At 38.8% G+C, this 60,948-nt stretch overlaps 4 protein-coding genes across 8 annotated transcripts; 2 read left to right on the plus strand and 2 right to left on the minus strand.

Moving 5' to 3' along the window:
- Nucleotides 1–7,163: 7,163 nt before the first annotated feature.
- LOC137731280 (WEB family protein At3g51220-like) lies at nucleotides 7,164–8,653 on the minus strand. The gene is made up of 2 exons (XM_068470382.2): nucleotides 8,392–8,653; nucleotides 7,164–8,073 (listed from the first exon to the last, which is right to left on the minus strand). The coding sequence occupies exons 1-2, from the start codon at nucleotides 8,533–8,535 to the stop codon at nucleotides 7,549–7,551; spliced, it is 669 nt and encodes a 222-aa protein (XP_068326483.2). The 5' UTR covers nucleotides 8,536–8,653; the 3' UTR covers nucleotides 7,164–7,548.
- Nucleotides 8,654–12,292: 3,639 nt separating this feature from the next.
- On the plus strand, nucleotides 12,293–36,581 carry LOC137730289 (uncharacterized). 2 transcript variants are annotated; one of them, XM_068469355.2, is made up of 35 exons: nucleotides 12,293–12,751; nucleotides 13,096–13,862; nucleotides 14,026–14,151; nucleotides 14,251–14,336; nucleotides 15,104–15,212; nucleotides 15,921–16,016; nucleotides 16,113–16,175; nucleotides 16,277–16,336; nucleotides 17,427–17,495; nucleotides 19,330–19,411; nucleotides 19,559–19,611; nucleotides 19,690–19,788; nucleotides 19,863–21,095; nucleotides 21,686–22,690; nucleotides 22,763–23,098; nucleotides 23,466–23,724; nucleotides 23,823–24,045; nucleotides 24,436–24,811; nucleotides 25,042–25,191; nucleotides 25,273–25,494; nucleotides 25,638–25,859; nucleotides 26,279–26,932; nucleotides 27,327–27,584; nucleotides 27,691–28,038; nucleotides 28,912–29,321; nucleotides 29,397–29,823; nucleotides 30,198–31,496; nucleotides 32,061–32,321; nucleotides 32,501–32,791; nucleotides 32,888–33,358; nucleotides 33,533–33,964; nucleotides 34,217–34,495; nucleotides 35,087–35,638; nucleotides 35,726–35,938; nucleotides 36,264–36,581. In XM_068469355.2, exons 1-35 carry the CDS (start codon nucleotides 12,694–12,696, stop codon nucleotides 36,381–36,383), a joined length of 11,709 nt encoding a protein of 3,902 aa, XP_068325456.2. In that variant the 5' UTR covers nucleotides 12,293–12,693; the 3' UTR covers nucleotides 36,384–36,581. The 2 variants fall into 2 exon arrangements, with proteins under 2 accessions (XP_068325456.2, XP_068325463.2); XM_068469362.2 differs by having other exon boundaries at nucleotides 19,723–19,788.
- A 373-nt stretch (nucleotides 36,582–36,954) lies between these two features.
- LOC137730317 (uncharacterized) lies at nucleotides 36,955–41,314 on the minus strand. 4 transcript variants are annotated; one of them, XM_088685899.1, is made up of 4 exons: nucleotides 41,203–41,314; nucleotides 40,722–40,791; nucleotides 37,789–38,243; nucleotides 36,955–37,679 (listed from the first exon to the last, which is right to left on the minus strand). In XM_088685899.1, the coding sequence occupies exons 3-4, from the start codon at nucleotides 38,122–38,124 to the stop codon at nucleotides 37,119–37,121; spliced, it is 897 nt and encodes a 298-aa protein (XP_088542025.1). In that variant the 5' UTR covers nucleotides 38,125–38,243; nucleotides 40,722–40,791; nucleotides 41,203–41,314; the 3' UTR covers nucleotides 36,955–37,118. The 4 variants fall into 4 exon arrangements, with proteins under 4 accessions (XP_088542025.1, XP_088542023.1, XP_088542024.1 ...); XM_088685897.1 differs by having other exon boundaries at nucleotides 40,718–40,791; XM_088685898.1 differs by lacking the exon at nucleotides 41,203–41,314 and having other exon boundaries at nucleotides 40,718–40,825.
- Nucleotides 41,315–57,178: 15,864 nt separating this feature from the next.
- Nucleotides 57,179–59,739, plus strand: LOC137733899 (naringenin,2-oxoglutarate 3-dioxygenase). The gene is made up of 3 exons (XM_068473120.2): nucleotides 57,179–57,792; nucleotides 57,987–58,415; nucleotides 59,256–59,739. The coding sequence occupies exons 1-3, from the start codon at nucleotides 57,427–57,429 to the stop codon at nucleotides 59,556–59,558; spliced, it is 1,098 nt and encodes a 365-aa protein (XP_068329221.2). The 5' UTR covers nucleotides 57,179–57,426; the 3' UTR covers nucleotides 59,559–59,739.
- Nucleotides 59,740–60,948: the final 1,209 nt, after the last annotated feature.

Below are 60,948 nucleotides of genomic sequence, written 5' to 3' on the forward strand. Positions count from 1 at the left end.
CATCGTCAAGATACGGCTTGGTCAGACTTGATTTATTTGACTCATTCTCTCGAGATGCGGAATCGGATTTTTTTATACTTGACGAAAGTAACAGCATCCAGCTTGATCAACCAAGGTCTCCTAAGAATGCCATTGTAGGGCGATGGGTTACTTACGATCGTGAATGTCTACTTTGAGATAACTGGCGGTGTTTTCACATCAAGTGTGATGTGGCCAATGGTAGTCAAGGTGTGTCTGTTAAATCCGGTGAGTATGTCCGCTCTGCGTATGATTGTGTTTTCCAGGCCCATCTTCTGAATTACTGAGAGCTGAAGTAGGTTGACTACACTTCTATTGTCAACCATCATTCTGTCCACTATATCATACGCTAGTTGGACAGATATTACTAGTGTGTCCTCGTGTGGGAAGTCAACGCCTTTTGCATCCTGCTCGGTGAAGCCAACGATGGGTCCAGGTTAGGTATCGACTGCTTGGACTTGTGAGACTAGTAGAGCCTGATGGATCTGCCTCTTTTTGGAGTTATTGGTGGCCCTTAAGTGCTCAGATTCGGCGAAGATGTCATTGATCCGAATCATCTTGGTTGACGGTTATTCGTCATCATCTGCGTTCCTTCTAGGTTGCGCAGCTGGCTTATCCAAGTATCTGTTGACCTTGCCTTCTTTCACGAGTTTCTCCAGGTAGTTCTTCCAAGTATAGCAGTCATTAGTTGTGTAACGGGGTCTTCGATGGAATGCGCAATACTTGGTGTGATCCAACTTGGAAGTATCTCTCTTTGATTATTTCGGCAGCTTGAACCATGGCTCATTCTTGATGTCGTGCAAGATTTGGTGGATCGAGATTAAGAGCTTAGAGTAATTCTTGGTCATCGGTCCCTACGCTTGGCCTCATGCCTGCTTTTGCTGGACTACTTCCTGTCCTCTTTCTTTTAAGCCATTGCCGACTCTTTTCGAGGTTGCTCTAGCGCCTTGTATGTTTGTTAAGCCTCGTCCCAAAGTGCATGCTTCTTTGCCAGAGCGAAAAAGTCTGTTAGAGTTAGATCTTTTTCATGATGAATTCTCAGAGTTAGATTTTTTTTCATGATCAATTATTTGCCAGAGCGCATTGTCTACTCTTTTTGGAGTTGTTGGTGGCCCCCAAGTGCTTGGATTCAGCGAAGATGCCATTGATCTAAATCGTCTTAGTTGGCGGCTATTCGTCGTCATCTGTGTTCCTTCTAGGCTGCGCAGTTGGCTTGTCAAAGTATTTGTCGACCTTGCCTTCTTTCACGAGTTTCTCCAGGTAGTTCTTCCAAGTGTAGCAGTTGTCAGTTGTGTGATCGGTTCCTCGGTGGAATGTGCAATACTTAGTGTGATCCAACTTGGAAGTATCTTCCTTTGATCATTTCGGCAGCTTGAACCATGGCTCATTCTTGATGTCGTGCAAGATTTGGTTGATCGGGATTGAGAACTTAGAGTAATTCTTGGTTGTCGGGCCTTCCTTGGTCATAGGTCAGTTCCTACGCTTGGGCTCATAATTGCTTTTGCTGGACTGCTTCCCGTCATCATTCTTTTGAGCCATTGCCGACTCTTTTTGAGGTTGCTCGGGCGCTTTGTTTGCTCGTTGAGCCTCGTCCCAAAGTGTATGCTTATTTGCCAGAGCGAAAGAGTCTGTCAGAGTTAGATCTTTTTTCATGATCAATTCTCCAAACAGTGTGTGGTTTGCTATGAGTCATTTTTAGAAGGCTGCACTTGTTATCGAGTCGTCATATCTGACTATATTCCCCTTCTCTGCTTTGAACCTTTTCACGTAGTCGCGGAGTAACTCTTTTGGATTCTTCTTCAAATTAAACAAATGGTCGGACTTTTTCTTGATCGAGGGGTAGGATGAGTATTCTTTGGTGAAACCAAGGAAAGATCATCAAAACTCCGGATGGATCGTGGCGGTAAGGTGTGAAACCAATCTTGCGTCTTGCCTTGTAAAGTGATGGTGAATATCTTGCACATAAGGGCATCGTTGTTCCGATAAATGACCTTTGTGCTTCGGTAGTGCCTATCCAGATCTCCATCTCCTTTGACAGATGTGAAATGTGGCGTGCTAAACTTGCGTGGAGGCTTTGCCTGCTCGATCTTGTCCGTGTAGGGTGACCTGCTCATGTTGGTCATGTCTCGTCATAGTGCTTCATTGGCCACTTCGTTGCGTTAGAAATCATGTAATCGCTTGTTTAAAAGCCTCTACCTTTTCCTGAATTTGCCTTTGTGGGAGTAGCGAAGCTCTCGGCTGCCTCCGGTCTTGAAATGCTGGTCTAGGTTGCTCTACTACATGCTCGGCTCGTCTATGCTGTGGCTGCGGTGCATGTGGTTCGTTTCTAGCAGGTTAGGGAATTCTTTGCAGGCTGTTGGTTGAGCTTGAGGTGAACTGAGTGATTGTTTCTCTTCATCCTTCGTGCTACATACTCTGATGTGACGTGGATGATGCTCATTGCGGGTCTAGCCACGAATGAACACTTTGCTTAAAAGGTTACTTATGTTGACTATTGGAGTGTGGCCCCAACCGTGAATGTATACTCATCTGTGGGCCTAGTCTAGAGTGCATGCTCCTCAGCACGCTAAGATAAAAGTATACGCTATCTTGGGGGCCCAACCGGAGTGTACACTGCTCAAATTCTCAGTTCGTGAGTAGTCGAGTGGCTGCTTGTCGAGACATTGCTGGAGAGGTTCTTCGTCTGCCCTTGTCTTATTTCGGGACACTTCATCTTAGGCACGTTGCATCTTAGTGTGTTGCAAAAACTAATTCACCAAGGTCGTCTGTTGTGCGAAGGCACTCGTTAACTCTATGACTTGTCGGGACAAGTGTTGTTCTCCATTTGGGTTGGAAGAGCTTGAAAGGAATGCGTTTCCTTGATCAGTGAAAATGAGGTAAAAATGCCCCTGGTTCAATCATAGGCCTAGAAATTTGAAACCAGGATGGTTGAACTAATCTTAGGCCGATTTGGGTTGCTTGGAAGGCCACCGGAGCAGGTTAGACCACTGGAGCAGCTAGGTTACGGGAACAGGTTGGGCCATGGGAGTGGGCTGTTCGGTGTGTGGCGCACGTGGGTGTAAGGCTAGGGCTCAGCTTAGCAACGCGTTGGGTTTGGGTGGCTCGACTAAGGCTTGGGGCCTTGAAGGTTGAAGTGGCACGGTTTGGGTCGTGGCCTTGGCACCATGGGTTTTGTCGAGGGTGGTTATTGCGGTGGTTGCCAACGTGGTGCCCTGTTGGGATATTGCTGCTCCACTCATCGTTATGTTGAGCCTTGTAGATCGCTGCAGTCTTAATTCTTGAATGTTAGAATTTCCGTTCGTCGAGGTTTCCTAATCTCTCGTCATTGTACTTTGCTTTTAGGTTTTATCGAAGAATTTTTAGAAATAAAAATTCCAAGAATAAGAACGTACGAAAAATCTACAAATGAACAAGAAAGCGAAAAACCTTGGATGCCAGAGTCTTCTACGAGTGTGTGACTCAACTCTCAATGAAAACACGAATTTGTGGATGCAAATTTCTTCCTTCTTATTCTTGGATGAAAATGCACCTACAAAAACAATTAACACCTTAGGTTAAGGCCAAGAGCCTCACACGCCCACGATGAATGGGGGGGCTTTGGCCGAAGAACCTCTGATGCCAAAGTTAAAATTTTGAGGGAAAAGTGTTTAGAGAATTTGGAGAATTTTGCAAGATGATTCAATTTAGGTTTTTGGAGAAACGAAGTGGTATTTATAGAGGTGTGGCCGGCCACCTTTGGAGAGGTGGGAACCGGCCACATTTGGTGATTTTAGGGTGTAATTGCAAGATATTATGTCACCATAATATCTTGCAATCAATTAGGAAATTAATTAGAAAATTAATTAATTAATTTAGGTAATTAATTGTATTTTGAATGAATATATGGAGGTTACATTGTGGGGAGGATTTGATGAGGATTGATGAAATAAGTTTTGAATAAATACTTATTTTGATCACTTTTGACTTTGATTGAGTGGTGATTGTATGCTGCTCGCGCGTAGGAGTCTCTATGTGCTTCAAGGGTAATCTTGTCTTTTTCATCCAAATATTCATGTGTCGCCTCCATATTTTTCTTGATTATGTTTGGCTCCATAAGTATCTAACGAAAAATGATCACACGATTTACGATGAACGAATGTAATTGGAGAATCTTCAGGATCCTAACAAAGAGGATTCTCATTAAGTTACAAATAATAAATAATTGCGGTACATATGTGAGAGATGAAGCAGAGTAACTAGGGTTCGTGGGGTTCAATGTATCCATCATGCTTCCAATTGGATTTGTTGTCGGTTTGTTTGTTGGTAGTTTTGCATATGCAAAATATTGAGGGGGTACTTGCGTTGACTATACACCATATGGAATTCATGCCATGAACGTGATTACATGATTAACTTTATAATTTCTACTAATTAATAAAATACTCATTGTCAACCAAAATTTTATGAAATTATCAGTTTAACCTTCTAATTAAAACATAACATGTAGAAATGTAATTTCACACAACCAAATTTTGTTTTTTTTTTTTCAAAACCTCACATGTAATCCTAACATATCTCTAATTAAAAAAAAAAAAAAAATTCTCACTCCTACATTCTCTATCATTCTCTTCCTCTCTCCTTCTATTTCAAAAACAAAAATAAAGAATTTTCTCACACACTTTGTGTGCCCATATGTTAGTAAATAAATAAATAAATAAAGAGGTATTAGTTGACTTTCTTCCAAGCTTGTAAAGAGCTATCAATTTTTCTTATGAACTTTAATTTTAACCAATTACACCCCTCAACTTTTATAACTGACCAGTTTTCTCCATAAACTCTGATTTTAACTAATTATCCCCATGAGTGTTTATAATTAGCCAGTTTCTAATAATGAATTTGTTGAGGTTAGTAATTATTTTTCTTATTTGAACTTGAGTCTTAAATTGCAATTGGTGAATCGATAAAGTTAAGTTAATTAAGTCACAAGGAAGGCTAATGAAATGATATCACAACCCCCAACATGTTGCTGAAAAAGCAAGACCATGGAAAAAATTTATAGTTGTCCACATTATGGATAAAATTCAAACAAAAAGTGTATGGAGTGATACGCGGAAGAGAAAAAGAAAAAACTAATATGTTGTCCACATTAGGGATAAAATTGGCTTTTTGCCCTCAGACAATTGCCATGTGTCGTGCACGTGACTAAGATGGATGGAAAATTTGATAAAATTTTCCAAAAATCTAACATCAGGGGGGAAATGGGTCAATTATAAAAGTTTAGGGATGTAATTGGCTGAAACTAAAGTTAGGGAAAATTATAAAAGTACATGGGCTTTTGACAAATAAAAAAAGGTTCATGAGCTAATTCGTGAAAATTAAAGTTCATAGAGAATTTGATAGGTACTTACAAGTTTGGAGGGAAGGGCAGGGGAGGGGGATCAACAAATACCTCAATATATAAATAAAAGTGATGCTAGAGAGATTTTTTTTTATAGGCTTAATTGGATTAACAATCTCTGTGGTGATAGAGTAGTTAGAAGATAGTTTATGTGGTAAAAGCAAAAAAAAAAAAAAAGGATTTAAGCCCCTATAATGAAGTCTGTTAGGATTTATGCCCAAAATTGAAAATTCTGTCAACTTCCTTACCAAAATTGAAAATTCTGTCAACTTAATTATTATCACGTTAGCCAGCCCCATGTGCTAACAATTAACGGAGAGTTATGTTTCAACCTAATATGTGTACGGAGAGTTCCATTTTAGCCTAATATGTATGGCTCACATGCTAATAATCAACCAAAAGTTTTGATGGAATTTTCAAGTTTGTGCATAAATCCTAACAGACTTTACCACAGAGGCTTAAATTTTTTTTATTTTTTATTTTTACCACATCAGCTATCTTCCAATTACCGTATCACCACGGGGACTAATAATCTAATTAGGCCTTTTTAAAACTATACTAGCATATGCCCCACACTTGTGTGAAAATAATTTTTATTTTATTTTAAAATGACAAGGAGAAAGGGAAAAAAAAAAGGAATGTGGATTGTTAGGGAAGTTTCATTTTTATATTTTATTTTTCAAAATTAGAGGATGTTAGGATCACCCTTGGGTGAGGCTTTGGAAAAAAAAACAGTAAAATTTAATTTGTGTGAATTTACTTTACTGCCCATGATTTTGTTTTGTGGTAGAAGACAAATTGTTTTTTTTATCCTTTTTTGGTTGACAAAGAGAGCAAAGAGAGTTTTATTAATGTAGTTAAGATTTTTTAGATACATGATGTATCGCTTGATGGTTAACTTCATTATTTAAATTATTAATAAAGAAATCCAACCATTATCCGCCACATCATTTAGTTTACAAAATATAATTTAAAAGGTTAATAGTTCTATCCCTTTCTTTTTTTTTTCTTTTTTTTTTCTTTTGAAGAGGAAACGATAGCGGATTTTATTTAATCATTAAGAAAACAGACAATCATGAATGAGGACATCCTAGAGAAAATCCGGAGGCTCCTCGAACCAATGACTAGTAAAATTGGAAGTTAAGGCCAACTTAGCTATTCTATGCGCTACAAAATTGACACATTTACGAACATGACTAACTCTAGCAAAGTCAAATCCCCTTAGGCTAGTTTTGATATCATCGAGCAGTAATCCGATGGGAGATGATCCACAATTAAGACTGCCAATAGCTTGAATTACTTGCAATGCATCAGACTCCAAGATGACATGCTGCTAATTACGTTGAATAGCCAGACCAAGACCTTCCCGAGCATCTAATATCTCAATTGTAAGGGGGCTAGTCGCGTGAGGAATTTTGCCAGCGAAACTGTTTGTTTTCTTAATCATCAATTAAAGATAATCTCTACAAAAAGTCAATCAAATTGAAGATCTTTAAATGTCTACAAAATAAATGAATGATGAGGGTTGAAAAGGAAAACCCTATTCAATAATTGCAGGATTGGGGAATGGAATCGAACTTGAAATCTTAGTGTAAGAAATAAATGCTCTTAACCAACTGCATTACAATCCCCTAGCAAGAGCGAATCCTGATTTTTCTATCCAGTAGAATTCCATTTCATCCTTTGCAGCTGTTGGAAAATTTTGGCTTTAATTGTGTCTTCTTCGTTGTATTGGTTTTCCTTGTGGGTTTTCATGAACACATAACAATGGCAAATGCTTCTTTAGCCCATATTATTACATATGCTCTCATTTTCAATTGTAGAAGGTCTAGCACACTTACAACATTCTTCTTTCAGCTTTAGGGCCAAGCCTGTCTTACAAACTTACAAAATTGAGGCAATATTCCTTTATTTTCTAGATAATGAGAAGAAAAAAATTATTAAGGCAAAATATCTACTTAATATCTTGCATAATCCAGTAACTAGGGGGAATTTTAGCGTCTGTAAGCCACACAAGCCATCTGTTCCAACCACACTCACGCAAACAAAGCCCTTATATTTTTGTTTCTTCCGTCTCCGCCTGTAATCTTATCCGCTTAAAAGAGAGATATCATGCGATAGTTGTACACAAGACTTTCTCGCTCATGAGAGCCTTAGGCTCTTGAAGACCCACCTTCTTGACTTGCCTTATTTTTTGAAAAAAGCCACCCAATCATAGGCATCAAAGGCTTCTTCTTATTTGTCCTCCTGACCGAACTAGGGTTTCCATATCCCTCATGCGACCCTTCCTTGTTAACAATAACCTGAGCCAACGAAGCAGGACTTGCAAACTTCACATATCTTTTCTTCTGCACAAACTCCTTAGCCTCTTGGCTCAACATTGTCTTGTTTTCGAACTTCGTGTCTCTGTCCGCAATGAACTTAAAATCTTCTTCAATCTCAGGATCTACTCGGTGCTTCTGATCATCAAACTCTCTTGCCTTCAAGTACTTGTGGAGCTCTTGTTTTGAACGGTCAAGATCTTCTCTGAGTGACTTGATGCAATATGCCATTGACTTGTTTTCTTCTCTAACTTTCTGAAGAGTTTTCTTTGTTTCTTCGAGCTCAGCTGTTAAGACCTCGATTCTTGACTGAGCAGCATCTCCATTAGTAGTATCATTGGACACTGCAGCTCCAATCTGACATAGAAAATAATAATACATTATAAATTTACAATATGTGACAAAAAGTTGTACGTTGAGAAATGAAAATTCAAGCGAAGTGGTTTAATGGTGATGGGTTTCTGGTCAGTGGTTGACATGAAAAAATGGGTGACATGATCGGACTGGTGGGTGGGTTTCGGAGGAACGGTTTTAGTACATGCCCTATGGGTGCATGGAGAACTTAGAGTGCGGAGAGACCCAGAAACAAAGGGTTCTCACCACGTTTAGCAAAGGCTCTGATACCATATTAATTATAAGAAATACAAAAATATTTAAAGGGAAAAGCTAGCTTACCTCTTTGAGCTGCTTGGCATATATTTCTCCGACCAAAACTCTTTCCCCGAACAACATGACTGCTTCTTTGACGGACTTGAAAGGCGCTCGGGTGTCGATCTCTGCCCGGCCCATGACAACCAATTTACTCTCGTCGGCTTTCATGGTTGGCAAACTAATTAAGGATAGATGCTAATGGTGGAGTTAATGAGTGACGGTCCTCTTAATAAAAATTTCAAAACGGGGAGCTATAGCTGCAAGAGGAGGTCGTTGGAAACGGATGGTGTGGTGTGAGATTAGCTTTACTTAAAGGAAGTTAAGAAAAATGATCATATGGGGGGTTTTGTTTCCTTGGCGTTCACTTCACTGAATATTGTTAATTGAAGTTGACACGTGTGGTTGGACCATCTTGATCATTTTGTTAGTTAACTTCTAGCAAGAACTTGGGCTACCATCCTTTTTGCTAAACAAAATTCAATGTGTACTCTCGGATGGATATTGCACACTTCTTAAATTGTGTCATACTTAATAAACGCTAATATTTTTTATATCCTTAATTCCTTATTCTCCGGAATAAGCATTGATCAAATGTTCTCTATGTAGAGACAAAACTTATACATATACAATAATTTTGGTATAAATACATTAACAAACGTCATATGGACAGTGTTGTCTATAAATAAAATTGTACTCGTGAGGGGAGGGAAGATTCACATCCTTGGCTCTCCTTGGGAATTTTCCTTCTACTTGGAAAAGCATCTAACACAATAATACCATTGGTAAACTCAAATAAATTTTGATTACCAAATCCGGGAAGGGAATACAATAATATTTTTGGTCGCATTTTACCCTGCCTCCAAACATTTGATTATTAATTTTAGTTTCAGGGTCATTTTGTTAACACTCACTCACATATTGTTGCATACATTTTGCAATCTACATACTTAATACATCACACTTTTTTAAAAAAATTATCCTAATACGTTCACATATTCCATAATAACCTCACACCCCACACACACTCTACACACATCCCACAATTAATCCACATCCGAAGTGCAAATACATATTTTATTTATTTAATTTTTTTTTGTCAAACGATAAATTTTGTTAGATTTGTTACCGATTAGTTTTGAACTCATGCTGTCATATAATGACTCAACATCGTTCTACCACTGTGATAAATGACTACTTGCTATTTTATGTTTATTTTTAACATCATCGTGAAAACACCGGAACCGAGTTGAGAAAAAAATGAAGTTATTATCTGCATGTAAAGATATATGAATTTCGAAAAAACAAAGAAAAGACCGTTGCAATGAGACTCGACCTGATTCCCCATCGTTTACGAAAATCAAAGGCCAAAAACATTTTAAGTTACATTTTCATTTTCTAGGCAGTTTTATTGAACATGTTTAGGCTTTGTGTCATAAGCCTATACTGATTAGTAACATCAGGACAAATGGACAATCGTGCTTTAAAGTGCTTATATTTCCTAAATCGTAAACACACCTTGAAGCACTTATATTCTCATGTTCTGGAGCACTAAATTGCATGCACTAAGGTATGTTGAAAAAAAAAATGAAGCCAAACTCACATCCAACCAAGAACAAAAGGACTGACAGCATTTGCAAGCCTACTCCCTGATAATGGTTTTATAGATTAAGAGGGCGTTTGTTGCGCCGGACTATCTCGGACTGGATTAGTTTCAAGGACTAAGCTGGACTGGTTTAGACTAGACTAAACTGGACTAACTTAGTGAAGCTTTTGGTGCAGTATTGGACTAAGAAGCTAGATAATAACAAATTCTAATATTATATTATTTAATATATAAATTATTAATATTTTATTATGATCTTATCTTTTTCTCCATCTTTTCCTACCATTTCCGTCCCACTCTTTTCCTCTTCTCTCATCGTCCCACCCTCTCCCTCTTTTTTTCCTCTTCGACCTCTCAATTCATGTCTCTTTCTCATTCCTGGTCAAACTCCTTATTGATTCAAGTCTCTATTTCTCTGTCCTCCCTCCCTCTCTAGCTATGCGTTGTTCAAACGGAACCTCACGGCTTCAATTTTCCCGACGAGTTGCAGGTTTCCCGATGTGTTTTCCGGCCAACCCTCATTAAATTGGATGAAGTTAGCACCGCCAAAAAATTCATCACCATCCCTGGACCGAGATCTTAGCTTTGAATGCTCGAATCTGTCATGGATTTGAAGAAGCCCAAACAGGCCAAGACTTCCAGGCCATTTTCCAGCCACATTCGACCACATTTTAGCCTCGATTCAGGTAAAATCGTAATCTTGTCACTCCCAGCTTCAATTTGGTATATTTTATATGAAAGTTGGTTGTGAAATGGATCTGAAAGAGAGTCGGAAAGTTAATGATTGATCTAGGTGACCGGATATGACGAGGAGTCTGTCGGGAGTGGTCGTTGAGCATGACGAGGACGAGAAAGAGAGGATAGTCTTAGCTAGTCCCATGGTTATTGGGGGGTCTCGCTAAGACCTCTTAGTGAAGAGTTTTGTCCATGCTAGTCCCCTTTAGTCTCATTAATGTTAGTCCCAGCATGGAACAAACACAGTATTGGACTAATAGCTAGTCCAGTCCAGTCCAGTCCAACTTAGTAAGGGCAAACAAACGCCTCTTAAAGGGTTCTGTTACCAAGTCTAATAATTCAGTAGTTGAAAAAAATATGAAGTTTTATCTCATGTAAAACTTTTAAAACGTCGATTACATGCTTCATTTTTTGAAAATAATTTTTCATGGAAAAAATGTGATCTTCTCCACTAGTGATAAAAACTCTTAAAAACTTCTACCAACCTCGAGGCAATTCACAGCTACAAAATGTGCTACGAATTCCTCTGGGCCACACCTTAAGTTAAGGCTAAACTATCGAAGAAGAGGAGTGGAGTTACACCAATATCGATATGAGCCTCGGATTGAACCGACCCATCGGTGGGTAGTAATCGGAGAAAGAGAGAGAAAACCACGAAGAAGGAGGTAACACAAGCAGCAAGGAGAACAAAGAGAGAGAAAGAGAAAAATAAGACGAAGAAAAAAGAGGAAAGAAACAAACAGTACAAATAAGGAAATAGAGAATCATCTTTTAGTTATGAGTAAATTGTAGTAATGGTTTTTCAACTAAAAATTCATTATCATTGGTTCCTCAACTCATCAAAATGTGTAGCTATGATCATTTTTATCAACTTCGTTAGAATCTTGTCAAATACGTTATGTTGGAAGGATCATTGCTACAATTGGATCTCTCAACTCATCAAAACGTGTATTTGTGGTCATTTTCGTCAACTTCATCAGAATTTTATCAAAATGAGTTATGTTGGAAGGATCATTGCTACAATTGAGTTAAAGTTGAGGGATTATTGCTCTAATTGGGTTAAAGTTGAGGGACTATTTTCCCAGTTGAATTAAAATTGAAGAGCCAATGGTAATGCATTTTTAGTTGAGGGATCATATCTGCACGTTTTGATGAGTTGATGGACCAATGGTAATTGATTTTTAGTTAAGAGATCATTACTCCAATTAAGTTAAAATTAAATAACCATTGCTACAATTTACTCTTTAATTATATAGAAGTAAAAATATAAATGCAATTAAAAAAACAACTATAATATCACCTGCTATTTGGATAAGTTTTGTCCACCTTTAAAGTAAAATATTATCCTACTCCAAAATATAGTCTTATAATTTGGATATATGCTTAATCTCACAAACCAAGTGTTAGGAAGCATGATCATATGAAAATATTGGCCAATTTGATATTAATTTTTTTAATTTTTTTTATTTAAAAGTGGTCAAACAAAGAAGATCCATATGGGCCACATCCAAGTGTTTGGGCCTTCAACGGTCCAGAATTTCGACAAGCGACAATATAAAATGGCCTTTCGTCCCGAAAAGACCACTTAGCGCGGTTCCCCCCATGTCTCGAGTCCTCACCGAAAGACCCGAGTCTTTGCGAGCGAGAGAATACACAGACACTGTCACCGTAAATAACTTAAACCATTACAGAAATTAGAACGATCACCACAGCTCCCACCAATTTCCTAAACCCTAATTTCCCAAACACTCAAATTGAATCCCCAATTTTTCTGCGTTCCCTTTTATTTCAGCCACTGCAGCAAGTAGCGGAGCTTCGGGTTTTGCTTCGAGTGTGGTACTTGGAGTGGAAGAAGCAGGAGGTAGTCGCGCGGCAGAAGCAGTTTCATTTGGAATTAGCGGGGATTGGAGTCTCGGACCTCTGCGTTTTGGGTTTCTTCCCGGGAACGCTGGGGTTTTTCTCTGGTTTGTGCCGGTGATTCAGAGCTCATGAGTCCTGTTCAGAATTTCGAGCAACATGCTCGGCGTCTCGTCGAGCCCGACCTCCGTACTTTCTCTTTCCTCTGTGTGTGTGTGTGTGTGTGTATCTGTGAAGCATAATTCAACTATGTTTTTGAACTTTTAAGCCTTCTTTAGTTATAATTTTATTGAATTTTATCGAACGAACCATTGTAAATTGAGAAAAATTCGTCGTCCTGTGCATTGAAGTCCAAGACACTGGAAATTTTAATTATTTTTCCGTTAGTGCATGTCCAGTAAACCAAACACGGCCTTCGTTTTCGGACCCGATTAACTATGATAAATAAAGCTTAATTTTGATTTAATTTTTTATTCAACCAAGTTTGATTGATGGGTCTTCAAGATGTTATAGTTTCTTTTTATTTGGAACAGCAATACAGGCAAGGCTTCAGATGGCAATGGAGGTTCGGGACAGCCTAGAGATTGCACACACGGCGGAGTACTTGAATTTTCTAAAATGCTACTTTAAGGCATTTTCCATGATTCTTGAGAAAATTACAAAGCCACAGTTTACTGACAATCCCGAACACAAGCTCCGGAATATTGTGGTGGAGATTCTCAATCGTCTCCCCCACAGTGAAGTACTCCGTCCTTTTGTCCAGGAGCTCTTGAAGGTTGCAATGCATGTATTAACCACTGACAACGAAGAGAATGGTTTAATATGTATCCGTATAATCTTTGACCTCCTCAGGAACTTCAGGCCGACTCTGGAAAACGAAGTTCAGCCATTCTTGGACTTTGTTTGCAAGGTTTACCAGAACTTTAAATTGACTGTCAACCATTTCTTTGAAAATGGGGCGGTGGGCGCGGAAGATATTAAGCCGATGGATACTTCTTCAGATCAATCATTGAGTGGTGGTATTGGAGGTGGTAGTATCGGTGGTGGTATTGGCGGTAGTATTGGTGGTAGTGGGTATGCTGGGGGTGGGCAACTTAACCCTAGTACCCGTTCTTTCAAGATAATTACTGAGAGTCCCCTGGTGGTCATGTTTTTGTTTCAGTTGTATAGTCGACTCGTGCAGACCAATATTCCTCACCTCTTGCCTTTGATGGTTGCTGCTATATCTGTTCCTGGCCCTGAAAAAGTTCCTCTGCATTTGAGGACTCATTTCATTGAGTTGAAGGGTGCACAGGTGAAGGTAAGCAGGTGTTTTAGGCTGAATTTATATGTATTAAATTCTGTGAGCGGGGCACTGTTGTTTCTTACGTATCCTTGTAGCCTTATGTTAATTTCATGTTTTTGTCCACCCATCAGTGCTTTCTTCATTAGTTGTTTACTAGTTTGTTTCTCTTCTATTGCAGACAGTTTCATTTTTAACATATCTGTTGAAGAGCTTTGCTGATTATATCAGGCCCCATGAGGAAAGCATATGTAAAAGTATAGTCAATTTGCTTGTTACATGTTCAGATTCTGTATCGATTAGAAAGGTAAGTATTCTTGTCTCTAATTTATTTTTTCTCCACTTGTATCCTTTTCTTCTTCTTCCATGACTATATTCAGAATCACCAATATATTGTTGAGCGCAGGAACTGTTAGTAGCCTTAAAACATGTTCTTGGAACAGATTTCAAGAGAGGTTTATTTCCTCTGATTGACACACTATTGGAGGAAAGGTAACACTGTTGGCTCAATCATATGGTGACCTCTAAATTGCCAAAACCATGATACAGAAATTTTATTTCAAGACGACTTATTGAAATCTTTGATAAATGCAATATCTTCATATAATGGAGAAGATATGTTCTTGTTAGTAGCCTTTAACATATTCTTAGAAAAGATTTCAAGAGGTGTTTATTTCCTCTGTAATGTATTCATGGTTAAACAATAAGCATTATGTGCTGGAGAGATGTACATAGATGTTGCTGCTAAGGACAGAGGCAGGCCAGAGAAAACATTTGGCACATGATGCATACGGGTCGCCCTTTTAATATTTATGGGAATCTTTGCTTCCACCTAACCAGTCTTATGCTAGAAAGTACATTTTGGTTGCCATCAGATTGAAATGATTTATTTTGCAGTTTTTCTGAGAAATAGAAATAAATGGTTAGCTTCCTATTATGTGGAGTCATGGAATGAGCTAAGATATAAGCTTTTAGAACGTTTATCTGCTTCCTATTTGAACATCATTTTTCTTCTTTGTATTTTGCAACAATCTCAACCTTGCACTTACCAGAACTGTAGTGTCCATCCCCATATTTTTACTTGTCAATTCTTCTCTGACATGTTTTAGTTAAAAACAACTGTTTCACTATATGCTAACCAGTTCCAATTGTAACTGGAATTCGCCTGACGGCAAACAACTATTCCATTTTAGAGAAGTAATAATATTGTTGTAGCTAACTTCCGTTCCAATTTTATGAATCTTCTTTAACATTTTCAGGGTTCTGGTTGGAAGTGGTCGAGCCTGCTTTGAGACCTTGAGGCCATTGGCATATAGTCTACTTGCAGAGATTGTTCATCATGTTCGTGCGGACCTCTCCTTGTCACAGGTATTTCTATTGTGTTATGCCTAATATAAAACCAGACTGCTGTTCCATCACTGTCTTCTCATTAATGAGGCTTGATCGTTCATATACAACTTTTCGTTCACTTTATATTGGACGGTCTTACCTCTTCTTCATCATCTTCAATTAAGCCAGTTGTCAGCCTTCAATTATGCATTCTGAGAATTACCTATATTGACTTGATTGTTGCACTTCTGCAAAGTGAGAGAAGAATGACGGTTTAGTAGTTCATGGGTGGGAGCTTTATGTTGATGGTTGGTTTGCTAGTCTTGTGTCTGTATTTGGTTTGCCCTACGTGTTTTGCTTAGTGGACAAACTTGCTCAACTCCCTTTTACTTAATTTATTTTTTCATTGAAGGTTGGTTTCCTATCTAAAAGAAGTTGGTTCAACCTGAATCCTTAAATGAACTTTGTTTAAGATTCGTTGTCCAGCATTATGAGTATGCTTCCCAATAAGACTTTTATGATCCAAAGTAACCTTCCCTTTATAGGATTGAGAAAGTGTGAAATCAATCAACAGGGTTTTGTGTTTTTCTTTTATATTCTTCCTTTGATGGTCAGTGCCCCATCTGGCACTTCTTTTCCTTTTTTATTTGATTGCTTAATGTTTGATGTTTATTGGAACAATTTCTCGTCGTACTTTTAAATCACAAATTCACACTATTTTCTAACAAGCTTACCTTTATGCTGCAGTTATCCCGAATTATATACTTGTTTTCGAGCAACATGCATGATGCTTCATTGTCGCTTAGCATTCATACTACTTGTGCTCGCTTGATGCTGAATCTGGTGCATATGCTAACTCTATTCTTCAAGAGATTGTCTGTTTTTTTCATTTGGGGTATTCAGTTTTATGTATTGTTTTTTTTGGTACACTGTACGCAGGTGGAGCCTATATTTGAGAAAGGTGTTGACCAACCATCTATGGATGAAGCACGAATTTTATTGGTCTGAGTTACAGCCTAATTATTTTCCTAGAATGGTCTGAATTGGTTGATTGTACGAGTTTTCTCTTTCCTTCAGCATATAAATATTTTGGTTCTTTGTAGGGGCGTATATTGGATGCTTTTGTTGGAAAATTTAGTACTTTCAAGAGCACTATTCCTCAGGTAATCTTTGATTGCTCTATATACTTAACCACATGGGCATCTTGTTTAGTTGATAATTTTGTTTCATGTGAAAGCTTTCATATTGCCAGATGGGCTAAGTTATGTCAACATATATTTTTGTGTGTCGTCTTTGTATGGTTTATGTGAGTAAAAGAGTTTTGTGTTGCATTTCATACTGTTTGGTGCTCAAACAAAGATGTGTTTTTCGACAATGTATTTAAATAATTTATTTATTTAATTCTGTTTTGGGGCAGTTGATTTTTGAAAAGAAGAAACTTTAATCTAAAACAAAGAACTGTACTTATAAAGTGCAAAAGTAGTCCATCATACAGTCAAAATATACATAATTTACTAAGCTACATCGATCTTAATATAGTAGAATATCATGACATTGCAGGCTCATTTGGAAGTGCTTTTAAAATGACTGAAAGAGCTTTTGCTGAAAGTGTTTTTGGTTCCAAAAGCACTTGAAATGCATTTTGGAAGAAGCACCAGTTACGTGCTTCTTGTAGGAAGCACTTCAAGTGCTTTTCCAGAATTCACTTGCATTTTTACTAAAGATTGATTCCAAAAGTACTTTCATCAAAAGTGCCAGTCATTTAAAAGCACTTCCAAACACACCCTACAGCTTTCCAATCTCGAACAAGATCAGATAGGATGTGTTCCTAAAGACAGGAGAAACATGAGCCCGAAGAGCCACCCAAAACCTAACCTTATCCCACACCTCCTCCACTTCTAGCCCCCTGACATCTTCAAAGATTCAGTGACTTCTCTTGAGTCCTCTCTGACCAGCACCAAACAGTTCCAGAACACTTTAACTTCTTTTTTTTTTTACCCACCACCTAAGACCTTAAACTTCTCATTTTGAAGAGAAGCGTTGTTTTAGTACCACCCAGCAAACTTTAGTGTCGTTAAATTAAAAACACTACAATTTCTGGCTAAACGGGCTTGATCAGCACTCTCTCCTGAACTTTGGGAAGTTGATGCTTGTGCAGTTCTTTGCATTTGCTGAAATCCGTCTGATCTTGGTTGATTGTTATTTCTTTCTTGCTTGTTTTTCAATACTGACATGTCTCATATTACCTGATAGCTGCTGGAGGAGGCTGAGGAGGGAAAGGACCGTGCTACTCTGAGGTCAAAGCTTGAGCTCCCTGTGCAGGTAGTTTTGTCAAACTTTTCTTTGAGATACTGTTTCTATGTGCATTTATGCCTTTATGGTTTCCAGTTGCCCTTTATATTTTGTCTTTGTATCACTTGCCCACGCTCTCTTTATTTGATGCTAAAGTACTTTGTGTTTAAGGTTTTAAACTTTTGTTTTCTTTTTAATGATAGGTATAGGTTTATCATGTGTTGCACTTGTAAAGATGTTAAAAAATGGTAGTAAATATGGTTACCATTAGGGATAGGGATTATAAGCCAGTGGATTTATAAGGAAATTTGAGAGCGGCACAGGTTTTGAAACTGCTTGTATTGCTGTAATTATTTGGAAAATCAGACCAATTCAGTTTTTGTATGGAAACACAATGCATATTAGTTTTATTAATATGGTTCAAAGGAGGCGCCCCTATTCTAGTTTATCCCCTTACTGGTCCATCCTTTGCAAATCTGATTTAAAATCGATAGACCATACTTTCTTGCATTGTCCGGTGACTCTGAGTTTGTAGCTGAAGATGTTAAGGAGATGGGTATCACATGGGTAATCCTGAGGAATTGCCCCTCCCTTAGTGAAGCTCATGCTTTGCCTTGGGAGGGAAAGAAAGCCAAGGTCGTGGGGTTGTATGTTTCATGCGATAATTTGGGTCATTTGGAAGGAGAGAACTAGAAGGATCTTTGAAGATTTTGAAGGAGCTGGTTTCACAGAGCTGTGGAGCAGAGTTTGGTTTTTGGCTGCTCATTGGGCCTCTGTTTCCTCAAAGTTTAGGGGAATTTCTCTCTTTGATTAGGCTAGACTGGAAAGCGGCTGCTCTCCAATGGCTTTTAGGTGTTTGTTTGTGCTGGGTTGTTTTCTATGCTCTAGTTTGTAAGCTGTATTTTTTCTGTTTTTGTTTTGGTCTTGATGACCAACCTCGTAGTTGTTTCCTTTGATCTTAATACGATCGTTTCTTTATTAAGAAAATTCTTCCATTGTTTACTATTTATCCATTTCTTTGATTGCTTGATTAAATAGCAGTGTTCTAAAAGGCCCCGCCTAGGTGCTAGGTAGCTGGCCACTGCCACGATTAATCCCTAGGTGTTTTAAAAATAAGAAAGAGCACCTAGGTGCCCGCCTAGCTTGCCTTTTTGCATTTTATGTTTTCAAGATACTTGTTGGGTACTTGTATGAACAATTGAACACTGATTATATGCTTTTTCCCTATGTTTTTAATATGTTGTAGTACTGTATAATTTTATATCATTCTATTTTGCAATTTATGTTTCCTAAGACTATTATGTTTTATTTATTTATTTTATGTATAAGTACACTTATTTATATGTTATATAATTTATTTACTTAAAATCAGTGTTTTGAAAAACAAGCCTTGAGGTGCGCCTAGGCAGCCTTCAAGGCGGGGCGGTGAGGAAAACTCCTCTGCCCAGTGTGAGTAGGCTTAAAATCACCTAGGCGTGGTCGAGGCGCGCCTGAGGTGTTAGTTGGGGCGTTTGTTTTAAAGTTAGGGTTTCTCACCTACAGTGAAGATATTTTTTATATGATTGTTGATTATTCTTGTATAATGTTTGATTCGACTATATTGTATAATTGTATATATAATATATATTAATAATTTTAGGTCCCATGAGGCTTTGCCTCTCGCCTCAGGCTTTCGCCTTTTAAAACATTGATTAAAATAAAGAAACCGCCTGGGCCTCCGCTTAGTTCCCCCAGGCGCAATGCCCCTACCCGCCTCCCAACTAGCTCCAAGTGCCTTTTAGAACCTTGTTAAATAGCTATCCGTTATCATGAGGCACAATATATATTTTTTTAATTTACTTTGTGGCATATCATTTTGTTGCAGGCAGTTTTGAATTTGCAGATCACCGTTGAACATTCTAAGGAAGTCAATGATTGTAAGCATCTGATTAAGACATTGGTCATGGGTAATTGATCCTCACCACATTTTTTGCCATTTTTCTCCATGTCAGTTTATAATGATACTTGTACTTCTGATAGTTATTTCTTCAATTGGGTTGTTTTTATTTTTTTAATTTATAAATAATTTGATCAGTCTTTGCTGTATTTGTCAGGAATGAAGACTATCATATGGAGTATCACTCATGCACACTTGCCACGTTCACAGGTATTATTATCTATGTTATTAGTTATTCCTGAGTCTGTTAACATTTGTTATCTTATGCAGCATTTCTGATGGTTTAAGGTTTCTCCTTCTACGCATGGAACACACCCACAGGTGCTTGTTTCACCATCATCTAATTTACCAGCGCCTCAGGCATTTAAAGGGATGCGAGAAGATGAGGTATTCCAAATTCATTTAATGAAATCTAACATTTTGTGGTCCCAATCCCTTAATATGACTTTGTTATTGGGTAGGTTCGGAAAGCTTCTGGCGTTTTAAAGAGTGGGGTGCATTGCTTGGCTCTATTCAAGGAGAAGGATGAAGAGAGGGAAATGCTGCAGCTCTTTTCCCAGATTCTGGCTATTATGGAACCTCGAGATTTAATGGACATGTTCTCGTTGTGTATGCCTGAGCTTTTCGAGTGCATGATTTGCAACACACAGTTGGTTCACATATTCTCTACACTTCTCCAAGCCCCTAAAGTATACCGGCCCTTTGCAGATGTTTTGGTTAATTACCTTGTAAACAGTAAACTTGATGTTCTGAAGCATCCAGATACACCTTCAGCAAAACTAGTATTGCATCTCTTTCAGTTTATATTTGGTGCAGTTCCAAAAGCGCCTTCAGATTTTGAACGTATTTTGCAACCTCACGTTCCTGTTATAATGGAAGTGTGCATGAAAAATGCTACTGAAGTTGAAAAGCCTCTTGGTTATATGAAACTTCTTCATGCAACGTTTCGAGCACTTGCAGCATGCAAATTTGATCTTCTTCTGAGGGATTTGATTCCTATGTTACAACCCTGTCTTAATATGCTGTTGATGATGCTTGAGGGTCCAACAGGGGAAGATATGAGGGACCTTTTGCTGGAGTTGTGCTTAACCTTGCCTGCGCGCTTAAGTTCTTTGCTACCCCACCTTCCCCGTCTTATGAAGCCTCTTGTTTTGTGTCTTAAAGGAAGTGATGATCTCGTGAGTTTAGGTTTAAGAACACTTGAGTTTTGGGTAGACAGTTTGAATCCTGATTTCTTGGAACCCAGCATGGCCAATGTAATGTCTGAGGTGATTTTGACCCTATGGTCACACTTGAGGCCTGCTCCCTATCCTTGGGGTGCAAAAGCATTGCAACTCCTTGGCAAGTTAGGAGGTCGTAACAGGCGTTTTCTCAAAGAACCCCTTGCACTTGAATGCAAGGAGAACCCAGAGCATGGACTTCGCACGATTCTTACATTTGAGCCTTCAACCCCATTTTTGGTGCCACTGGATCGATGCATTAATCTTGCCGTGGAAGCTGTTATGCACAAAAATAGTGGAATTGATACTTTCTACCGAAAACAGGCATTGAAGTTTATTCGTGTTTGCTTATCGTCCCAGCTTAATTTGCCTGAAAAGATTAAGGACGATGGAGGCACGCCTAGTCAGTTGTCAACTTTGTTGGTCTCTGCTGTTGATTCTTCTTGGCAGCGGCCTGAAACATCAGACATGAAGGTTAGTTTGATTTAATGTTATCACTTTGTTAAGTGCTGAAAGCTGAGTCCTCCAGTGATTTGAACCTTAAGATCAAAACTTTTATTGCTTTATATTAGTCATATTCACTTTTGGCTATGTAATTGGGATAATAGTGTTAAAGTGAAGGTTGAACTATTTGGTCATCCAGTTATTGGTCTTCACTGTAAGGCCATCTTCATTATTTAGTGCTTTACTGAGAAGATGCTGCACAAAAATTCAGTTAATGCATGAGTGAATCTATGTATTAGAATATTAATTGTCTGTATGATACCTTGACTTATCTACATCATGTTCATTCTTACACCATTGTTTATCATGTCTCATCTTTTTAAACTTTTTTTTCAAGAAACTTTTAGTCTCCTCTCCCCAACCAAAAAAGAATGAAAAGAGAATACTCTGTCTAGCTTTTGTATTCTCATTTTCTGTCTGTTACAGTTGTTCTGTTTCAACTTCTATTCCATATCTTCTTTACCTGCCCCTTTTTATGTTTTCTTTTCATATAGCCCGTAAAGGGGAAAGAAAAAAGAAAAATAGTATATTCATTATAATAAATCTGGACATAATTGCAGGCTGACTTAGGTGTAAAGACAAAGACCCAACTTATCGCTGAAAAGTCTGTTTTCAAGACTCTCTTAATGACTGTCATTGCTGCCAGTGTGGAGGCAGATCTCCAGGACCCCAAGGATGACTTTGTTGTGAATGTATGCCGCCATTTTGCGATGATGTTCCATATTGATTCATCCTCAACTAATACCTCAGTTGCCAATGCTGCAGTTGGGGGTCCGATGCTTTCATCTAATGCCCAAGTGGGTTCCAGTTCCAGGTCAAAGATTAATACTTCTTCGAACCTCAAGGAGTTAGACCCTCTGATATTTTTAGATGCTCTAGTTGATGTGCTAGCAGATGAAAACCGGCTCCATGCCAAGGCTGCACTTAGTGCTTTAAATGTTTTTTGTGAAACACTTCTCTTTCTTGCTCGCTCAAAGCATGCTGATCTGCTGATGTCAAGGGGCCCTGGTACTCCAATGATGGTCTCGAGTCCATCATTAAATCCTGTATACTCTCCCCCCCCAAGTGTTCGCATCCCTGTTTTCGAGCAACTTTTGCCCCGTCTTTTGCATTGTTGCTATGGTACAACCTGGCAAGCGCAGATGGGAGGTGTTATGGGACTTGGCGCTTTGGTTGGTAAGGTCACTGTTGAGACCCTGTGCCTTTTCCAAGTAAGAATCGTTCGCGGTTTGGTGTATGTTCTTAAAAGGCTTCCTATATATGCTAGCAAAGAGCAGGAAGAGACAAGTCAGGTGCTTACACAGGTTCTTCGTGTGGTTAATAATGTTGATGAAGCAAACAGTGAATCACGCCGGCAAAGCTTTCAAGGAGTGGTTGATTTCCTTGCTGCAGAATTGTTTAATCCCAATGCATCTATTATTGTCAGAAAGAATGTGCAGTCCTGTTTGGCACTTTTAGCAAGTAGAACTGGTAGTGAGGTATCTGAGCTACTTGAGCCATTATATCAAAATTTGCTTCAGCAAATTTTAGCAAGACCACTCCGGTCAAAAACTGTTGATCAACAGGTAATCTATGTTGTTAATGTTTATGACTAGAATTTGTTGAAGTTCTTTCTAACTTGATTTGGTGGCACATAGGTGGGGACAGTTACAGCTTTAAACTTCTGTTTGGGCTTGAGGCCACCTCTTCTCAAGCTGACACAAGATTTGGTTAATTTTCTCCAAGAAGCATTGCAAATAGCTGAGGCTGATGAAACTGTGTGGGTTGTGAAGTTTATGAACCCCAAAGTGGCCACATCATTAAATAAGCTTCGAACAGCCTGCATTGAGCTACTTTGTACTACCATGGCGTGGGCAGATTTTAAAACTCCAAATCATTCAGAATTGCGCGCAAAGATCATTTCCATGTTTTTTAAATCTTTGACATGTCGAACGCCTGAAATTGTTGCTGTGGCCAAGGAAGGCCTGCGACAGGTGGTGTTTTCTTTTGAATTAGTCTATCCATCTCTTTTTTTTTTTGGTCGTATTGTAATGCATGCCTGGATGTATAATGATGATTGTTCTATGGAATTATTGGCCTCCCTTTTTGATTGTCTATTTTTCTGGAAATTTTACTCTTTTGGGATCTATCATGTTTGTTTTGGTTAGTTGAGCCATATCCATTTGGTGGGTGATTCATGAAGTATAAATGAACATATTATACCTCATCTAGTTTCTTATTTCCTTTTCTACAGCATATGCTTTTCTTGCACTATACTGGAAACATTGGGCTTTTTTTTTTGTTGAAAAAATGTACTTCATTCATCTTCTTGTAAAAAAACTGTACTCCATTGCTGTGTAGGTTATTAATCAGCAGAGGATGCCAAAAGAACTTCTGCAGAGCAGCCTTAGGCCTATTTTAGTGAACTTGGCACACACGAAGAATCTGAGCATGCCTCTTCTGCAAGGTCTGGCCCGTCTTCTTGAACTCTTGTCCAATTGGTTTAATGTTACCTTAGGTGGCAAGCTACTGGAACACCTAAAGAAATGGTTAGAGCCTGAAAAACTTGCACAAAGTCAGAAATCATGGAAGGCTGGTGAAGAGCCAAAAATTGCAGCTGGTATGTATTTTCAGTTGTTTAACCTTGGTGTTTTTCTTGTATGCCCATACATGTGCATGATTACAGATCTTATTATGTTACATTTGTGTTTTTTCCAGCTATTATCGAGCTTTTTCACCTTCTTCCTACGGCTGCATCAAAGTTCCTTGATGAACTTGTAACCTTGACTATTGAATTGGAAGGAGCTCTTCTTCCGGGACAAGTATATAGTGAGATCAACAGTCCATATCGCCTTCCACTCACAAAATTTTTGAATCGCTATGCGACATTAGCGGTTGATTATTTTCTTGCTCGATTAAGTGAACCGAAGTACTTCAGGAGGTAATGTTTAGATGTGATATACATGCATGTGTGTGTATGTATAGATAGACAGTTAAAACTGAACCAACCCCCAACACGGTTTGGATCAGCCAATTTACGCAGTTCAGCCGGTTTGATGCCCAGCCCTTATGACCTCTTGGCCATCATTTACCATGAAAATCCATGGTACCAACTGTCAAATTAAAATAGGATGGTTGGCATTATTTAGATTCAGGGGTGATTGACCATGGAAGTATTCATGGTCATTGGTGACCAAGTGGTATATAAACTCTCTACAAATATATGTATGTCCAAATACACAGGCAGACACATCATATCATTATTGATTAAATTATGTTCATACTCATCCAGTGCTCTTTGTTAGCATTTAATATATTTTCTCATATCTAGGTTTATGTATATAGTCCGATCGGATGCCGGCCAGCCTTTGAGAGATGAACTTGCTAAATCAGCACAAAAAATACTTGCAAGTGCTTTTCCTGAATTTTTGCCAACTGCTTCGGGAACGTCAACTCCACCTCCTGCTTTGTTGGGTGATGAAGGTCTTGTTAAGCCTCTATCTGATAGTTCTAATCCCCCATCTGCACATCCTGGTGTAACGCCAGATGCTTATTTTCGGGGACTTGCACTCATAAAAAATTTAGTCAAATTGATACCTGGCTGGCTACAAAGTAACCGCATTGTGTTTGATACCTTGGTACTTGTTTGGAAGTCACCTGCAAGGCTATCCCGTTTGCAGAATGAACAGGAGCTGAACTTAGTGCAGGCACGTTTAGTGGCTTTTTGTATTGAAGTTCTATACTTTCTTTGTTGATTATCTGTTGGGCAAGTTTAGTGGCTTGTTAGTATAATTAACCCATTGGGTAATCTTGAGATGGGGAAAACCCTTGCTTTCTTTCTTAAACTAATTATATGACCTTTCGGTTTTTTTAACTGGGTCTTTATCATTTACCATGCGGCCCTGAAGTCTTTACTTACTAATGTTTTGAAATGCAGGTTAAAGAAAGCAAATGGCTTGTCAAATGCTTCCTGAATTATTTACGGCATGACAAAACAGAAGTGAATGTTCTCTTTGAAATACTCTCCATCTTCTTGTTTCATACTCGAATTGATTTTACATTTCTGAAGGAATTTTATATCATTGAGGTACGTACTTTTCTCCCTGTTTTATGTCATTTGTATTTTACTTAGGTGATTGTTTGTGAAGCGATCATCATCTGTTCTCAGGTTGCAGAAGGTTATCCACCTAACTTTAAGAAAGCACTTCTCTTGCATTTCTTAAATCTTTTCCAATCAAAGCAACTTGGTCATGATCATCTGGTGGTTATTATGCAAATGCTTATTCTTCCAATGCTTGCTCATTCCTTCCAAAATGATCAGAGTTGGGAAGTTGTTGACCAAACTATAATAAAAACAATTGTTGACAGACTTCTCGATCCTCCAGAAGAGGTATATTTTCTGCAAAAGTTAAAGGCTTACAGTGCCACTATGTGTCATCTCCTTAGTTCTGTTTTTAAATCATCAAAAGTACATATTTTTTTTTGCTAGATTACATTTTCTTTAATTGTCTCACCATTTCTGTATATCCATAGGTTTCTGCTGAATATGACGAGCCCTTGAGAATAGAACTTTTGCAGCTTGCTACTTTGCTTCTTAAGTATCTGCAGAATGACCTTGTACATCATAGGAAAGAACTAATCAAATTTGGTTGGAATCATCTCAAACGCGAAGATAGTGCCAGTAAACAGTGGGCATTTGTAAATGTTTGCCATTTCTTGGAGGCTTATCAAGCCCCAGAAAAAATTATACTCCAGGTATTGCACATTGTGGGCATGATATCTATTTTAATCTTTTGTTGGCACTTGGCACAAGCTGTTAACCCCTTATTGACACTAAGTTTTAATGCTTTGGAAATTTTGGTTTTGATGCTTAAATTGTCATAGAATTATCAGTTTTATGCTATTATTTATGCTCAGACGATTGGTCTTTTTCCCTCGTTTGTGTTTGAAATGAAAATCACATCAATCCTATAATTCTTAGCCATTTACCAAATCTTAAATTGTTAAGAGTGGTCTATAAACGTATATACTTGTTTGTTGATAATCTGGAATGCACCAGCATGTGCTCACAGCTCGTGCACCCCTCTAGAATGCATTCTTTGGATTCATTGTTGAGTAATTTCTTAATAAAAATTATTTTGTTTTAGTACCCTGACGTTGATTTAAGCATGCAGGTTTTTGTAGCACTCCTGAGAACTTGCCAACCAGAGAATAAAATGTTGGTCAAGCAGGCCCTCGATATACTAATGCCAGCACTACCACGAAGATTGCCTCTTGGAGATTCTCGTATGCCAATTTGGATACGGTACACCAAAAAAATTTTGGTTGAGGAAGGCCACTCAATCCCTAATCTGATTCACATTTTCCAGCTTATTGTGCGACATTCAGATCTCTTTTACAGCTGTAGAGCTCAATTTGTACCTCAGATGGTCAATTCTCTTAGTCGCCTTGGATTGCCTTACAACACCTCTGCAGAAAACAGGCGTCTTGCAATTGAACTTGCTGGTTTGGTTGTTGGATGGGAAAGACAAAGACAAAATGAAATGAAAGTAGTGGCGGATGGTGATGTTACCAATCAGAACAGTGAGGGGTTTAATCCAGGCCCTGCTAGTGCTGATCCTAAGCGCTCTGTGGATGGGTCTACATTTCCTGAAGATTCAACGAAGCGTGTCAAAGTTGAACCTGGTCTTCAATCCCTCTGTGTAATGTCGCCTGGTGGGCCTTCCACAATCCCTAACATTGAGACCCCTGGGTCTGCTAGCCAACCTGATGAAGAATTCAAGCCAAATGCTGCTATGGAGGAAATGATTATCAATTTCCTTATAAGGGTAACACCCTTCCTTCAACTTATCACACATGTTTCATGTATGAGTGAGATGCTTTGAAAATACTTTCGTATTCAAACCTCATCAATTTGGCATATTAATTTGAACCAAAGCTTTCTGGCCGATGACACTCTGCTTGTTGACATTCCTTCCATGGAACATCTGGGAATGGAAAAGATGTCTAAGCCTATCTTGGACTTTTGACATTATGTACTCCATATATAATTGAATTTGTTTGATTTCTGTTTTGTTTTGAATGGTCTTATGCTTGGTTTATAGGTCACCTATAATTGAATAGGCAATCTTTCTTTAGGTGCACTAATGTTGAGCTGTCATGGAGTCCTTGTATATTTGTTTGTAGTTTATAGTCTCACCACTTTCATGGTTTTGGAAACAGGTTGCTTTGGTCATAGAGCCCAAGGACAAGGAAGCAAATATTATGTACAAACAAGCGTTAGACCTTCTATCACAAGCTTTGGAGGTGTGGCCAACTGCCAATGTTAAATTCAATTATTTAGAGAAGTTTCTGAGCAGCATTCAGCCTCAGTCCAAGGACCCTTCCACAGCCCTTGCACAGGGCTTGGATGTCATGAATAAGGTCCTTGAGAAGCAGCCACATTTATTCATCAGAAATAACATCAATCAAATTTCCCAGGTATGTTCTTACACCACCATCTGTTTATCTTTTTCTCTTACAAAGTCTGCTCTTACCTGGAGTTCTTCACTCAACTTTGGTGTTATGGGGACATTTTTTTTGACAGATTCTTGAACCATGTTTCAAGTATAAACTGTTAGATGCCGGAAAATCATTGTGCTCCCTGTTGAAAATGGTCTTTGTTGCTTTTCCTCTGGAAGCAGCTGCTACTCCACAAGATGTGAATCTAATATATCACAAGGTTGATGAACTAATAAAGAAGCACATCAATACTGTTACAGCTCCTCAGACATCGAGTGAGGAGAGCACTGCTAATTCAATTAGTTTTGTGCTGCTTGTAATTAGAACCTTGACAGAGGTGCAAAAGAACTTTGTTGATCCTCACATCTTCGTCCGTATTCTGCAACGCCTGGCACGAGATATGGGGTCATCATCAAGTTCTCATCTGAGACAAGTATGTCCGTTTTCTCATGTTTACCTCTTTCGTGTTTCATATAAATTCTTGTTTCGTTGTATCAAATTTCATTTACTTCGTCATCTAGTCAGTTTTATTTGTCGATTCCTCTTGTGTATATGTTTACTTGCTGCTTACTTTTTCCATGATATGTTGGTATCTATTTATTATGTTGTATCAGCTGGCAGTAATCTGCTTTTCTTTGTTACTTTGGTTTGGTTTCTGGTTTTTAAACACATCATTGCGTTTTCTATTCTTGGTCTTCTGGATTTAGAATTTATGTTGCCTTCAAGTTGTGGGATAGTTCTATGCATTGAAGAAAGTTGAGGTTCCACCATAAAACCATTTGGCAATATGGGGTGCATCCCAACTTACTTATAAGCCCATGCAAGGTCTCTCCTCTCATCAATGTGAGATTCATTCTCAACATGCTACCTTTGAGACCGGAGCATACGTTTTCAACCAGAAGTTGAACCATGACAATATGCAGCCCTGTTGGAGGAACACAGATGTGATCTGGCATGAATTATCTTTGTTTACTAATCCTTTTTTCCAACTTTAACGCAAATTCTTATCCACAAGATTTTGAACTCAGGACATCCTCCATCAAAAGTGGGGACTAAATGCCACTAGACTATATGGTAATTGGTGATCATATACCAATCAGGCAGTGGTTTTAATTTGTACAGTTCATTCAATATTCTCTGCCCTTCTAGTAACTTATATTTCATCTGGAAGGGTGTGTGTGGAAGGTAAAAGGGGTGTGTGGATAGCACCACCCTTTATAGTTTGTTTTATGATGTCTTAATATTGGATAATATCCTGTCTCACTTCAGTTGAATTATATTTAGTGAACCTTGTCCTCTATTTCAGGGCCAGACAAAAGATCTGGATTCCGCAGTTTCCTCTTCTCGTCAAGGGGTTGATGTTGGAGCCGTCATTTCTAATCTGAACTCCGTTCTGAAACTTATTAGTGAAAGGGTCATGCTTGTTCCAGATTGCAAAAGATCTGTAACTCAAATACTGAATGCCTTGCTTTCTGAGAAAGGCACTGATGCTAGCGTGCTTCTTTGCATACTTGAGGTAATAAAAGGTTGGATTGAAGATGACTTTGGAAAGCCAGGCTCATCTGTCACTTCAAATGCTTTTCTCCCTCCAAAGGAAATAGTTTCCTTTCTTCAGAAGCTTTCACAAGTTGATAAACAAAACTTCTCAATTGCTCTTGAAGAGTGGGACAGAAAATATCTTCAGCTTCTTTATGGATTATGTGCTGATTCAAATAAGTAAGTAATGTAGTTGAGTTTATTTTTGTTGTACTTGAATAAAAGGATATGCTAAAATATTTGGTTGACTTCCAGATATCCCTTCTCCCTGCGTCAAGAGGTGTTTCAGAAGGTGGAAAGGCAATTCATGCTTGGTTTACGTGCAAGAGATCCTGAATTACGGATGAAATTTTTCTCACTTTATCATGAATCTCTCGGGAAAACATTGTTTGCTAGGCTTCAGTATGTCATTCACCTTCAGGATTGGGAAGCCTTGGGTGATGTCTTCTGGCTCAAACAGGGCCTTGATCTTCTTTTAGCAATCTTAGTCGAGGATAAACCTATTACTCTTCCTCCAAACTCTGCAAGGGTGCCACCACTTTTGGTTTTAGATTCTCCAGACCCTTCTGCAATGCACCAGCAGGTCACTGATATCCCAGAGGGTTCAGAGGATGCTCCTCTAACATTTGATACCCTTGTTCGTAAGCATGCACATTTTTTGAATGAGATGAGCAAACTCAAGGTATGATGGTTCATTAAATTTGTCTTTGGTGAATCTATTTGGCAACGGTGAGACAATCTGGCATACTGACATGGTGTTAAGAGTCCCAGAACATGTTATAATTTTGATGGATTTGTAATACCACTTCATGACACTTGGTGTAATGGTCACAATCACATACATTAATGTTTTATTACATTTGTCCTAAAATAATGCCTGGTTTCTAACTCTCTCTTCCAGATTCTGTTACTATTAATTATGTTTAATAGGTTTAAGTAATTTCGCTCCCTTGTCTGTTGTTGGTGGCAAGCCATCGTCAGACAAGCTTGCGTAATTGATATTCTACTCAAATGGAAAGTTCTGACTTTTTCTTTTGAATTCTTCCTTTGTTCTAGGTGGCTGATCTTATTATTCCACTGAGAGAGCTTGCTCATGCGGATGCCAATGTCGCTTATCATTTGTGGGTGTTGGTGTTTCCCATTGCCTGGGTGACCTTAGACAAGGAAGAGCAGGTTGCACTAGCTAAACCAATGATTGCTCTGCTTTCAAAAGATTATCATAAGAAGCAGCAAGGCAGCAGGCCAAATGTTGTGCAAGCCCTTCTGGAAGGGCTTCAGTTGAGCCACCCTCAGCCTCGGATGCCAAGTGAGCTCATTAAATATATTGGGAAAACTTACAATGCATGGCACATAGCATTGGCTTTGCTGGAAAGTCATGTCATGTTGTTCACAAATGATACAAAGTGCTCCGAGTCTCTTGCGGAACTTTATCGTTTGCTCAATGAAGAAGACATGAGGTGTGGATTGTGGAAGAAAAGGTCAATCACTGCAGAAACTAGAGCCGGGCTTTCGCTAGTTCAGCATGGCTACTGGCAGCGTGCTCAAAGCCTCTTTTACCAAGCTATGCTTAAGTCAACTCAAGGCACATATAATAACACAGTGCCGAAGGCCGAGATGTGTCTTTGGGAAGAACAATGGCTGTACTGTGCTGGTCAACTCAGCGAATGGGAACCATTGGTAGAATATGGAAAAAGTATTGAGAATCACGAAGTACTACTTGATACTCTTTGGAAATTGCCTGATTGGGTATACTTGAAGGATCAGGTACTTACAAAGGCTCAGGTGGAAGATACTCCGAAACTTCGGCTTATACAATCATTCATTTTGCTTCATGAAAGAAATGCAAATGGTGTGGGGGACGCTGAGAACAGTGTGGGGAAAGGTGTTGATCTTGCCTTGGATCAGTGGTGGCAGTTGCCGGAGATGTCTATCCATGCTAGGATTCCTCTCTTACAGCAATTCCAACAGCTAGTTGAAGTTCAAGAGTCGTCAAGAATTCTTGTGGACATTGCCAATGGAAACAAACTTTCTGGGAATCCTGTGGTTGGTGTACACGGAAATCTTTATGCTGATCTCAAGGACATTCTTGAGACTTGGAGGCTGAGAACTCCAAATGAATGGGATAACATGTCTGTTTGGTATGATTTGCTACAATGGAGGAATGAAATGTACAATGCAGTCATAGAAGCATTCAAAGATTTTACAACAACGAATCCACAACTTCATCACCTTGGTTATCGTGACAAAGCCTGGAACGTTAATAAGCTTGCTCACATTGGTCGTAAGCAAGGCCTTTACGATGTTTGTGTCTCAATACTTGAAAAGATGTACGGCCATTCAACGATGGAAGTGCAGGTAATAATAACAACCATTACATTGTATTTGATTTAATTGCTTATTTCTGTCCTTCAAAAAATGAGCAAAAACATGGTTGTTGGGGCTTTATGAACATCCTCCAGTACAAGCCAATGACTCTATTCTGGGGGTTACTAGCTGATAAGTTGAAAGCCCTCAATGTATGATTTTCGTTTCTGGTAAATGTTATGCAACTTGTAACCATGTTAATTATGTTAAATTATCATCTTGAACCTCCTTGAGGTGATGTTGTATGAGCGCGATCCTCCGTAGCTAATGTTTTATGAGAAATGCTAAGGAGACTCTCAAAAGTGGGACTCTCCATGGACTCTCCGTCACCTCGCCTTTGTGGCACAATTTCTGTGCCAACATTATAAAACAATGTGCCAAAAAGATGAGGTGGCGGACAGTCCATGCAGAGTCCCACTTTGAGAGAGTCTCCTTAGCGTTTCTCATGTTTTATATTGTTGAACTGTGATACGTTGTTTTGGTGATATCCTTGCATAAACCAGTTCTATTTGCCCTAGATACAGGTTTCTAATTTCTTTCCATGTATTTTACCAGGAGGCCTTTGTTAAGATTACAGAACAGGCAAAAGCTTATCTGGAAATGAAAGGGGAGCTTACCAGTGGTCTCAATCTAATCAACAGCACAAACTTAGAGTATTTTCCTGTGAAACATAAAGCAGAAATATTTCGTCTGAAGGGGGATTTCTTGTTAAAGCTAAATGATTATGAAGGTGCTAATCTTTCATACTCCAATGCTGTCAGCCTTTTCAGAAATGTGCCTAAAGGATGGATAAGCTGGGGAAATTATTGTGACATGGTATGTCCTGTAATGTGCTTCAAATACGATGATGATATTAAGGCTTTTTTTTATTTTTTATTTTTTTTATAACTTTTGGTGCATAACCTATATCCTGTAATGTGCTTCAATTACAATTGATGATGTTAAGTTTTTTTGAAATTTTGGTGCGTAACCTATCTTCTATTTATTTTGCACAGGCTTACAGAGAAAGGAATGATGAGACATGGTTGGAGTATGCTGTCTGTTGCTTTCTTCAAGGCATCAAATTTGGGATATCTAACTCAAGAAATCATCTAGCTCGTGTTTTATATCTTCTAAACTTTGATACTCCCAATGAACATGTTGGGAGGTCTTTTGATAAATATATTGACCAAATTCCCCACTGGGTCTGGCTTTCTTGGATTCCACAACTCTTACTTTCTTTGCAGAGGACAGAAGCTCCCCATTGCAAACTCGTCCTACTAAAAATCGCCACTGTGTATCCCCAGGTACAATGTTATGTTAACTTTGTCAAAGGAAATAAAATTCAATGCAGTATTTCACTCCAACATAAATCTTGATTATCTCTAGCATTATAATCTCAGGCCCTATATTACTGGCTGCGCACATACTTGCTTGAACGGCGTGATGTTGCAAATAAAGCTGAACTTGGTAGTAGAATGGCAATGGCTCAAAGGATACAGCAAAGTGCCTCTGGTGCCAGTGCTGGTTCAATTGGGTTAGCCGATGGGAATGCTAGAGTACAAGGTCATAGTGGCATTGGTTTATCCTCAGACAACCAAGTTCACCAAACTGCCCAATCTGGTGGAATTGGTTCTCATGATGGTGGAAACTCTCATGGGCAAGAATCTGAAAGGTCCACAGTTGTCGAGAGTGGCATGCATCAGGGTAATGAGCAACAGAGTTCTTCCACAGTCAATGATGGTGGTCAGAGTGCATTAAGGCGTAATGGTGCTTTGGGTTCAGTACCCTCTGCTGCCAGCGCTTTTGATGCTGCAAAGGATATAATGGAGGCTCTTAGAAGCAAACATACTAATTTGGCTAGTGAACTTGAGGTGTGATATCTCCGTCTCAGAAGTTAAATATTTGATGTACTTTTGTTATTTAGAAGTCCCATGTATATATATGTGTGTGTGTGTGTGTGTGTGTGCGTGTGTTAATAAGTTCATTTTATTAACACAAACAATTAAGAAAAGTCAATCCTCATTTTGTTAACTTTCTGGGTGCAGACTCTGCTGACTGAAATTGGTTCAAGGTTTGTCACTCTGCCAGAGGAGAGACTTCTAGCTGTGGTTAACGCCTTGCTCCACCGCTGTTACAAGTACCCAACTGCCACAACAGCTGAAGTTCCCCAATCGCTTAAGAAGGAACTCTCCGGTGTTTGTAGAGCTTGCTTTTCACAAGATGCTGTGAATAAGCACGTTGATTTTGTGAGAGAGTACAAACAGGATTTCGAGCGTGATCTTGATCCTGGGAGTACTACTACTTTCCCAGCCACCCTCTCTGAATTGACTGAGCGGTTAAAGCATTGGAAAAATGTCCTCCAGAGCAATGTTGAGGACAGATTTCCAGCTGTCTTGAAGCTGGAAGAGGAAAGCAGGGTGTTGCGCGACTTCCATGTTGTTGATGTGGAGGTTCCAGGACAGTACTTTAGTGATCAGGTAACTAAATCAGTGTTTGCACATTTCTGCTTCTATCATTGTCTGGGCTTTGTTGTTTATTCTTTATGAGTTATCTGATTGGTCTTCCTGTGTCATGGGATGAATGGAGGTGGTTGTATCCCAAGTTGATTCTATTATGTTGAATGACTATCAAACTTTTGATAAATGCTTTCAGATCAAGTTGATTCAAAATTCTATATCTTTTCTCAGTGCATTTTCTTATATGAAACAACATGATTGTTATGTTTGCAGGAAATTGCACCCGACCATGCAGTAAAGTTAGACAGGGTTGGAGCTGATATACCAATAGTGCGAAGACATGGAAGTAGTTTCCGGCGTTTGACTCTTATTGGCTCTGATGGTTCTCAACGTCATTTTATTGTTCAGACATCTTTAACCCCTAATGCTAGAAGTGATGAACGAATATTGCAGCTTTTCCGTGTGATGAACCAAATGTTTGATAAGCACAAGGAATCAAGGCGACGCCACATATCCATTCACACCCCAATCATCATTCCTGTTTGGTCCCAGGTTTGTCCTTGTTCACATTTGAGGGATTAGATTATTTCTCTCTCTCTCTCTCTCTCTCTCTCTCTCTCTATATATATATATATATATATATAACTATTAGACGTAACTCCCGACCTTGAAGACATCTCCTGGTTTTTAGACAAGGGATAGGGCTATTTTACTAGGTCCTGGTTGGTTTGTCGTTAGTTTCTCATTGGAATGTTGATGCAGAACGAAAGCAGAAAACTAGAAGAATATCTTTGTATTCTACTAGGAAGCCTTGAATAGGAAATTAGCACTCTCAATGTGACAAACTTAGTCTGTAGATTGATTATTCTAATATCAAAATAAGGGTACAAGCCACCCTTATATAGCTAGGTGATGCGTAGATGCAAAATAAAGACTACATAGTGTAATGCATGAACCTGAGGCAAGTGCAGTAGCAGTTACATATGTATGAATTAGTGAGATGCATGAATGTGACCAATTAATCACCAAAGTGCTCATAAACCCACCTCTCATTAATACGCTGCATCAAATGTGGTTGCTATTGTAACCATGTAGAGAAGAAGGAAATTGTTTTATTTTATTATACTATTGCTGTATGTGCAGGTCCGAATGGTAGAAGATGATTTGATGTACAGCACCTTTCTTGAGGTGTATGAGAATCACTGCTCAAGGAATGACAAGGAGGCGGATCTTCCCATAACCTATTTCAAGGAGCAATTGAATCCGGCTGTATCCGGGCAAGTCATTAACGGAGCTGTTGTAGACCTTCGCCTCCAAGCTTATAATGACATAACAAAAAATCTTGTATCTGACGGCATTTTTTCCCAATACATGTACAAGACTCTGTTAAACGGGAACCATATGTGGACTTTCAAAAAGCAGTTTGCCATCCAGTTGGCCCTCTCGAGTTTTATGTCTCTCATGCTACAAATTGGAGGGAGGTCCCCAAATAAAATTTTATTTGCTAAGAACACAGGAAAAATATTTCAAACCGATTTTCATCCTGCATATGATGTAAATGGAATGGTCGAATTGAATGAGCCAGTGCCTTTTCGTCTTACAAGGAACATGCAAGCTTTCTTCTCCCATTTTGGAGTGGAAGGCCTCATTGTGTCGGCAATGTGTGCTGCAGCACAGGCTGTGGTTTCACCCAAAGTGAGTTTTTTCTTGGCAGTTGCTTTCTACATGAGCATGTAAGCAAAGAGATTATGTGTCCTAAATCTCAATCTTTCTCTATTGCAGCAAAGTCAACATCTGTGGCATCAGCTGGCTATGTTTTTCCGTGATGAGCTGCTGTCTTGGTCTTGGAGAAGACCCTCCCTCGGGATGCCTATGGCCCCGTTTGCTGGAGGGGGTAATATGAACCCCATTGACTTCAAGCAGAAGGTCATCGCCAATGTCGAGCATGTTATTGGCCGGATCAATGGAATTGCCCCACAGTACTTTTCCGAAGAGGTAACCAGTGCCTCCGATCTTTTAAATAACATAGAGCTTCGCATCACTTGCAATGATATTGAGTTTGAGTGCATGTCTCATAAAATGAGCAACAATGCATTCAGTGATGTATTTCCATTTTTCTTTTCTATCTAAACAGTGGTATGCTGTTTTTCAATTTAAGATAATTTATGCTGTTCGTGCTGATTTTATCGATTTTCCTAAACCCTAAACACTCCTCTATAAGTTTGAGGGTTTATCGATTTCAAAAATTGATTAAGAATCCAGAACCAATTGCTAATTTATCGTCCCTAAAAGTGTGTCATTTGTGTTGTGCTGCATTCAGGAGGATAATGGCATGGAACCACCGCAGTCAGTGCAGCGCGGAGTGACTGAGTTGGTTGAAGCTGCCTTGACTCCGAGGAACTTGTGCATGATGGATCCAACGTGGCACCCCTGGTTTTAAAGTTGTAGCACAGATATTGTAGAGTCGAGAAGAGATTATGAATCTATTCAGACGGACGGTGTGCTATTTATGTACATATTGGTGCTCTTTTAGTGACCCGATGTCTTTCCACATGAGTAGGGTTTTCATTGTAAATTACATGTCGTCTGTGTATTTTATTTATGGAAATGAGCAAGATCCGGGGGCAAGGTTTTGAAATTTGTCAAATGTACTACTTGTTCCTTGAATTCCATGGATTTTTACACCAGTGTTGCCGACGAGTACTCTGGGTAAAATGGACCCGTGTCGTCAGCCGCACGGTTACCTTTCGATGTATCCAAAGAGGAAACAAATCTTCTCCCTTTCCAGGATAACATTTTGGTATCTGAGATGGGATGCAAGATTCGGACCCGACCCTGCTGCTGCGGAGGCTTCAGTTTCTATCGGCTACCGCAGATAGAAAGGAATGGTGGCCATCTCCCGCAGGAAACGAGCCTGCTGCTGACAAATTGTGCCTCGCCTTCTCGTCAATAATTTGAAACCAGTGAGTTAACATAGTTGAATTGATGATTAACACAGAAGCACCAACTGGTTAAAACTAGCAAAGAATATTTCATTCATTAAAAATCAAAGTGATGAATGACAATCATGTCATTTTTTGGTGTCATGAAATCCAAACAAAAAACAAAGCTTTTCGCTAACATGGTTATCAAGAAAGAAAACCAAACAACTTCAGCACCTTGAAACCAGAATCTATCAATCTTCCTCCTCAAGAAACCGTAGGTGCTTCCCCTTTGGTGTTGGCAATCCCTTCAGCCGCAGTGCACCTGGTGAAGATGATTCCGGAGTCTTTGCAGAATCTTCTTCTTCTTCTTCTTCAACGATTTCATCTTCACTGTCATACGCAAATCTGGTATGCTTTCCTTCAAACTTGGGAATCCTTCTCGTCTCATCGACGCAAATATTGCTAATGCTATCACAAAGCTCATTCACATTGTATCCTCCATCTTGCTTCTTTTCTTCTTCCATTCCATAACATTCATTCAGCTTCAGATAATAGTCTTCTTCTTCATCGGTTGCTTCTTCCTCATCTTCATCATGGGTGCTAGCATTGACCTGCATCGACCAGATGGAAGCATTGTCATCATCTGGGGATGATGACTTCTCCTTGCTGTCGGTAATCACAGAGGAGCACTCTGATGAAAGTGAGGAGATTTCGGACTTCTCGGAGAAATCCAGCAGCAGAGAGCGGCTCAGGATACTCTTCTGAGATTCGAGGCTCCCCTGATTTTTTCCTTCTAAGATGTCACATACCACCTACCACATTTTCATGGATGAACAAAAAATAATCAGTAATTTACAATTTTTTGAGGCAAACCTAAAAGTTAAAACAAGTAAATACAATCAGATTATTGCAGAAACCAACCTGAGAAATTAATTGTTCTTGAACAAGAGAAGGTTGCTCACAACTCGGACCAACTTTGTTGCTTCCACTTGCACCAACAGAGAGATCAGAGACCTGTGGCGTGTTCACTGGCGTTGGCGCCAGGAGTCCCATCGGAGAGTTGGCGATAAGGCCTTGAATAAGGCAAATAGGGCGGCTTTCGAGCGATATCTTTGAGAACTCAGCCTCCTCTTCAACTTGCTGCAAAAGGGTCTTGACTTGACCTCTCAGCAAGGCCTCTCCGGACCCAGGTGTGTTCTTGGCTCTGCAGCTTCTCTGTTTGAGTATGGCCGATGATGGAGTCTCCAAGCTTCCCATTGCAAGTCCAACAATCGGAGAATCGTTGGTGATGTCAATCAGTGCCGACCAATCTTGTTGTTGCTTCCCATTTCTTGGTCTCGATTTTGAGAGAGCCTTCTCAGAATCTTCAGTCTTTCCTGAAGAAAGATCAACAAAACAAGAGAAGAAAACCATGTATTAAAATCCCGATTTCTGATTGAAAATTTAATGATTCAAGATACGAAAATCAAATTTATGATAAACCCATCAAAACCCAAGTATTAAAAGTCCCGATTCTGATTGAAAATTACATATTCAAGAAAAGAAAATCAGACTTTGATAAGATAAACCCATTAAAGCCCATGCATCAAGAACCCTAAGTACCCATATTTTATTTTCCACGATCATTCGATTGTTTGGAAGGAAACAAAAGAAAGTGAGAGGACTCACTTGAAAGGGGAATGTTGCTGCTGTTCTGAGCGACCGAAGTCTGAGACCTCGTGACTCTCCTGATTGACGATGGAGTCTCCATTGAATCCGAATTGAAAAGTCGCTGAGAAACGAAAAGGGTCGTCGGAAAAACGATCGACGGATCGGAAGTTGGAGATCGGAGAAAGAAAGCAGTGGGCGCTGATATTCAAATTCTTGAAAGAGACGAGAAATGTCGATGGCTTTGGGATAAAGTTTGGAAGGATTATAAAGAGGCGGTTTGGTGAACGGGGTTTCTTGAACGGGAATGTGACCGTTGGCGCGTGCGGTTCGTCGAATTTGCCACGTTGGCTAAACTAGCCGTTAAGGTTTCATCATTTGAATTGTGACGGCTTTTCGAGCTTAGTAATGGGCTTAGAGTGGATTAGGTCAAGGATCGTTTGGGCTTCCATAAGAAATTGAAAACTGTTATCGGAAGTTCGGAGTGAAAAATAAAATTTTTAGAGTGACAAAAATAATACTTTTTAAATTTTTTCTTAGTATATGACATAAAATCAACCCGTGATTTCTTACTAAAATAAAAAGATAACAAGAGGAGATTTTTCCACCCTTTCTAAGAGGTTTTTTTCCACTCATATTATAATACAATAGTGCGTTACAATGAAGTATATTATTACCGAGTAAGTTGCTCTCCCTTCATCACTCTACACCCAATTTTCTATGTTTGATTCGTTCTCCTCCTCATTATCAATTTTCTAAAATAATAAGAAGAAAAGGATGTTGCCAGTAACAATTTTTATTAGAAAACAAAAACATCTAAATTTCATCAATCTCGTTCTCCTAGAACACATGGTTCAAGAAAATTATGATAATCTATCGTTTGATCTTAATTCAACGATGGAGGAGAAAGTCAAATAACAAAAGTAAAATAATCACTTACTGTTAGACTTATGATCGAATAATGAGTGATTACAATTTTCTAAAACCATATGTGACACATCCTAACCTAAAATGTTCACATGGACACTCAAATCAAGGCGTACTGGCTGCTACGTAAAAAGTAATGAAGCCATAAAATGTAGATGATGTGAAAAAAGTATGAGAGCATTAAACCTAACCTAAAAGTCTTAAGTATAAAATAAATCGTGAGTGCGCAGAGAAGGGTTGGAGCTATTAATACACACGTGAGTGCTAGAGCATAAATAAATAGTACATTGTAATATTCTCATCTCGAACATGATGGGCATTTATACAAAAAAAGAAAGTAAATTCGTATGTTGTATCAAGGTCGGCAGAACCATCAAAAAGCTTTCGCCATACCAAGAAATTGATATTGGGACCCGGAGGGGCGCAAAATAGAAATGTGAATGGGCAAAGTAATAGTTTTTCTAAAACCTTTTCTTTTCAAAAGTGTAGGTAACCCCTCGCTGTAAAACAAGTATGAGTTCGCAAAGTATTGTACTATGTAAGTATGCAAAACGAGGTGTTAAAAGAATAACATAATAATACTCTTACTCGAAATATAAAATTATTTAGAGAAAAAAGACAAGTAGAATCGCAAATCCAGAGTATGTCATCGATAACATTAATAACATTAAATATAATATTTCATAGCACTAACAGAAAGCTGAAATCCAAGCAGCAGTAACACAATCAATAATCAACATTATGGGATGCTTATCAGACAATCTAGACACACGAGCTTATGTAAAGATCCTGTGAAATGAATAGACCAAGTGTATAAAGTTTATGTTCTAGTACTACATATATGTGAAATTGGCGCTATGTGCTCCCATATAAGTCTTACTTACCTAGTACATGCTAACACCTAATCTGTATCCAAAATAAATGCATGAATGCACCAGTGCATGTGAACATACACGTAAAGTTGGTCCTTGACTAAGACACTATTATTAAAGAATCTTTGGGCATCATCAAGCATACATGAGCAAGTAAATCATACGAAAACATGCCATGGATAATGTCTCAAGTCATAATATTGCATAAGCATGGCAACTCCGAAGAACGTACTGCACGGTAAGTAAAACATTTCCCAATAAAGGTTCCCAAAGCATAACCCACAACCATCAATATAACAAAAAGCAATTGCATTAATGTAAGCAAAAGCAAGCATGAGATGAAAGCATATCATAAAAGTACTTTCGAAAACAAATAATATAATAGTTTAGAAAGAAAAGCTTACTCACAACATGTCGTCGAAACCGCCTTGCGAGCTTTAAGGGTCCTCAAGATAAGCTTCACATAAGTATGAAACCACTGCAATAATTACTAAGGACAAAATTAAAATCATGTATTTGTATGAAACATGATTGATTGATGAAACTATACTAAAATAATCAAATTTAGAAAAGCAAAAGACGAATTTAGATTCAACACGCTAAGAAACCAAAAGAGGAATCTCGAGTTCTCCGCATGCCGTCGCACATCAGCGAAAGGCCAGCACGTGCCTCCACGAGCCGAGAGCTGAGGTGGTTGTTGGAAGCAGAATAGTCCATCATCGAAAGAGGGATATTACGTGTTAGACGGAATATTCTTTTAAACCAAGTGGCAGAATATATGAAATATAATTGAAAATTTTCGTCCTGAATTTGGAGACGTGTCGGAATGTCTAGTCAGAAGGGTCAAACTGGGTTGTCGGGTTGGATTATGTTTGGATCAGGTTCGTACCACGTTTGAACCAAGTTGTCGGGTGGGGTTGACCCGGATCCGAGTTAGGTTGCCGCAGCAACCTCGCCGGATTCTGCTGTTTTGGCTATAATTTTTTTATGGCGTCACTGTGCCACTGTCGTTACTCCCATGTCCGATCCAATGACATATTTGAAGTCTTGGAATGGAGATGAACACAATGGTGGTAGCTTTGAGGGTTAATTCCTTACCGTTTGGCTAGAAAACCCTCGTCGGTAGTCAATTTCTCGTCTAAAACTGGGCAAACTTCTCCACTTCGAATCTGCATCAGATCTCAACCATTTCACTCATGCAATCTGTGAATATGTATCTACTAAATGGGACCTATCAGATGGTACTAGTTTCAAGATTTAGCTCCGCTGGAAACACAGGAAAGTTATCCCGCAACGGAGCTTATCAAATCGTCGTTGGGGATAGATTTTCGCCAAACGAAGACTAGGGTTAGGTCCATGGTGAAGAAGGGAGTACGATGATGGTGGTTGGGTGGCTTGGTTTGTCGGAGAACATCGACGAAGCTGCCGTCAGTGTTTGTGTAGTAGTTTGGGAAGAAAGAGGAAGGGAAGAGAAAGAAGAGAAATAGGAAAATGAGGGAGAGTAAAGGTGACTTGAGAAAATAAATAATGGGTGGGTCCCACTAGGCCCAAAGCCCAACAAAATAAAATAATAGAATAGGAAAATATCTAGAGGATTGTAATTATTAAACGCCTTTGAACTTTGTAGTTTTGTTAAATCTTTGTTGTAATTCGAATTTTGTTCAGCTTGCCCCATTCGTTTATGTTGTCGAGTACTGCAATAATATGCTAATTTGATAGATCGTAAGTGTCACGACTCAAAAGGTCAACCAAAGTCAATACTTTCTCCTTTTAAGGGCATTTTAGTTATTTACCACCGTTGAGGAATTAAAATATAATATTTTTTAGGACGGATCGTAACAATAGAAGAGGAGAACGGGACTTTAAAAGTTCATATCTCACTAGACGTGTGCTATAACATTGGACGTTGCTATGTGTATATGCATGAGGTCCAGCACACCATACTTAGTGGGCCTCTTGCGGAAGCCCTGTGCTCTGGTGGCTAATATGCTACCTGATAGCTGGAGACAAGAAACATACAAGGAATAAAGTGTTGGAATTCCACAACCCTAGCATTTTGGTCGCATGCAAATTTCTCATCTGTCACACTCGATGAAAAAAGTTTCACCTTCTGAACTTTTGTAATTTTAATTAATAAACTTTGAGTTGGCTTTGCAGTACTCACATCTCCTCCAAATAGAAAAAGAAAGAAAAAGAAAACAGAAACAGGACCAGGAACACTGGTAGCACCTCCTGCAGATCGATGAACTTTCATGATTTCTTTCCCTTTGGAGTTTGTATAGGCACTAAATTTCAATATTTTGGCATAGCCGCCGCCACTCCTTTCTATTAATGAATGCATTGTACTCTTATTTATAGGAAAGTATAGTAAATTTTTACCTCAAATTAATGTGTACCTTATCAACCTAGCTAATTGAGAGTTTAAGAAATCATTCGTTACTCAAACTTCACTCCCTAAACTTTATTACCCACTCTTTACAATGTTTTATACATTACTTACATTTTACAAGATATTAGATGGAATTAAAAATATGTAGATTAATGCATTAAGAGAGAATTACAAATGATTAAGGATTCATTTGTAAATCTCTTGTATACGTGATCATGTGTCGCATTTTAAACCTATCCATCTGACTAATCTTTTGTACTCCAATTCCAAGCATACATAGTCGACATATATTTGGCCTAAGGGCTGTGATGCTCTTATGCAGCTATACACGAAATTTCTCTAGTGTTACTGGTGTGCCTCCTCTAAGTACGTAGAGTCGTAGATGTACTATATTAGGAATTTAGGAGTTGTGGTTACATATAGTTTTCTTCTTTTGTGTGGTTATAATGACTACTTTTTGTGTGCTTCATAATAGAAGTTATGGATGAGTGACATTCCACCTAGCAACTTTATTTTCTATCGTCATGCCGAATACTTGTTATGGAAGAAATGCATGCAGCAATATTTCACATAAAGTGAATGTTTGCATAAAGGAGGACTACTTTCCTCAAATGTGTCGATGTCTTGTAAAATAAAACATCACAATTGGACAGTACACATGATTAAATAGGAGTTAAAAAAAAAAAAAAACAATATTGTTTACACTAAGAGGAGGGGATGAGTTTAGCCTTACAATGGACAAGTAATAATGTGGTTCAAACTCGCTTTTGCCGCGAGAATCGAACCTAAGACCTCTCACTTCCAAGTGAAGAAGAATATCATGAGATTGTAGTACTAAGTGGTGATTAAAGAGGAGTTAAGAGAATGCTTTTTGCAATAAGTGATATCATAACTTGATGTAGATTTTAATTTAGTTTATACGAATTATACATATTAGTAATAAGAATTAAGCACTCAGAAGCTTTCTATCAAAGCAACGACACTAGGTGACTGTAGGAAGTGAGATCCAATGGAAGTCATATATCCATACACTAAAATGTTACCAACAAAGGGGGCGGGTAGGCACATGCATGGGCATGGCTAGCTGAGACCGAGAGGAGGTTGGGAAATTGTTCGGTGAAGAATGAAGATCACGTGACGCGACTTCCGCCCACAATCACCTTATCTGTTGGCTGTGTTTTCAATTTCTGGTGTTTAATAGTTGTTGGCAATTCCTACCTTAAACAAATATTACAAGTTACAAGTCATCGACTTAAGAATTGAAAAGAGAAAAAAAAATTAAGCGATGGAGGATCTTAGTAGTTAGAACCTTTATTTTTATTTCTCCTCTCTTGATATTTAAAAAATAATTTATTCATTTATTTTTTTTGGTCAAATGATAGACACGTTATTTCTTCACTTATTGTAATTAACTCGTTATTACGGGCTGGTTTAAGTTTGTAGTGTTTTTTTTTTTTAAATAACTTATTAAAAAATTTAGAACATCAAATGTTTTGGTAAAAGAAAAATTAAGAGTTGAAAAAAAAAAAAAATTAAATGATTGAGTGTTTTGGTTGTTAGAACTGTTATTTTCTAAATTATTTCTCCTCTCTTAAACTTTTAGTATTTTGATTTCTGTATGGCAGGGTGTTCTTAATTAAATATAAGTCGTGAATCAACTGACAACCAAGTATGTAATATTCAAAGTTGTTTGCTGACGTTTTTTTAACCCAACCAACATTTATAGGCACGTTATATCTTCACTTATTGTAATTAACTCATCACTAAACATTGTAAAAATTGGGATTGTATGATAACGTTTTGCTTTTCAATTGATTGATTTCGTTCTTAATTTTTTTTTTTAATTACAAGTCATGTGACTATTGTAAGTTATATTAAGGTTCCACTTGGTATTTACTTTTAAGTGATGATAGACTCACCTCATTATCAATTACGAGCTAGTGGTCCGGTGGTAAAAGTGAATTGCCAGGATTTGATTTCTTAAAATTAAAAACTAGAGGTTTTGGATTCGAAACCCGCTGCTGGTTTGGAAGCCAAACTTGTGGCCCGGAGGAGGCTGAAATACCTTTGTGAGTCTTCTCTTCCCTACAAGGAGAGGATAACCGTAGCTTACCACAAGTTGTCTCCCTATTTTTTTTATTTTTTTTTATTTTTACACCCACTACAAAAAAAATTGAAAAGCTAAAATCATATTTTCCCACCCACTATCATTCCTAAAATAACCTTATATCACATCTCCACATCTTCATTATACTCTTTACACCTCAGTCCCTCCCTCAACTTCCTTTAGCAGCAAAATGCGTTAATTGGTAACCATGGTTGCAAGTCAAGAGGACAAAGTAGGGAAGAAAGAGTAGCCTGTGAAGGACAACTAACCCTCTTCCCCCTTATCATCCCACCACTTTTCTCATTCCGCCTCTATTTTCAACATCACCAACCCAAAATCCCCAATCTTGGTATTGAAATGATACAAGGGCAAAACCCAAACCTTTCGAGATTTAATTGTATCCAACTGTCATTAACATCTAAGTATTAGAACATGAAATGAATTTCAGGGAAAAAATGATACAAGGGCAAAGGAAACCTATAGTGAGGCTACAATGAAGGAAAGAACTTGGCTGCTGAAAAAATCAGCAACAACTCCTACTGCTAACAAATCACAGATGGACACGTGTCTAATCTGTGATTAAAAAAATCAATTACTTAGACACGTGTCCATCTGTGATTGGTCAGCAACATGAGTTGCTGATGATTTTTCAGCAGCTAAGTTCTATTCTACAATGAAAGTACTAGACCAATAACAACTTTCGGTCGTGGCGGTTAAAGTCGAAGAGAGAGATGAAACAAAAGAGAGAGAAAACTGGAGACGAAAAGAAATAGACGGTGAGGGAGAGAAAATGGGTAGGATTTAAAAGTCTTTTTCTAGAAGGATAAACATGTCACTAATATTTTCATTAAAATGTGGATGAAGAAATAAGACAATGGGGTGGGTTTATCAGCACTCTTACTTTTTTACCAAAAAATGTTTCACTTAAGTTAAGCAACAAAAAATGTTTGGTAAAATTAAAATATCCTGCTTGTTTTAAAAGCAACAGTCTCTAGACGGCATATTTTTAAAGCAACTTGTAGGTTGCTTTTAAAAGTTGCTTTCATAAAAAGTACATTTGAGTTTTTAATGAATATTTCAATTCCTATAATACCCTCATTAGGTTTTAAAAATGATATTGTTCAATCTTCTACATACATTTTATCTTTTGGAGAACAGAGTGACCGCCACCACCTACCACAATAAATACTAACCTTACACCACCACCACCACCACTACAATCATAATTGCCATCACCATCATCACTCCACGACAATTGACAATGTCTCTGCTCTTCCTACCATTGTTATCTCTACATCCAAACCACACACACCCTACTATTGGCACCACCACCATACCCCTATCTTTGTTGTTACCACTGGCGCCACCATTACTACTAACACCATCATTGTGGAGCCAAAACTAATCACAAGGCGACACGTGGATTTTTGGGTGAAAAGGAAAAAATTACCTTCGAGGCACACCAGGACTCCTACGCGTGAGCAATGAACAATCATCCCTCAACTAAGTCAAAAGTGCCCAAAATAGGTAATACTTCAAAACCTATTTCATCCATCCTCATCAAATCCTCTCCACAAGGTAACTCCCAAATCATTCATCTTTTATTATATTAATTAGCTAAATAATTAGGAAATTATTCTATTAATTAGCTAAGTAATTGATTTATTATTCAATTATTCCTAATTAGCTACAAATCATGAACCTCACCCAAAATACCAACCAAGTGTAGATTTTTCGTATGTTTTTATTTTTAGAATTTTTTATTTGCAAAATTCTTTGATAAAACGTAAAAGAAAAGTACAATGGCTAGAAATTTGGAAACTTCAACGAACGAAAATTCCAATGTTCAAGAGATGTGACCATGGCGATCTACGAGGCTAAACGTGATAATAAGTGGAACGACACCACCACCACAAGGCTCTACCATGGCAACCATCACGGTGCCTACCCACGGTGAGGTCTATGGCACCACTACCACGGCCCAAGCCATGTCATCTAAGCTTGTTATGCCATCCAGGGCCCACGGTACCAAGGCCATGGCCCAAGCCGTGTCACTCCAAGCCCAAGGTAAATTGGCCAAAGCAAGCCCAAGCCTAGCACTCGAGTGCGCCACACGTCGAGCAACCTACTCTCGTGGCCCAGCTTGCTCTTGTAGCCTATCTTGCTCCTATGGTTTCCTAAGAAGCCTGAGTTGGCCCAGGATTATCTCAACCATTCGCACTTACCATCGAACTGGGGGTATTTTCACCACATTTCTCCACAGATTTAACATTTCCCAACTACCCAAAGAGGCACATTCTTTCCAAGCTCTTCCAATCTGAATGACGAACAACATTTGTCCCAACAAGTCCTAGAGTTGACGATCACCCTTGCACAATAGATGACCTTGGTGAATCAGCTCTTGCAACGCACCGAGATCCAACATGCCCTAGACAAGGTGTCTTGACATAAGACAAGGGTAGACGAGGAACCTTTCCAGTAGCGTCTCGGCAAACAGCCACTCGACCAGCCACGAACCGAGCATTCAGGCAGCATATACTCTCGATTGGGCCCCTGAGATAACGTATACTCTTATTTTAGCGCGCGGAGGAGCGTGCACTCTTGACTAGGCCTGCAGACGAGTATACACTCACGGTTGGGGCCACGCTCCGATAATCAACATGAGCAGTCTTCTAGGCAAAGCATTTATTCATAACTAGGCCCGTAATGAGCATCATCCACATCACATCGGAGTATGCAGCACGACGACTAGAACCAGTCACTCAATCCAGTTCAAGTTCAACCAGCAGCCTGTGACTGCCAGGAATGAACCACATGCACCGTCATCGTAGCATAGACGAGCCGATAACGTAGAAGAAAGCCTAGACCAACAGGTCAAGACTGGGGGTAGCCGAGAGCTCGCTACCCCAACAAAGGAAAACTCAGGAAGAGGTTGAAAGGCTCCTCAACGAGTGATTGCGTAATTTCCAACGCAATGAAGGGGTCGATGAAGCACTATGACGGGATTTGACCAACATTAGCAGGTCACCCTTCACGGACGAAATCGAGCAAGCAGAGCTTCCATGCAAGTTTAGCATGCCACACTTCACATCTTTCAAGGGAAATGGAGATCCAGAAAGACACTTGAAGCACTACCAAAACACGATGGTCCTTTATTAAAGCAACGATGCCCTTATATGCAAAATCTTCGCCACCACTTTACAAGTCGAAGTGCAAGATTGGTTTCAATCCTTGCCACCACTATCCATCTAGAGTTTTGATGATCTTTCCTTGGTTTCACTAAAGAATACTTATCCTACCGCTAGATCAAGAAAAAATCCGATCACTTGTTCAATGTGAAGAACCCAAAGGAGTCGCTCCGCAACTATGTGAAGAGGTTCAAAGAAGATAAGGCAAAGATCATCAAATAAGACAACTCGATAGCAAACACAGCCTTTCAAAAAGGACTCTTAGCAGACCATCCATTGTTCGGAGAAATGATCATGAAAGAAGACCTAACTCTAGCAGACTCATTTGCTCTGGTAGAAAAGCATGCACTTTGGGATGAGGCTCGGCGAGCAGACAAGGCACCTAAGCAACCTCGAAAAGAGTCATGGATCAAAGGAAGGAAGATGGGAAGCAGTCCAACAAAAGTAGTTAGGAGGCCAAACATAAGGACCAACCCACGACCAAAGAAGGCTTGACAACCAAGAACTACTTTAAGTTCTCAATTTCGATCCACCAAATCCTACGCGACATCAAGAATGAGCCATGGTTGAAGCTGCCGAAACAATCAAAGGGAGATATTTCCAAGTTGGATCACACCAAATACTGTGCATTCTACTGAGGTCCCAGTCACACAACCGACAACTGCTACACTTGGAAGAACTACCTAGAGAAGCTAGTGAAAGAAGACAAGGTCGACAGATACTTGGACAAGCCAGCTGCACAGCCTAGAAGGAACGCAGATGACGATGAGGAGTCGCTAACCACGACGATTCGAATGAATGGTATCTTTGCCGAATCAGTGCACTTGAAGGTTACCACCAACTCCAAAAAAAGAAAGATCCAGCAGGCTCTACTAGTCTCACATGTTCAATCAGTCAACACCCAACCTGGACCCATTATTGGCTTCATCGAGTAGGATGCAGAAGACGTCGATTTCCCACACGACAACGCATTAGTAGTATCTATCTAACTAGCCCATGTTATAGTCGACAAAATGATGGCTGATAACGAAAGTGCAGTCAACCTACTTCAATTCTCAATCATTCAGAAGATGAGCCTGGAAAGCACAATTATACGCCGAACATATGTACTCATCGGATTCAACGGGCACACCTCAACTACTATTGGCTACATCACACTTGACGTGAAAACACCCCTAGTTGTCTCAAAATAGATGTTCGCGATCGTAAGCGACCCATCTCCCTACAATAGGATTCTTAGGAGACCTTGGTTGATCAAGCTGGATGCTGTCACTTCCGTCAAGTATCAAAAGATCTGATTCCGCATCCCGGGAAAATGAGTCGAAGAAATCAAGTCTGACTAGGCCACATCTCGAAGATGCACTGTGCAAGTGTTGAAGAAATCAAAGAAGAAGATCTTTACCCTCATAGAGGCTACCAAAGTCCAAAAAGATGAAGCTACTAAATAACAATTATAGTAAGCGGATCAAGAAGATGGAGCCCAAGCAGACGAGATAAAATGGAAACCCGAAAAGGAAGCCGAAGTCATCATTCTTCATCCTCAGCAACCGGAAAAGACGGCTAAAATCGGCTCACATCTAAGTCTAGCCTAAAAGGAAGAACTTCCCACTTTCCTTAGGGAAAACCGAGACATCTTTGCATGGTTAACTTCCGACATGCCCGACATCGATCCCGAGATAGCTGCCAAACTGGTGATCCAAAAAAGAAGACATTTCGTATCCGAGTGAGTAGTGATCATCGAGGTCGAAATTGACAAGCTACTGGAGGTCAGATTCATAGAAGAGGTAGTATACTCAGCATGGCTTGCCAACATCGCGCTAGTCGTGAAAAAAGAGAAGGGCACACTGAGGGTTTGCGTAGATTACACCGACCTTAACAAAGCATGCCCAAAAGATCCTTATCCGGTTCCTCAAATTGATCTATTGGTATATTCAACTTCCGGGAACTAGCTGCTTAGCTTCTTAAACATATACTTCGGCTACAACTAAATAGCCATATACGGGCCAGACAAGGAGCAAATCGCACTCATAATCGAGCGACGCACCTACTGCTACAAGGTCATGCCCTTTAGCCTCAAGAACGCGAGGGCCACTTACCAAAGGTTAGTAAATATGATGTTCATAAAGCAAATTGGGGTAACCATGGAAGTCTATGTCGACAACATCATGGTAAAAGGCAAACAGCGGTCGGACCACATCCGCAACCTAACGGAAACTTTCAACATCCTTAGAAAGTACAAGATGAAGCTCAACCCCACCAAATGCATGTTTGAAGTATCTTCAGGTCGATTCCTTAGGTACTTAGTAACCCAACTAGGAATTGAAGAACATCCTAAGAAAATCCGAGTGATCCTAGAGATGAAGTCTCCAACTACCTTAAAAGAGATCTAAAGCTTAACCGAACGAGCAGTTGCCCTCAACCGCTTTCTCTCACAGTCCACCGATCGATGCAAGCCCTTTTTCAAGACCATCAAGAGGGCACAGCGAGACAAATGGGATAAAGATTGTGAAAGAGCCTTCCAAGACCTGAAGAAGTATCTTACATCACCTCTTTTACTATCCAAGCCGAAAGCAGCGGATGACTTATACATCTACCTAAGAGAAAAGAACATTACACCTATATTTGATTACTCTTTACACCCCTTCAAGCTTAACTTGGTGCTAAAAAGAACCGAGAGGAAGCTTAGACTACAAATACTGAAACCTTTGTTTTGTTAAAGCTTTAATATGAATGTCTGCAAGTTGATCCTGACTACAAACATATTGAACTTTGATCAAATGTGCAAGAACAAGTTCTCTGATATAATGGTAGTCAATTTCCACGTGTTTAGTGCGAGCATGAAACACTAGATTTGATGTCAATGAAATGGCAGAGATGTTATCACACCATCAATCAGGAACTTTAAGAAGTGGTAGACCAGTATCATTATGAACTTTGCAAGCCAGGTGATTTCTACAGTAGTGTGAGCTAATGACCTACATTCAGCTTTTATGGAACTGCAAGCAACAGTGGATTGCTTCTTGGCACTCCAACTAATCAAATTGGATCCCAAAAAATGTAATAACCACTTATAGATCTTCTGTCAAATGGACAGCTTGCCTAGTCAGCATCTGAGAAGGCAGAGAGATGAATGAACCCTTTTTGAACCATAAACCTTGTGTGAGAAAACCTTTGAGAAACCTCAAGATTCTCTTGGTTGCTTGCAAGTGAGATTCCCTTGGAGCATGCATAAACTGACATACTTGATTAACTGCAAAAGAAAATCAGGCTGGGTCCATGCCAAATATTGTAAGGCACTAACTATAAACCTATACTTTGCAGAATCTAAGAAAAGTGGTCCAATGTGATCAAGTTTGATGTAGCTTAAAGGGGTTGTACAAGGTTTAGCAGCTTCCATTTTTGTTCTCTGAAGCAAGTAAATATTTACTTTGATAAAGAAATAAACCTTCAAAAGTCCTATGAATTTCAAGACTAAGGAAATAATGCAAAGAGCCAAGGTCATTGACTGGAAAAAATGAACTAAGCTTCTAAATGAAGAGTTTGTAGACATCTGAATTTGGTCCAGTCACTAGAATATCATCAACATAGACCAAAACAATTACCAACACAAAAGCATTAAGAACAAAGAAAGAAGCATCTAAAGTTGAGTGTTGAAAACCAAAAGAGTGAAAATTGCTGAACAACTTGTCAAACCAAACTCTAGGAGCTTGTTTTACACAATAGAGATACTTTTTGAGTTTACACACATGGTTGGGAAAACTAAGGTCATAGGAGCCAGGAGGTTGAGTCATTAAGACATCCTTTTTGAGATCACCATGTAAGAAGGCATTACTAATGTCCAGTTGATTCAAAAACCAGTCCTATTGAACAACAAGAGACAAAAGAATCCTAATTGTTATAGGTTGAGCCACTAGGCTAAAAGTCTCTTTGTAATCTAGCCATTCTTGTTGATGAAAGCCCTTGGTTACAAGCCGAGCTTTATATCGATCAATGCTGCCATCTAGATGTTTCTTGATCCTAAAGACCCACTTACAACCAACAACATTTTGATTAGAAGTAGAAGGCACCAATGACCATGTACATGTGGACTACAATGCATTAAATTCCTCTTGCATAGCATTTTTCCAGTGTGCAAACTTGAATGCTTGAAGATATGTAGTTGGAACATGATTAATTAAAGATGACAATGGAGGTTTAGTTGCTGAGTAAGCCTTAGGTTTAAAAACTCATGCTTTAGACCAAGTAACTATTAGATGTATATCGGTAACAACATGAGGAACTATAGTAATTGAAGAAGCTGCACTTGATGATGATGCAAGATCTTCATGTAGTGGAGATTCAGCATTAAGATGATTACTTAGAGTAGGAGTAGACACTTGATGAACTGGTGCTATAGATAGAGCACAATGAGGAATGGTAAACTCAAGACTAATAAGTGAAAATAATAAAGTTGATGAAGTAGTATATGCAGTAGCTATAATCTTATGATATGGAAATTTTGATTTCATTGAAAATTACATGCCTGGAAATATAAATGCCCTGAGTGAGTGGATCTAAGCACCTGTACCCTTTATGTTGAACAATGTACCTTAAGAAAACACAATGTTTACTTTTACTATCCAATTTGGAAAAGATGTAAGGTTTAAGCCATAGGAAGCAGCTATATCCAAATATTTTCAACCGTGAATAATCTGGAGGAATGTGAAACAAAAGTTCCCAAGGAGACTGGGGAATACTAGAGATATAGAGTTTGTTAATCAAATAGGCAGTAGTTGAGAATGCTTCAACCCAAAACTAATAAGGTACTTGAGATTGAACTAACAAAGTCTTTGCAGTTTCAATTAAATGTCTGTGTTTGCGCTCAACATAACCATTTTGTTCAGGGGTATGGGGACAACTGAATTGTTGTAAAATACCATGAGACTTAAGATAAGATTGAAACTGATTACCAATGAATTCACTCATCGAGTCAGATCTGACAATTTTGATTGTATTTCCAAGAACATTTTCTACATAGCATTGAAAGTATACGGAAGTGGAGTACACATTTGCCTTGGATTTCAAGGGAAAAAACCAACAATACCTACTGAAATCATCAACAATAAGCAGATGGTATTTATAACCACTCACAGCCAACACAAACGATGGTCACAAGTCACAATGCAACAAATCCAAACACTTGGATGAAAATGAACTAGTACTACTAAAAGGAAGTTTAAGATTCTTGGCTAAAGCATAATCCTTGTAAAAGAAATCCACTCTAGATTTTCCTTGAAGTGCAAGTTGAGTAGTAGAGAGTACCCTTCTGAAAATGTAAGAAGAAGGGTGGCCAAGTCTGCTATGCCGCACTTTTACAAAGGCTTTATTACTGATTAATAAAGTAGGGGAAGATACTAAAGAGTGACAGGGTGTAGAGAAGCTTTGAAGAGGGAAGAAACCATCCTTAACTGGTCCCTGGAAAAGCATCTTCCCTATAGTACGATCATTGACATAGGATCCATCCATATCAAGAGTCACTGAACATTTATTATCTTTAATAAACTGATAAGTAAAAAGAAAATTGTGTTGCATTTGAGGCATATTTAAGACATTATGCAATTAAAATGTAGAGTATGAAGTATGTAACAAAGAAGAACCAATATGATCAATGGACAGACTTTCACCATCACCAATGTATACTTTGTCTTCTCTATGATAAGGGCTGGGAGATTGAATGTTGGAGATGTCATTTGTAATGTGAGAAGTAGCGCCAGAATCAATTAGCCAGGATGGAGTATTAGGCTTCATTGAATGATAAGCACACATCGTAGCCAACTTTGCAGGAGGTACTTTACCAACAATCTCAGGATTCATACGATCATAACAGTTGATAGCCTCATGACTAGTAGAACCATAAATTTGACATTATATACAATAACCAGATGTATTGAAATTGCAAGAGCCATGATGATTGCCATGATGATTCGAATTGTTACCTCTAGAATTGTAATTGGAACCATGATTGCCACAATTATTGTAGTTATGGCCTCGATTGTTGTAGTGATTGCCTTGATTACCATGATTGTGCTTCACAAAATTATGTGATTAAGGATACTGAGCAGCAAAGATGTGGTGTAGGAAGAATAGGAACTTAAGAAGCATGAGCGTGAACTGAAAAGGCTTGAAATGGTTCTGTGACATTAGAGGAATCAAGTTTCTTTCTTCGAGACATGGACAATTCTTTAGTGAGAAGTAACCCATGCAATTCATCAAGTGTTGTGGAAAAAAGATGAAACATGGTAGAATCGATAAATGACTCAAATTCATCTGGCAATCCAGCAAGTGTAGCAGCGATCAAGTCACGATCGGTAATAGGAGCTCCAGCAGCAGTCAATGAATCAGAGATTTCTTTGATTTGATGCAAATATTCAGAGATTGACAGAGATCATTTCTGAAGAGATTGAAGGTGAGATCGCAATTGGTGAATGTGTGCATGAACACCAAATCGTTGCTCTAATTTGATCTGCAAATCTCGAGATGATGAAACCGTAACAGTAAACGGAATAACTTCTTTAGAAAGCGTAGAATTTAACCAAATAAGGAGATTTTGATCTTTTTCATATCAAAGTTCAAAGGCCGAATTGATTGAACAATCTGGAAGCAGAGGAGAAGGATACGGTTTTGTGTCATCAATGACACCAATGAGTTTGTAACGGCGAAGAGTTGCAGCAAACAACACACGCCATGGAAGATAATTGGAGCGTTTCAGCTTGATCGGAACCATGCTTCCAATATTCTGAATCATAAGAGAAGTATATCAATTTGAGAAGTTAAGGTTTGATGAAGATGAAATTGGGGCCTGATTTGGCATTGACTCGTGAGAGGATTCCAACGAAGAAGCCATAGATACACACAATACAGCTTCGCAAGATCACAAATCAAAGAAAAAGAGAGGAATTGTCTTCAAGAATGGAAGAACACGAGCGGAAATTGGACGGATTGAAATCATTGGGATGCAAATAGCAAGTGATACCATATTGAGACTTACAGAGAAAGCTTAGAGAGGAAGAAAACTTTTAACTGTAATCCTTGTATTTCTCATTGAACAGTAATTAGTTTTACACTATTTATTGAGTTAACATAACTCACACTTACATATTTACCCTTAGTAATACTAATAATTATATAGTCAAATATAACAACTATACAGAAGAGAAAAGAACATTACACCTATATTTGATTACTCTTTAATAATATTGTTCTTCTTACATATAAAATGGACCACACATTGTACGTACAAATTAATCTTCTTGAAACCACCCAATTAATAAAAAAAAATAGGGAAAATTAGAATGCCCTGCATCTTTTCTATAGTTGTTAGATTAAACGTTCATCCTTTTTAAAGATTTGATTAAGGCGCTTTGATCAATTGCCACCTCAATAATTTTCTATTTATTTAATTTCCATGTCATTAATTTAAATGCATTTATATAGAGGCCTAAGGTAGCTTAGCAACTAATTGCATATAATATAGGAATTTAATTTCGTCAATCCCCTTCTACGCATTAAATGACATTTTTTAATAAAATAAAATAAAAAATTAATTGTCACATCCCGTCCCGGGCCCCCACCACATCCCGGGCTCGACTCCACCGTAGCACGATATTGCCCGCTTTGGGCCCCGACCACGCCCTCACGGTTTTGTTTCTAGGAACTCACACGAGAACTTCCTAGTGGGTCACCTATCGTGGGATTGCTCTTGCGCGAACTCGCTTAACTTCAGAGTTTCGATGAATTCCGTAGCCAATGAGCTCCCAAAAAACCTCGTGCTAGGTAGAGATGGGAATATACAAATAAGGCTTATAAGATCCACTTCTCGGGGCGATGTGAGATGTTACAATCCACCCCCCTTAGAGGCCTAACATCCTCATCGGCACACTTCCGGCCAGTGATTAGCTCTGATGCCAAATTGTCACATCCCAGCTCAGGCCCCCAACACATCTCAGGCTCGACTCCACTGTAGCACGATATTGTCTACTTTAGGCCCCGACCACACCCTCACGGTTTTGTTTCTGGGAACTCACACGAGAACTTCCTAATGGCTCACCTACCCTGAGATTGCTCTCGCGCGAACTTGCTTAACTTCGGAGTTCCGATGAACTCCGAAGCCAGTGAGCTCCCAAAAGGCCTCGTGCTAGGTAGAGATGGGCATATACATATAAGGCATACAGGATCCACTCCTATGGGCAATGTGGGATGTTACATTAATTAACTAACTCATCATTACCTTATTATCAGTATTTAAAAAAAAAAAAATCTCTTTTTATTAAAAATGTCTCAATAAAAAGTCTTCAATACATATTTTTTCATGTATAGATATATAAAAAAATATACTTAAAACTTATGGTATATTTGAGAACAAAAGTATCGACTTTTGGTACGTTTAGATTTCAAATGTATCGAGAAACCAAATGTACCAAAAATTCAAATGTACCATAAAACCAAATGTACCCATTGTTATGTAACCTTTTGGTACATTTAAATTTCAAATGTACAGAGAAACCGAATGTACCAAAATTTCAAATGTACCATAAAACCAAATGTACCCATTGTCAGGTAACCCTTTTGGTACGTTTAGATTTCAAATGTACCAAAAGACCAAATCAACAAAAAATCACAAATGTACAATAAAATCAAATGTCTTTATCAGATAACCCTTTTGGTACATTTACATTCCAAATGTACCGAGAAATACAAAAAATCAAATCCACTATAAAACTAAATGTGTCCATATTATAGGTAAATAAACGTAGCTATATAAGCAAACAAATATTTATTATGTGTTGGGTCTTTTAAATAATAATCTGACAATTTTTTTTTATAAATAATCTACTATATTCACAAAAAAAAAAAGTAAAATTATAACAAACAATAAAAATATGCATAAATATAGGGATAAGATGAAAAGAAAAATAAAAATGAAATGTCCAGAAAAAGTCGTGAAAAACTAAAATTCTAAACAAAATTGAACTTATGTGAAAAACTGAAATTAATAACCAAAATTTTAGAAAAATGTTTGATCAAATTTTCAAAAGGAGTGTATGTTTAGACTAAAATTTTTAAAAACAGGGTGCATATATCAAAACGCCCCTTAATAAAAACCAGAGAGATTCTAGAAGCAAGATACAAAGTGGTTTGGTAGCGGTGAGAGTCTTATGACTGGTAAGAGATCACTCCACGAGCCATGAGGTAGTTGTAGCGGCCCCAATCCTAAATATACATATTCACCGTTTAAATCTCTATATATCCCCAATCCTAAATATACATATTTACCCTTTAAACCTCTATATATACATCTCACCCTACCCTCACCAAGATAAACACAAAACATATATACTTCCCTTGAGCCAATACCAAATAAACAGAGCCAAACAAATTCAACACCAAAATATGGCTCCTCCTGCTGCTACGCTCACATCCATTGCGCATGAGAAAACCCTACAACAAAAATTTGTCCGAGACGAAGACGAGCGTCCAAAGGTTGCCTACAACGAATTCAGCAACGAAATTCCGATCATCTCGCTTGCCGGGATCGATGAGGTTGAAGGCCGCCGGGCCGAGATTTGCAAGAAGATTGTGGAAGCTTGTGAGGACTGGGGTATTTTCCAGATTGTTGATCATGGAGTTGATGCCGAGCTCGTATCGGAAATGACCGGTCTCGCTAGAGAGTTCTTTGCTTTGCCATCGGAGGAGAAGCTCCGCTTCGACATGTCCGGTGGCAAAAAGGGTGGATTCATCGTGTCCAGTCATTTACAGGTGATCACAACGCTGTATATAGGAATTCGAAATATCAGGATCTTTGTACACCAAAATAAAATTTGTTAGCTTATTGTTATTTTTAAAAATAAATTGTTAGAACGCATTAACTCGTTATTAGTTTAGTAATACTAGAAATTGAAGTACTACTGACTTATGTCCTAACACATGACATACTTGGATTGTAAATTTAGGGAGAAGCTGTGCAAGATTGGCGTGAAATTGTGACCTACTTTTCATACCCGATTCGCCACCGGGACTACTCGAGGTGGCCGGACAAGCCGGAGGCATGGAGGGAGGTGACGAAGAAGTACAGCGACGAGCTGATGGGGCTGGCTTGCAAGCTCTTGGGGGTTTTATCAGAAGCCATGGGGTTGGATACAGAGGCATTGACAAAGGCATGTGTGGACATGGACCAAAAAGTGGTGGTGAATTTCTATCCGAAGTGCCCTCAGCCCGACCTAACTCTTGGCCTCAAGCGCCACACGGACCCGGGCACAATTACCCTTTTGCTTCAAGACCAAGTTGGTGGCCTTCAGGCTACTAGGGATGATGGGAAGACATGGATCACCGTTCAACCAGTGGAAGGAGCTTTTGTGGTCAATCTCGGAGATCATGGTCATGTGAGTAAATACCAAACAATCTTATCATTTTTTTGGCAAATGATAGATTTTGTTAAATTAAATGTTAGATTAGCCACCGACGAAGTTTAAACAATCTTATAATTAAACTTGCAGTTTACAAACATTTTTTAACTCAAACAATAGCGGTTTTATTAGAACATTACAAAGTGCATAAATAAAATAAAATTTACAAATATTTCTTAACGAACTTTAAAGAAAAGCTCCTAGTACTATTTACTTAACGAAAAATCATATTTTTACACTAAAAAGTCAATCCTGGTATTATTCACTTTACCCTTTATTTTGTCCTTATCGTTAAAACTCAAAGTTTTCAAACATTTTTTTTTATTAGTTTTTCTTATTTCTTAAGCATGGTAATGGTTAAAAGTCGTACAGAAACGGAAGTAAATTATGATTACATTTTTATCACATTATAGAGGGCTTCATGTGTCATAAAAAATTCAATAAAAATGGATATGCTTGTGATGATGATGGTGGGCAATTAAACGCCATTGTTTTTATGTGATGAGCTGTGCTACATAACAGTGCATATTTTAGAAAAACACCGCATATTTACTACAATAGCGTGTGCTGTTGGCAATTGACATTGGAGAATAGGAAAATGGCTGCATAGAGTCTGTGATGTTACGGTCAGTTGCTTACATTTATTTGTGTGACCGTTGTTGAGAGTGAGATTCCTGATGCATCAAGAGTCAGGATTTACTTACACGCGCATGAATGCAACACTAAGGTTTACCGGTTTAGCATAAAACGAAAAATAAAATCATGGGCTTGAGTCAATTGAACTGATTGAATTATTGTGCATAATTGTTTGGGCAGTTTCTGAGCAATGGGAGGTTCAAGAATGCTGATCACCAAGCAGTGGTGAACTCAAACAGCAGCAGGCTGTCCATAGCCACATTCCAGAACCCAGCTCAAGATGCAATAGTGTATCCACTCAGTGTGAGGGAGGGAGAGAAGCCGATTCTCGAGGCGCCGATCACCTACACCGAGATGTACAAGAAGAAGATGAGCAAGGATATTGAGGTTGCCAGGCTGAAAAAGCTGGCCAAGGAACAGCAACTGCAGGACTTGGAGAAAGACAAAGTGGAGATAAAGCCAGCGGATGACATATTTGCTTAAGACTTCTCCCCAGCCAAATTAAAAGCTCTTTGTGAAACTATAGCTACGTGTAACTTTGCCTTTCCACTTCTTGTACTCGTAAACTTCGCTTTCGTGTGCCATAATGTGTTGGTAGGGCATTTGCCCCCTGGGATGGTTATCTGCCATAAATTGATGATAAATTAATAATCTGTTTATATCAGTGAGCTAACTACATGATTCCCCATATAACTAATTTTTCACTCATGTCATTTATAAACTTCGTTTTGACGATATTTGACCATCCATTACTGCTATTGTTCGCTCAATTAATTGGCAGCTCCTTGAAATTGATTCGCTTAGCAAGGGAAACATGAAAAACTATGTGAAAGAACTTTGTATTCTTTGCGCAATTGGTTTGTCTGATCGTCTTACCAAGTCGTCTCGTGTTACTGAAGTTTTATGGAAACCACCTTGCATGTTGTAATTCATGCGGTAAACTTAGCTCGGGAGAGGGGTTGGCGTTCCCTTTGAATTAAGTGTGATTCATCTTGAATTGTTCTTTTCATTTATGCTTCTCATAATAGTGTTCCCTGGTGTTTGAGGGAATGTTGGTTGAATTGTCGAACGTTGCTTTCTTCTATGTGCATACGAGTTACACATATTTTTCAGGAAGGGAATCAGGTGGCTGATTGTTCGGCAAATTTTGGAGTGGACCATCATGGAGTTTATTGGCGGGACTATTGTCCTCCTTGTGCTATTGCCACATATCATCATAATCTTTCTCTTCGCCTCAATTTTCGATTTTGTTATGATGGGTTTTACCTTTTATTTGTAACTAGATTTTCTTATTTCAAGTAGTTTTCTACATCTTGTTAGGGTTTGGCTTCAAAAAATTGTTTTTAGTAGGTATTGGCCTAGTCCACCTACTTGTATTTCATATTATTAATAAAATCTAGTAGAAAGGGGACGGGCGAGGGGTTTCTAGGTGCAATGGGCGAAGAGCTAATCTCGCCTAATCTGACTCTACAAAATAAAAATAAAAAGGAATACCACTAGACCATAGTACTAAGTGTCACCTACTACCATTAACAACTCATGCAAATAGTATTCAATTAAACACCAATTTTTTTGGCCTATATTATGACATAGTAGGACAGCCAATGTGGTTTGCACATCACATATAGAGAAGTGGAAGGAGAATGCCAACGAGTCTAGGTCCCTTCGTTGATGAGCCAAAATGTCAAAACAGGAGCAATCTTGATGGATGGAAATTGGAATAATGGAAAATGGGTTCCTCACATTTAGGGTAATTTCAAATTTTATTCATCCCTTATCTTGCTTTCCAAACTAAACCAACATGATGAAATTGAGGTTCCACCATAAAACCAAATGGCAATATGGGGAGTAGCCCAAGACCATATAAGCTCAT

The sequence above is a fragment of the Pyrus communis genome, chromosome 15, assembly GCF_041283825.1.
Source record: "Pyrus communis isolate YQ-2024b chromosome 15, ASM4128382v1, whole genome shotgun sequence".
Lineage (NCBI taxonomy): Eukaryota > Viridiplantae > Streptophyta > Magnoliopsida > Rosales > Rosaceae > Pyrus > Pyrus communis.

Bases quoted from the DNA above. Each gene is read 5' to 3' on its own strand.
- LOC137731280 (XM_068470382.2), bottom strand. From the start codon at position 8,535: ATGAAAGCCGACGAGAGTAAATTGGTTGTCATGGGCCGGGCAGAGATC. The intron at 8,074-8,391 runs GTAAGCTAGCTT...TTTCTATGTCAG, and splicing joins ATGCCAAGCAGCTCAAAGAG to ATTGGAGCTGCAGTGTCCAA.
- LOC137730289 (XM_068469355.2), top strand. From the start codon at position 12,694: ATGAGTCCTGTTCAGAATTTCGAGCAACATGCTCGGCGTCTCGTCGAG. The intron at 19,612-19,689 runs GTATTATTATCT...TGATGGTTTAAG, and splicing joins CACACTTGCCACGTTCACAG to GTTTCTCCTTCTACGCATGG. The intron at 33,965-34,216 runs GTAACTAAATCA...TTATGTTTGCAG, and splicing joins GACAGTACTTTAGTGATCAG to GAAATTGCACCCGACCATGC.
- LOC137730317 (XM_068469389.2), bottom strand. From the start codon at position 38,617: ATGGAGACTCCATCGTCAATCAGGAGAGTCACGAGGTCTCAGACTTCG. The intron at 38,244-38,535 runs GTGAGTCCTCTC...ATCTTTCTTCAG, and splicing joins CAGCAACATTCCCCTTTCAA to GAAAGACTGAAGATTCTGAG. The intron at 37,680-37,788 runs GTTGGTTTCTGC...AAAATGTGGTAG, and splicing joins AAGAACAATTAATTTCTCAG to GTGGTATGTGACATCTTAGA.
- LOC137733899 (XM_068473120.2), top strand. From the start codon at position 57,427: ATGGCTCCTCCTGCTGCTACGCTCACATCCATTGCGCATGAGAAAACC. The intron at 57,793-57,986 runs GTGATCACAACG...TTGTAAATTTAG, and splicing joins TCGTGTCCAGTCATTTACAG to GGAGAAGCTGTGCAAGATTG. The intron at 58,416-59,255 runs GTGAGTAAATAC...TTGTTTGGGCAG, and splicing joins ATCTCGGAGATCATGGTCAT to TTTCTGAGCAATGGGAGGTT.